At 47.7% G+C, this 60948-nt stretch overlaps 2 protein-coding genes and 1 non-coding gene across 5 annotated transcripts; 2 read left to right on the forward strand and 1 right to left on the reverse strand.

Moving 5' to 3' along the window:
* Window positions 1-12942: 12942 nt before the first annotated feature.
* Window positions 12943-13015, forward strand: TRNAC-GCA. The gene has a single exon. It is a non-coding gene; the product is annotated as a tRNA-Cys (tRNA).
* Window positions 13016-29559: 16544 nt separating this feature from the next.
* On the reverse strand, window positions 29560-41494 carry AMPD2 (adenosine monophosphate deaminase 2). 3 transcript variants are annotated; one of them, XM_043460409.1, is made up of 18 exons: window positions 41025-41494; window positions 36077-36207; window positions 35722-35852; window positions 35164-35232; window positions 34963-35074; window positions 34539-34725; window positions 34182-34323; window positions 33961-34050; window positions 33580-33709; window positions 33192-33386; window positions 32975-33106; window positions 32653-32816; window positions 32290-32416; window positions 32039-32202; window positions 31625-31745; window positions 31181-31354; window positions 30895-31005; window positions 29560-30575 (listed from the first exon to the last, which is right to left on the reverse strand). In XM_043460409.1, the coding sequence occupies exons 1-18, from the start codon at window positions 41032-41034 to the stop codon at window positions 30366-30368; spliced, it is 2400 nt and encodes a 799-aa protein (XP_043316344.1). In that variant the 5' UTR covers window positions 41035-41494; the 3' UTR covers window positions 29560-30365. The 3 variants fall into 3 exon arrangements, with proteins under 3 accessions (XP_043316344.1, XP_043316342.1, XP_043316343.1); XM_043460407.1 differs by lacking the exon at window positions 41025-41494 and adding an exon at window positions 40088-40443; XM_043460408.1 differs by lacking the exons at window positions 36077-36207; window positions 41025-41494 and adding an exon at window positions 40088-40367.
* A 7284-nt stretch (window positions 41495-48778) lies between these two features.
* On the forward strand, window positions 48779-57170 carry GNAT2 (G protein subunit alpha transducin 2). Its single transcript, XM_043460411.1, has 8 exons — window positions 48779-48896; window positions 50337-50379; window positions 50673-50814; window positions 51754-51911; window positions 53896-54024; window positions 54267-54396; window positions 56203-56356; window positions 56894-57170. Exons 1-8 carry the CDS (start codon window positions 48779-48781, stop codon window positions 57082-57084), a joined length of 1065 nt encoding a protein of 354 aa, XP_043316346.1. The 3' UTR covers window positions 57085-57170.
* The last annotated feature ends 3778 nt before the right edge of the window (window positions 57171-60948 follow it).

Here is a 60948-nt window from a genome sequence, read left to right on the forward strand (position 1 = left end):
TATAGCAATTACTGGTGAGGATATAGAGAAAAGGGAACCTTCATATATTGTTGGTGGGAATGTAAATTGGCATGGCTGCTATGGAAAACAATATGATGGCTCTTCAACAAGTTAAAAATAGAACTAGCATATGATTCAGCAATCCCACTTCTGGGTATTTATCCGAAGGAAAGGAGATCACTATTTCAAAGAGATACCGGTGCACCCATGTTGATTGCAGCATTACTTACAGTAACCAAGACAGACAAATACTGTATGATCTCACTGTTATGTGCAATCTCAAAATGCCAGGTTTATAGAAAGAGAACAGATTGGTGGTTGCCAGGAGCCAGGAGGTCGAGGAGGTGAGGAGTTGTTGCTTGAAGGGTACAAATTTACAGCTGTTAGAGGAACAAGTTCTGGGGACCCAACACACAGCACCATGGCCGCAGTAAACAATACTGCATTGTACACTCGAAAGTCGCTAACAGAGTCAATCTCAGATGTTCTCAACACACACTGCATGAAAGCAGTAACTATGTGAGGTGATGGATGTGTTAACTAACCTTGTTGTGGTAATCATTTCACAATATATACATATATCAATTCATCACACTGTCTGACCTATGCAATGGTTTATGTCAGTTTAGTTTAGTCACTCAGTCATGTCCAACTCTTTGTGACCCCATGGACTGCAGCACGCCAGGCTTCCCTGTCCATCACCAACTCCTAGAGCTTGCTCAAACTCAAGTCCATCGAGTTGGTGATGCCATCCAATCATCTCATCCTCTGTCATCCCCTTCTCCTCCGGCCTTCAATCTTTCCAGCATCAGGGTCTTTTCAAATGAGTCAGTTCTTCCCATCAGGTGGCCAAAGTATTGGAGCTTCAGCTTCACCATCAGTTCTTCCAATGAATATTCAGGACTGATTTCCTTTAGGATGGACTGGTTGGATCTCCTTGCAGCCCAAGGGACTCTCAAGAGCTTCTACACCACAGTTCAAAAGCATCAATTTTTCGGCACTCAGCTTTATTTATAGTCCAAGTCTCACATCCATACATGACTACTGGAAAAACCATAGCTTTGACTAGACAGAACTTTGTTGGCAAAGTAATATCTCTGCTTTTTAATATGCTGTCTAAGTTGGTCATAGCTTTTCTTCCAAGGAGCAAGTGTCTTTTAATTTCATGGCTGCAGTCACCATCTGCAGTGATTTCGGAGCCCAAAGAAATAAAGTCTGACACTGTTTCCACTGTTTCCCCATCTATTTACCATGAAGTGATGGGACCAGATGCCATGATCTTTGTTTTCTGAATGTTGAGCTTTAAGCCAACTTTTTCACTCTCCTCTTTCACTTTCATCAAGAGGCTCTTCAGTTCTTCTTTGCTTTCTGCCATCAGGGTGGTGTCATCTGCATATCTGAGGATATTGATATTTCTCCCAGCAATCTTAATTCCAGCTTGTGCTTCATCCAGCCCAGCATTTTACATGATGTACTCTGCATTGAGTTAAATGAAGAGGGTGACAACATACAGCCTCGACGTACTCCTTTTCAGATTTGGAACCAGTCTGTTGTTACATGTCCAGCTCTGTTGTTTCTTGACTTGCATACAGATTTCTCAGGAGGCAAGTAAGGTGATTTATGTCAGTTACATCTATTTTAATAAAGTTGGGGGGATATTCCAAGTAGATCTGAGCACAATAGTTCTTTTCACAGAAACAGCACAGTAACTCAAATATATCCTTTCATTTCTTTTTCATATCACCCCAAGTTGAGGAAACCTGGCAACATCAAAGGGCAATGTGTCACTCAAAGCCCGATGAGAATCATCGGTGGGCAGAGTCTGTGAATACAGACCCCTCCCCGCTCCACCTGCTGCTGCTGCTGCTGCTGCTAAATCGTTTCAGTCGTGTCTGGCTCTGTGCGACCCCGTAGACGGCAGCGCACCAGGCCCTGGGATTCTCCAGACAAGAACACTGGAGTAGGTTGCCATTTCCTTCTCCAATCACCCTCCACCAGACGTGTTGAATTCGAGTCTGGGGAGGGTGGTGGTACAGGGCACTTGCATGTGTTTATTCCAGACCCAGAAGTGCTGCTGATGGGCAGCAAGGATTGAGAGCCCCAGACCAGAGAGGACATCCTCAGGCTGGGCAGGACAAGGCCTGAAGCCCTCCAGCTTCAGAACCAGAGTAAGAGCAGTTCAGGAGCTGAGGCAGGAGGGGAAATGGTGAGAAGAGGATGGAAGGGTGGGAAAGGCAAGGAGAAGAAGAGCTGCTGAACTGAGGCTGAGACCCAGACACCTCGAAGATGGCTGCTTTCTTTCCAGCTTGTTCTTGATTTCTTTCCAGGCTGGCCTGGAAGAAGGGCAGGTTCAGACACCATCACTCCCATTTCTCACATCTTCACTGAATGTGCAGAACACGCCTGGACAGTCCAGAAGGCTTTCTGATTTGGTGCAAATCACCAGCCTTCAACCCTGGAGATCTAATTCTCTGAACACCTTCATCATCAGGAAAAACTAGAGTTTGCAAACATGTAAACCAGACTCTTTTACTGAAGTGTAAGGGACATATGCTGTGAAAATGGGAAATCAAGTGTGGGTGAAAATAAGTGCCCCAAAGGTAATTTGTCTGAATTTACAAACATCTACAGACAGGCAAGGTAGGAAAAGATCCAGGTAAGCAGATCACAGGAAAGAAAAGAAGATGGTCAGGCCCTCTATGAAAACAGGCAGAGGGGAGACTGGGGATCCGGAGGCTTGCAGGCAGCTTCTCCCTGTGGCCTGGGTTCCAGTCCCGAGTTGGCCCTTTACCAGCTGGGGAATCTTGGACAAGTTACTTCATCTCCCTTCATACTCGAACTTCCTCCTGATTCCAGCGCTGCTGACAAACCTCACAGGGTTTGTTCCTTCACCAAATGTGCATCAGGTATCTACTGTGTGGCAGGAACTCTTGAGAAATTCCACAGCGAACAAAATAGACATCGCAACACGCATTCATTGGGGGTGGTTTGGGGCATCGAATCTGCTCACATGTGAATAGCACCTTGAACAGCGTTCTGCACGTGGCACCAGTTCCATGAGTGTGTGTGTGTGTGTGTGTGTGTGTGTGTGTGTCATCGTCAGGCCAGGCCTGGCTCACTGCCTGTGGAGCCTCAACCGCCCTGCTAAGGCTGGGGCCTGAGTTCTCACCCGAGGCTCCTGCAAGCTCTGCTGTTCCCTGAGACTGGATCCCACCTTCGGCTTCAGTCCTTTTACATAATTCCCCAGAACAACCTGCCTCTGCCTCACCTGGCCCAGGTGGAGGGCTCAGCTCCTCAAACTGCAGAAGCTGGAAATGGCCCTTCTCCAGCTTTTTGTCTGAGGCTACAGATTCCTAGCACCAAGGGGCAGCCCCTCTCCCCTGCTCCCTGAAATAACCCTTTCCCCGGCCTCTGCTCCTGGATGTCTGGGGAAACAACAACTTCTTGGCAAACTGTTTAGTAAAGAGCTATGTTCCTTTTTAAAGGAGGAGCCTATAATCCTGGAACTAATTACTAATTGACTAGTAACCCTAACCAATATTTTTCTGAGTGCCAATCACATCTACTACATATACTTTCTCACTGAATTCTCAAAACATTTCTTTGAAAAAAAAGTTTTTTAATTTTGTATTGGGGTATCGCCAATTGAGTATAACCAATTGGATCATAGGAAAAGCAGTTCAGTTCAGTTCAGGCGCTCAGTCATGTCCAACTCTTTGTGACCCCGTGGACTGCAGCATTCCGGGCTTTCTTATCCATCACCAACTCCCAGAGCTTGCTCAAACTCATGTGCACTGAGTCAGTGATGCCACCCAACCATCTCATCCTCTGTCAACCCCTTCTCCTCCTGCCTTCAATCTTTTCCAGCATCAGGGTCTTTTCCAATGACTCAGTTCTTTGCATCAGGTGGCCAATGTATTGGAGTTTCAGCTTCAGCATCAGTCCTTCCAATGAACACCCAGGGCTGATCTCCTTTAGGATGGACTGGTTGGATCTCCTTGCAGTCCAAGGGACTCTCGAGTCTTCTCCTGCACCACAGTTCAAAAGCATCAATTCTTTGGTGCTCAGCTTTCTTTATAGTCCAACTCTCACACCCATACATGACCACTGGAAAAACCATAGCTTTGACTAGATGGACCTTTGTTGGTAAAGTAACATCTCTGCTTTTTAGTATGCTCTCTAGGTTGGTCATAGCTTTTCTTTCAAGGAGCAAGAGTCTTTTAATTTCATGGCTGCAGTCACCATCTGCAGTGATTTTGGAGCCCAAAAAGATAAAGTCTGTGGCTGTTTCCACTGTTTCTCCATCTACTTGCCATAATGTGATAGCACCGGATGCCATGATCTCAGTTTTCTGAATGTTGAGCTTTAAGCCAACTTTTTCACTCTCTTTCACTTTCATCAAGAGGCTCTTCAGTTCTTCTTTGCTTTCTGCCATGAGGGTGGTGTCATCTGCATATCTGAGGTTATTGATATTTCTCCCAGCAATCTTGATTCCAGCTTGTGCTTCATCCAGCCTGGCATTTTGCATGATGTACTCTGCATGTAAGTTAAATAAGCAGAATGACAATATACAACCTTGATGCACTCCTTTCCTGATTTGGATCCAGTCTGTTGTTCCATGTCCAGTTCTAACTGTAGCTTCTTGACTTTCATACAGATTGCTCAGGAAGCAGGTAAGATGGTCTGGTATTCCCATCTCTTGAAGAATTTTTCACACTTTGTTGTGATCCACACAGTCAAAGGCTTTGGTGTAGTCAATAAAGCAGAAGTAGATGTTTTTCTGGAACTCTCTTGCTTTTTCAATGATCCAGCGGATATTAGAAATTTGATCTCTCATTCCTCTGCCTTTTCTAAACCCAGCTTGAACATCTGGAAGTTCACAGTTCATGTACTGTTGAAGCTTGGCTTAGAGAATTTTGAGCATTACTTTGCTAGTGTGTAAGATGAGTGCCACTGTGTGGTAGTTTGAACCTTCTTTGGCATTGCCTTTTTTTTTAAGGGAATTAAAAAAAAATCTACTTCTGCTTCATTGGGACTATGCTAAAGCCTTTGACTGTGTGGACCACAACAAACTGTGGAAAATTCTCAAAGAGATGGGAATATCAGACCACCTTACCTGTCTCCTGAGAAGCCTATATGCAAGATAAGAAGTAACAGTTAAAACTGGACATGGAACAATGGACTGGTTCAAAACTGGAAAAGGAGTACGTCAAGGCTGTATATTGTCACCCTGCTTATTTAAATTATATGTAGAGTACATCATGCAAAATGCTGGGCTGGATGACTCACAAGCTGGAATAAAGACTTTGGGGAAGAATATCAACAACCTCAGATATGCAGATGATATCACTCTAATGGCAGAAAGTGAAGCAGAAATAAAGAGTTTCTTGCTGAGGGTGAAAGAGAAGAGTTAAAAAGCTGGCTTAAAACTCATCGTTCAAAAAACTAAGATCGTGGCATCCAGTCTCATCACTTTATGGCAAATAAATGGGGAAAAAGTGAAAATAGTGACAGAGTTTATTTTCTTGGGATCCAAAATAACTGCAGACTGTGACTGCAGCCACAAAATTAAAAGACACATTCTCCCTGGAAGAAAAGCTATGACAAACCTAGACAGTGTGTTAAAAAGCAGCGACATCACTTTGCTGACAAGGGTGCATATAGTCAAACCTATGGTTTTGCTAGTAGTCATGCATGGTTGTGAGAGATGGACCATAAGAAAGGCTGAGCACTGAAGAATTGATGCTTTCGAATTGTGGGGCTGGAGAAGACTCTTAAGAGTCCCTTGGAAAGCAAGATCAAACCAGTCAATCTTAAGGGAGATCAATCCTGAGTATTCATTGGAAGGACTAATGCTGAAGTTGAAACTCCAATACTTTCACCACCTGATGCAAAGAGCCAATTCATTGGAAAAGGCGTGCTGGGAAAGACTGAGGGCAGGAGGAGAAGGGGGTGACAGTGCATGAGATGGTTGGATGGCATCACTGACCCAATGGACATGAGTTTGAGCAAACTTCAGGAGATAGTGAAGGACAGGGGAGCCTAGCATGATGCAGTTCATGGGGTTGCCACAAGTCGGACACAACTTAGTGACTGAACAGCAATAATAGCTGATTACCAATGCTGTGTAGTTTCACATGAACAGGAAAGGGACTCAACCATACATGGACAGGTATCCATTCTCCCCCAAACTCACCTCCCATCCAGGCTCCCACATAGCATTGAGCAGAGCTTCCTGTGCTATATAGAGGTCCTGTGCTATCCATTTTAAAGAAGTTTGGAATAAACATGTACACACTGCTATATTTAAAATGGATAACCATCAAACATCTCTTTAAATTACATATTTCTTCTCCCATTCTATGGATGAGGAAACTAAGTGTCAGAGAAATTAAATAACTTACCCGAGGACACATAGCTAGTAAGTCACTGAAGTATATTTGGCTGTCTCCACCCCACGGAGAAGGCAATGGCACCCCACTCCAGTACCCTTGCCTGGAAAATCCCATGGACAGGGGAGCCTGGTCGGCTGCAGTCCATGGGGTTCCTAAGAGTCGGACACGCCTGAGCGACTTCACTTTCACTTTTCACTTTCACGCGTTGGAGAAGGAAATGGCAACCCACTCCAGTGTTCTTGCCTGGAGAATCCCAGGGACGGCGGAGCCTGGTGGGCTGTCGTCTATGGGGTCGCACAGAGTCGGACATGACTGAAGCAGCTTAGCAGTAGCAGCAGCAGCAGCAAACCACCCCAAGGCCAACTTCTACCCAAGACACCACCCTGCCCACAAAGGCTGTAAACTGAAACCACAGGACCAGAAGATCCAACAACAACTCAAGAGTGTTTCCAAACACCGTGGGAGCTGATACTAGACAAACTTGGCAGGAAGCAAAGGGCCCTTACACATCAAACATCGTGGGTGTTTCTTAGAATGCTTTATGTCCTTTGTATTCCTTATCGGCAAGAAATACAACTTCACAAGGCCAGAATATGTGAAAGTTAGTAGATCTTAAAAACATTTGGAGTGGTGTGAACAAGGTAACTGATACACCCAAGGGAGGCCATAATAAACCAGAAAGAATGTGCTAGAAAGATTCAAAACAGTGAACCAGGGCACAAAAACCTCATTGGTCTGCAGAAGACTCATTGTATCTAACCTTTGGGCTTTTGCACACAATGATAAGATTAGTGAACCTATAAAAACAAAGAAGGGACTTCCATGGTGGTCCAGTGGCTCAGACTCCATGCCCCCAATGCAGAGGTGCCTGGGTTCAATCCCTGCTCAGGGAAGCAGATCCCACATGCCACAACTAAGAGTTCTCATACCACGACTAAATATCACTTACATGTGCCCGCAAGGATTGAAGATTCTGCATACCACAACTAATACTCAGCACAGCCAAACAAATAAATAAATATTAAAAATAAATAAATAAATACAAAGAAAATGTCAGAGAAAGGGTGTGACTGGGTGAGGTGAAAACAAAGAACAGATAGCGTTGCTCATCACCCAGTTCTGCAAGGATTAACCCACTGCAGTTGCTGACTGATAGCACTCAGCGCTCCAGACAGAAGAAATGACTATGATAACAGGATGCCCCGTGTGTCGGACAAGCAGGCCTCTTAGATGTATTAATATTAATTTATTCATTAATTAATCTCAGGAAGAATTTTAATGACCCCAGATTCATTTACTTTCCCATACATAGAAAAGCACTTAAATCAGTAACTTGAGGTATCTATTTTTTGTGACTAGCAGTAATGTTTTGCCAAGATGCATGTCTGACTGCCCATCAGTCAGTTCACTTCAGTCACTCAGTCAAGTCCGACTCTTTGCGACCCCGTGGACTGCAGAACACCAGGCCTCCCTGTCCATCACCAACTCCTGGAGTTTACTCAAACTCATGTCCAATGAGTCAGTGATGCTATCCAGTCATCTCGTCCTCTGTCATGCCCTTCTCCTCCCGCCTTCAATCTTTCCCAGCATCAGGGTCTTTTCCAATGAGTCAGCTCTTCCCATCAGGTGACCAAAGTATTGGAGTTTCAGCTTCAATATCAGTCCCTCCAATGAATATTCAGGAATGATTTCCTTTAGGATGAACTGGTTGGATCTCCTTGCAGTCCAAGGGACTCTCAAGAGTCTTCTCAAACACCACAGTTCAAAAGCATCAATTTTTCAGTGCTCAGATTTCTTTACAGTCCAAGTCTCACATCCATACATGACCACTGGAAAAACCATAGCTTTGACTAGTTGGACTTTTGTTGGTAAAGTAACATCTCTGCTTTTTAATATGCTGTCTAGTTTGGTCATAACTTTTCTCCCAAGGAGCAAGCATCTTTTCATTTCATGGCTGCACTCACCATCTGCAGTGATTTTGGAGCCCAAAAAAATAAAGTCTGACACTGTTTCCACTGTTTCTCCATCTACTTGCCATGAAGTGATGGGACCAGATGCCATGATCTCAGTTTTCTGAATGTTGAGCTTTAAGCCAACTTTTTCACTCTCCTCTTTCACTTTCATCAAGAGGCTCTTCAGTTCTTCTTTGCTTTCTGCCATAAGGGTGGTGTTGTCTGCATATCTGAGATTATTGGTATTTCTCCCGGAAATCTTGACTCCAGCTTGTGCTTCATCCAGCCCAGTGTTTCTCATGCTGTACTCTGCATGTAAGTTAAATAAGCAGGGTGACAATATACAGCCTTGACATACTCCTTTTCCGATTTGGAACCAATCTGTTGTTCCATGTCCAGTTCTAACTGTTGCTTCCTGACCTGCACACAGGTTTCTCAAGAGGCAGGTCAAGTGGTCTGGGATTCCCATCTCTTTCAGAATTTTCTACAGTTTATTGTGATCCACACAGTCAAAGGCTTTGGCGTAGTCAATAAAGCAGAAATAGATGCTTTTCTGGAACTCTCTTGCTTTTTCAATAATCCAGCCAATGTTGGCAATTTGATCACTGATTCCTCTGCTTTTTCTAAAACCAGCTTGAACATCTGGAAGTTCACAGCTCACGTATTGTTGAAGCCTGGCTTGGAGAATTTTGAGCATTTCTCTGCTAGCGTGTGAGATGAGTGCAATCGTGTGACAGTTTGAGCATTCTTTGGCACTGCCTTTCTTAGGGATTGGAATGAAAACTGACCTTTTCCAGTCCTGTGACCACTGCTGAGTTTTCCAAATTTGCTGGCATATTGAGTGCAGCACTTTCACAGCATCATCTTTTAGGGTTTGAAATAGCTCAACTGGAATTCCATCACCTCCAGTAGCTTTGTTCATAGTGATGCTTCCTAAGGCCCACTTGACTTCACATTCCAGGATGTCTGGCTCTAGGTGAGTGTGAGTGATCACACCATTGTGATTATCTGGGTCGTGAAGATCTTTTTTGTACAGTTCTTCTCTGTATTCTTGCCACCTCTTTTTAATATATTCTGCTTTTGTTAGGTCCATACCATTTCCATCCTTTATTGAACCCATTTTTGCATGAAACAGGAGATGGCAAGAGTGAACATTGACATTTTAGGAATCAGTTAAATAATATGGACTGAAATGGGCGAATTTAACTCAGATCACCATTATATCTACTACTGTGGGCAAGAATCCCCTAGAAGAAATGGAGTAGCCATCATAGTAAACAAGAGTCCGAAATACAGTACTTGGATGCAATCTCCAAAACGACAGAATGATCTCTGTTCGTTTCAAAGGCAAACCATTCAGTATCACGGTAATCCAAGTCTATGCCCTGACCAGTAATGCTGAAGAAGCTGAAGTTGAATGGTTCTATGAAGACTTACAAAACCTTCCAGAACTAACACCCAAAAAAGATGTCCTTTTCATTATAGGGGACTGGAATACAAAAGTAGGAAGTCAAGAAACACCTGGAGTAACAGGCAAATTTGGCCTTGGAGTACAGAATGAAGCAGGAGCAAATCTAATAGAGTTTTACCAAGAGAACACACTGGTCATAGCAAACACCCTCTTCCAACAACACAAGGGAAGACTCTACACATGGACATCACCAGATGGTCAACACTGAAATCAGATTGATTATATTCTTTGCAGCCAAAGATGGAGAAGCTCTATACAGTCAGCAAAAACAAGACCAGGAGCTGACTGTGGCTCAGATCATGAACTCCTTATTGCCAAATTCAGACTTAAATTGAAGAAACTAGAGGAAACCACTAGACCATTCAGGTATGACCTAAATCAAATCCCTAACAGTGGAAGTGAGAAATAGATTTAAGGGACTAGATCTGATAGACAGAGTGCCTGATGAACTATGGATGGAGGTTTGTGACATTGTACAGGAGACAGGGATCAAGACCATCCCCAAGAAAAAGAAATACAAAAAAGCAAAATGCCTGTCTGAGAAGGCCTTACAAATAGCTGTGAAAAGAAGAGAAGCAAAAAGCAAAGGAAAAAGGGAAAGATATTCCCATTTGAATGCAGAGTTCCAAAGAATAGCCAGGAGAGCTAAGAAAGCCTTCCTCAGTGATTGACTGCACATAGCCTCTAGCTAAAAATTACACAGAAACTGGCTTCTCTGTGTACCTCTTTGGATTCATTTACTCTGAGCTACTGAATGACTATCTGCTGGACTGTGGGCCTCAGTAAGATACTGAATAAAACATAAACTCAGAGCTCTTACATTAGGGGTCTTTCTCATGGTTAACAGTTTTAGTGACCACAAAGGGACCCAGAGCAAATTTCTCTTCTTTACCTGAATCTACAAGGATCCAGAGCGTTGGTACTAGTAAAGTCTCCTTGTGCCCTTCACCTCCTCAGCAAGTCCCAATAACTGTATGTCTCTCCTGGCCTCAGATCTCACATCTTGGCTGATGATCCTGAGTTTTATTCCATGATTGGTAAACTCCTCACTATGAGGAGAAAGTCTCTCTGAATTTAAATCAGTTCAGAAAGAGGTACCTGGACTTTCAGTTGAACGACACTGGGAAGGAAGGTCACTCATTGGAAAGACACTGAGAAGGTTTTTAGGCAGGGGGCTGACCTGGATAAAAATGACCTCGTGTTCTTTGTTAATTAGCTAATTTAACAGAATTTGTTTGAATTAAAGTGAAGATATCATATGAGAGCTTTCAGCTTCGAAAATAAGGGACAGAGTTCCTCCTGGCCAGGTACAGATTTTTCAGGCAACTGAGCAATTTACAGAAGTGGTGGAGGTGAGTCTATACCTGTGCAGTGGTCCCTCGGGGAAAACCACTCACTAGTTTAAAAACTGCTTGTCTGAGGGACACACACATTAAGATTGGCCATGTGAGAACCCATGTTGAGATGGCTCTGAGAGCCCATGCTGGTTTTAGACTGCTGGAGGAAGAAGAAATGACTCTTGAGTGACACCTAGAGGAGTTCAGCTCAAAACAGCACACCAGCCCCGCACAGTTTTCTATAGTAATTCTGTCCTGACAAACCACCTTGAAATGGGAGGCAAAGGCTTCAGATTGAACAAAAAAGGGGTGACAGGTAGATGGTCAAACCCTGACCACCCTAGCCGGGTTTATGTATGTACAGAGAATAAACTTAGAAGCACTTAGTTAAATGGGAACTAAAGACGATCTGGGCTTGAAATGGTCAAGATGAGGCTCCAAATGGGTTTTTTGTGTACACAACTAGAAAAAGCCAGCTTGAGAAAACATTTTTTCCAAGTTCTGACCCTAGGGGAGCAAAAGTCCTTCTGGGAGGAAATTACATTTATCTTCCTGTGCCTGTGAGATGTGGATGTTTCTCCAAGTCTTCTCAGGATGCTCTTATCTAGACCATCTCCAATTCCTGAGACTGAGAGGGAAAACAGCCTTTTTAAACTCAGGCGAGAGACTTAATTTGTTCCAGCTGTTCTTTATAAACTAACAGGAAGGGGGCTTCCCTGGTGGCTCAGTGGTAAAGGATCGACCTTCCAATGCAGGAGACACAAGTTCGATTCCTGGTCCAGGAAGATCCCACGTGCCTCAAAGCAACTCAGCCTGTGCCCCACAGCTACTGAGGCCGTGCTCTAGAGCCCGGGAGCCGCGACTACTAAGCCCAAGCACTGCAACTACTGAAACATGCGGACCCAAGAACCGGTGCCCTGCAGCAAGAGAAGTCACTGCAGTAAAAAGCCTGTGCACTGCAACTACAGTGGCCCTGTTCTCCGAAATTAGAGAAAAGCCCACAGAGCAACAAAGACCCAGCACAGCTATAAATCAAAAGTTATTTATAAACTAGTGAGTTTTGTTTATACCTGATTCATAACTAAAGCCTTACAATGAAAGCTATGTGATCTCTGGTTGTGTCTATCTATTATGTCTTATATATTTTATAGATAAGTTATGTTTCTAACTCCTGACAGTATTGCCGATCTTAATTTGTAAAGCAGCTCTCTTTAATTGGCTTAAAAGTAAATGCTTATGAATTAACTATTTCTAAATGTAATAGAAACCAACACATTATTGTTAAGATTATGTGATCTAGGACTGGGGCTTCCCAGGTGGCCCTAGTGGTAAAACACCCACCTGCCAATGCAGGAGACATGGAAGATGCAGTTTTTAATCCCTGGGTCGGGAAGACCCCCTGGAAGAAGGAATGGCAACCCCACTCCAGTATTCTTACCTGGAGAATCATGGACAGAGAAGCCTGGTGGGCTACAGTCCACGAGGTCACAAAAGAGTCAGACACGACTGAAGCGACTGAGCCAGCCCGCACGCGCGATCTAAGATTAATACTTAGTAAATAAAAACAAGTTTGTTGCTTGGCTTAATTCACATAGGCCTATCTTGTCTACAGAGTTATCAGTATTAAAACCTTTATTCTACCTAGGTTTACCAAACGTGAAATAAGTTCATGTTCTGTCTAACAAAATTTGTCAGCAAGAAAAATAACTTGGTATGATGGTATTTTCATAAGTAAATTAAATGTAAGTGAGATAAGAGTTTGATGTAAACTTTTGAGAATAATAACTTCCCTGGTGGCTCAGATGGTAAAGCATCTGCCTGCAGTGCAGGAGACCCAGGTTCAATCCCTGGGTCAGGAAGATTCCCTGGAGAAGGAAATGGAAGCCCACTCCAGTATTCTTGCCTGGAAAATCCCATGGACAGAGGAGCCTGGTAAGCTAAAGTCCATGGGGTTGCAAAGAGTTGGATACGACTGAGCAATTCCACTTTCTTTCACTTTTGAGAATAACTATGTCTCATGGTACATCTACTTAAAAATAGTTTCTCCAGGGAATTCCCTGGTCGATGTTTTCACTGCCACAGGCTCAGTTTCAATCCCTGGTCAGGGAACTAAAATCCTGAGAGCCATGCAGAATGGCCAAAAAAAAAAAGGAAAGAAAGATCTTGAATTTAAAAAAAAGTTTCTCCAAATCTTCATGGTAACTTGAAACTTTGGAGTTTTGCTACATTAAATTAAATTATGGGAATTCGTTGAATGTCTAGATTATTTCCAAAATAAGACAAAATACTTAGGCATTAATTGCTAAACAAGTCTAAGTTTACCTATTTTTATCTTCTTAGTACAGAAAAAAAAAAAGAAAGATGTTTTGGTTTATCAGACACACATCTCATACCACAATGAGGAAATAAATTATGCTGGGAGGACATGTGTGTTTCTAGAGGCTGTGGAATGTGTTTACAAGCTTGCAAATCTCACACTGCTAATGTGAAAGTGAGTAAGAGCTTCCCTAGTGGCTCAGAGGTAAAGAATCTGCCTGCCAATGTAGGAGATGCAAAACACAGGGCTTAGATCCCTGGGTTGAGAAGATCCCCTGGAGAAAGAAATGGCAACCCACTCCAGTATTCTTCTCTGGGAAATCCCATGGACAGAGAAGCCTGACAGGCTAGTCTATGGAGTTGCAAAGGAGTCAAGACACAACTTCAGCACTAACAACAAATGTGAAAGTAAATTTACAATTGCTTACTTCTTAGTTTTCACTAGAAATTAAGATTTTTAAAGGTTAAGAATTCTAGTCAATATGTGTGATTAAAACTAGTAAGGAAAAACATCTTGGTAAGCAAGGAATGAAAATGTGTTTGTTAAGGGAAAAAAAGTAATTTTATCCTAAAGAAAGGTTAATAAGAGTAAGAGAGAGAAAAGGAAAACATAGGACAAAATCTGAAGGTAAAAAAGTTGTAAAAAGTTCTCAGTAAAGTTCTTTTCCTGAGAAAAGAGTTTGGTGCATGGTCAGGAATGGCTAAGGTGAGAATAAATTTAACTGAATGAATGACTTTTTTGCATTAAAAGTAAGATAGTGCAAAACTAGAAACTGGCTTTCTCTCTGTTAGGAGGACAAAGGTTTCTTGGAATATCAATCTGCTTTTGATAACAGATTGTACAGTTTCTTCATCTTTTAAGTAACCTGTTGCAACTTTCTGTATTTGCCTTTGAAATCTTTACTGTCACTTTGGTTAAGTGAATAAGCATTGTTTCACAGTAAGCCATGATCCTATTTGGCCAAGTGTTTTAAAATCTTTTGATATCTTTGACAAACTTTCCCAAATCAAATTCTAAATGAAGCCCTTTCGATCTCTAACTAACTTTGAAACATTTTAGCAGGACTCTGAAACATCTCAAAGAAAGGTATTAAACAAGGTTTATTTGATATATTAAATTACATGGGAAGCACTGTCAAATGAGTGATAATAAACCTTAATTTATATTTTATGGATAAATGTTATTAATATAAATTCTCTAGGAATTACATGAAATTTGCATATGCTCTGGCATAATGTTATCAATCACAGTTTTAGTTATTATCTTAAAATGTCGCATGTCATAGAAATAACCAAATTTCTTTGTCAATCACATTGTAATCCAATCTTTAACCATGCCATTTTGTTTTGACATTTATAAATAGTTACTGTTTTACTTTGATGCTCTTACAAAATGCTTTGTCTTCAAGACAATTCATAGAAAGAACTTCTTGACAAGTAGAGGTTTCTGATAACTTTTAGATCAAACACTGAACGGGGTTGGAAATTACTGAACTCCAGTGGAGAACCTGATGGTTTCCTAAAACTGTTAACAGAAGGCTAATATCAACAAGAATTAGTTACATAGGGCTGAAGGTTTCCTTAAATCATGCTAAGTTTAATACATACATCAGCTTAATAATAGTAGGAAATTGACTGGGCACCTTATGAACAATGTGCTTAGTCACTCAGTCATGTCCAACTCTTTGTGACCCCATGGAGGAGGCTCCCGCCAGGTTCCTGGGTCCTGGGTCCTGCCAGGCTCCTCTGTCCATGGGGATTCTCCAAGGAGGAAGTCTAGAGTGAGTTGCCATGCCCTTCTCTAGGGGATCTTCCCAACCCAGGGATTGAACTCAGGTCTCCAGCATTGCAGGCAGATTCCTTTCTGTCTGAGCCACCAGGGAAACCCAAGAATACTGGAGTGGGTAGCCTATCCCTTCTCCAGGGATGGGAACTTCCCAACCCAGGAATTGAACCGGGGTCTCCTGCATTGCAGGCTGATTCTTTCCCCGGTGAGCTACCTTGGAAGCCCCACCTTATGAACCATATCAATATATAATTAGCCTTAAAGATAGTAGTTGGTATAGAACAGACTAGGTCAGGTAACCATGGATATACTAGATTGCACCTAATGGAGGTTCTTGACTTAAATTTTCACTTATGACCTTATTAATGTTATAAGACTTGTATTCTATTTTACAAGATGTTGTTTCTTTTTTTTTTAAGATTTATTTATTTATGGCTGTGATGGGTCTTCACTGCTGTGCAGGCTACTGTCTAGCTATGGTGTGCAGGCTAGGCTTCTCATTGCAGTGGTTTCTCTTGTTGTGGAGCACAGGCCCCAGGGCATGCAGGCTTCAGTAGTTGCAGCTCACAGGCTCTAGAGCACTGGCTCAGTAGCTGGGGTACACAGGTTTAGTTGTCCCACAGCATGTGGGATCTTCCCAGCCCAGGAATTGAACCCATGCCCCCTGCACTGGCAGATGGATTCTTTATCACTGAGCCACAGGAAAACCCAAGATTATAGTTTCTTGTATTTCCCAATATGTAAGTGAGCCTCTGACAAAAACAATGATTACTAAGCTACTTGAAATCATCAATCAAATATATAGTTCTAGACAAGATTAAAATTATTGTAGTACTGTAACTCTTGGTATGGGAAGAAGCAGCAAGGCAGAATCATGTCCTAGATCATAACAGTGAGACAAATGGCCCAAAGACTTTTATGGGTACCATTAGAAGGGCCCAGTCCAACCATAACACATCAAGTGGCCTGCCAACAAAATCCTCATTTGACCTAGGAATGAGCCTTTCTAGCACCATGGGACAAATTGGTCAGTAAATGTCTCTCAAACCTTGGTAGAATTTATGACCAAAAGGGGAAAAACTATAAGTAAACAGAGAGCATTGCTCATCACCCATCTCTACAAGAATTAACCCACTGCGCTGACCAACACGGCACTTTGTGCTTCAGACAGAGGAAACAAAGACAATAACAGGATGTTCCGCTCTGTGGACAAGCAGGCCCCTAGTTAGGTGCACATCTCAGAAGAATTCTAGTGACTCCAGATTCTTGTACCCTTTCATGCATAGGAAAACACTACAATCCTTAACTTGAAATATGTGTCCTTTGTGACTAGCGTTAATCTTTCACCCAGATGTACACCTGACTGCACATAGTCTCTAGCTAAAAATCACAAAAAAACTGGCAGTTTACTCAGAGCTGAGTACTCATTTACTGAGCAAAGGTCTCCTGAGCCATAGTCCTCAGTCAGATGCTAAGTAAAACGTACATTCACAACTCTAGCCTTATGCATTTTTCTTTCAGTCAGTGGTGGCAACGAGTTGGTCTGGCAGGAGCACAAACCAGGCTGTAGGCTTGGCTCCAGCAGACTGGAACTGGGCCTTGTGTGCATTCAGAAGCCCTGAGCTGACATGGGAGAAGCAGGAATCTCGAGTGATGATGTGATAGTGGTGGTGGTCTTGCTCGGGGAGTTCTGCCCTTGGAAGAGCATGAGGAGTTGGGGATAGCCCCAGAGGAGAGGCGGTGAGAACTGTGGTCTCAGTGGGCAATCTGGGACAGGTCAGCTCCAGCCTGGCTGAGAACTAACCAATTAAACATGAACCAGAGGTGACGCAGACTCTCGCAGAAGTGGCTGGGAGAGAAGGAAAAGCTGTGGCTTCAGGACACAGAGGGGTCAGACATCCCTCGCATCCCCAGATCCCTGAACCAACTCCAGCACACCACTTCCTGGTTCTGAGCCTTCCCACACTGGTCCTGCCTCAGCACTGGCCAGGCCCTGGAGTCAGGGGCAAGGCCAGAAGTGCAGTAGCTGGATGGGGCGGATGGAGGGTTGGGCCTGGGCAGGGCCTGACCTCCACTCCAAGCCCACCTCCCTCCCTGCCAAACAGACAGCAACCCCTATTCTATTCAGGGTGTATGCAAGAGGGGGAGAGGAGAGGAGCCTAGAGGGATTGCCTGACCATGGGGGAGGAGGGTTTTCCCCTCTTTCCCCTCTCAGTTCTTCCTGCAGGCATAAGGCAGATCAACAGGAGAAAATCAAGTTTATTATGTGCACACAGGCAATCCACATAAGTATGAAGAATTTCAAAGACAGCAAGGCAAGATTAGGTATATGGACATGAGAGTGCTCAGTCACTACAGTCTTGTCTGACTTTTTTTGCGACCCTATGGACTGTAGCCCACCAGGATCCTCTGTCCATGGGGATTCTCCAGGCAAGAACACTGGAGTGGGTTGTCGTGCCCTCCTCCAAGGGAACTTCCTGACCCAGGGATCGAAACCACATCTCCTGAATTGCACGTGGATTCTTGTACCACTGAGCCACCAGGGAAGCCCAGGTATATGGATATATACATTGATATTTGGTCCATCTCCTGGTGGTCAGATTTGCAGGTCCCGGGCAGGGGAAAAGCCATGCCTTACTTCTTGCCCTGGGAATGCCCAGCTTCAGCCCCTCCAGACCTCCCACAGATCACTGGCTTGTTTCCCAGTGGCTCCACTACTCTTGCAAGGGGCATATCTTCATCCACATGAGAACAATAGCCCATTAGGCGCCATCTCACCGCCAGAGCGCTTCGGGGCCACAGCTCCCAGGGGCCAGCAGGGAGACTGGGACATCCCTGATGCAACCTTAGGAAGTGGCATTCAGAGAACAACAGGTACCTTTTATTGAAGAGTTGAACAGGAGCCTCTTTGTACGCACTGCTTTATTCCTTACCACCTCCCATGAAGTAAGTAGTATTTTAGCCTCTTTTAGCCAGTAAGAAAACTGCGGCTGGTTATTTCTTCTCACATTTGTTTTGTATTGAGGTGAAATTCACCTAACATAAAATGTAACGTTTTAAGGTGAGCAACTCAATGGCAATTAGTACATTTAAAATATTGTGAAACTGCCACCTCTATCTAGTTCCAAGGTTTTTATCACCCCAAAAGCAAGCCCCTTACCTCTTATGCAGCTGCTCCCATTGTCCCTCTTCCTCAGCCCCAAGCAACCACCAGTATGCTTTCTGTCTCTATGGATTCACCTGTTCTGGCTATTTCATATAAATGGAGTCATGCAGTATGTGACCTATTGTATTTCTCTTCTCTCACTTAGCGCAGTGTTTTCAAGGGTCATCCATGTTGTCACATGGTTCAATACTCCATTTCTTTTTTAAATGTATTTATTTATTTTATTTTGGAGGATGGGTACTTATTTTTATGGCTGGATAATATTCCATTGCATGGATATACCACTGTTGTTTATCCCTTCTTCTGTTGATGGACCGTTGGGCTATTTTTACTTTTAGGTTATCATGACCAGTGCTACTATGAACATAAATGTTCATGTGTTTATTTAAATACCACTTTTCAATTCTTTCAAATATATATGTAGGACTGCAATTGCTGGGTCTGATGGTAATCCTATGACTCACTTTTTGGGAAAACACCAAATTGTTTTCCACATTGGCTGCACCATTTTATACTCCCACCAGCAATGTATGAGGGTTTCAACCTCTCCACTTGTTTTCTATTTCTTCCTTCTAATTACAGCTATCCTTCTGGTTGTGAAGTTACTGCTGAGACTCATTTTTTTAATTATTATTATTTTTTTTTATTTTCATCAAATACAATGTTAACTTCTTCCCTCCTGCATAGCATGTGGGATCCCCAAGCGGGGATCAAAGCTGTGCCCCTGCATGGGAAGCACAGACTCTTAACCACTGGAATGCTAGTGAAGTTCTGAGATCGTTTTTTGTTTTTTTACATGAATTAATTTTAAATCAATTTTAAGAAGAGAATAGCTTGGCTGTTTGTGGACAGGGTAGGTAAGGCTGGCAAACACAAAGCCTGCAGCCTGGAGGCAGGAAAACAGATTTTTAGCCGGTTTGTCACTCCACTGGCTCACACTGCCTCCCCTGTAGCACCCCCAATGCCAAACCCAACCCTGACTCTGCAAGAAGCCTCCGAATCTCCTCTGTCCCTTGCATCGAGGTGAACCCCAGGTTGAGGTAAATCTCCTCTGGGTAGAAAGGCCATCACTGTGTCTCCCACCTTAATACCAGGGACCTGACCACAGAGACCAAGTCTTCTTTGCAGGCTCTACCTGGTCCTGTGCATGAGGACGCCCTGACTCGGATCACAGGGCTTCCCAGGGCAAGTCTGTGGGTTAGTCCCACCCTTCCCCATGATTTTTCCTATATGTATTAAATATGTATAGGAAAAGTACACAAGTTACAAGTATACAATTCGATGTATTTTCACAAAATCCGGACTCTGGATAACAGCATCGAGAAAAAAATAGGACATCATTTACACCCCCAAACAGCCCTAAAAGTCTGTACTACCTGTATGCAGGTCAGGAAGCAACAGTTAGAACTGGACATGGAACAATAGACTGGTTCCAAATAGGAAAAGGAGTACGTAAAGGTTTGTATATCGTCACCCTGCTTATTTAACTTATATGCAGAGTACATCACGAGAAACACTGGGCTGGATGAAGCACAAGCTGGAATCAAGATTGCCAGGAGAAATATCAATAACCTCAGATATGCAGATGACACCACCCTTAAGGCAGAAAGGGAAGAAGAACTAAAGAGCCTCTTGATGAAAGTGAAAGAGGAGAGTGGGAAAAGTTGGCTTAAAGCTCAACATTCAGAAAACTAAGATCATGGCATCTGGTCCCATCACTTCATGGCAAATAGATGGGGAAACAGTGGAAGCAGTGGCAGACTTTATTTTGCGGGGCTCCAAAATCACTGCAGATGGTGATGGCAGCCATGAAATTAACAGAAGCTTACTCCTTGGAAGGAAAGTTATGACCAACCTAGAAAGCATATTTAAAAGCAGAGACATTACTTTGCCAACAAAGGTCCGTCTGGTTAAGGCTATGGTTTTTCCAGTGGTCATGTATGGATGTGAGAGTTGGACTGTGAAGAAAGCTGAGTGCCGAAAAATTGATGCTTTTGAACTGTGGTGTTGGAGAAGACTCTTGAAGAGTCCCTTGGACTGCAAGGAGATCCAACCAGTCCATCCTAAAGGAGATCAGTCCTGGGTATTCATTGGAAGGACTGATGCTGAAGCTGAAACTCCAATACTTTGGCCACCTCATGCGAAGAGTTGACTCATTGGAAAAGACCCTGATGCTGGGAGGGATTGGGGGCAGAAGGAGAAGGGGATGACAGAGGATGAGATGGCTGGATGGCATCATCAACTCAATGGGCATGGGTTTGAGTAAACTCCGGGAGTTGGTGATGGACAGGGAGGCCTGGCGTGCTGGGATTCATGGGGTCGCAAAGAGTCGGACACGACTGAGCGACTAAACTGACTGACTGACCCCTGCAAGGGTTACCACTAGCCTGATCTTTAATACCATGGAGTGGTCTGGCCCGGTTTGAGGTTTTCGTAAATGGGGTCACTTAGCATACGTGTCTGGTTTCTTCAGCAGCACTGCCTGCGTGGTGTTCCTCTGTGTTTGTGTGTGACTGCGGTTCGCTCGTTTCCCTCACTGTCTGGCATCCCTTTGTGTGGCTCAGCCACATCCATTTCTTTCTTCTGCAGTTGACCCGCACTGAGCGGACTCCTTGCTGAGCTCCACGGATGGTGCTGCTGTGACAGTCTACCAAGGGGTGGGGTTCCTGGTCACAGGGCGTGCCTGTCCTGCTTTGCCAGATACCGCCAAACAGCTTTCTGTATCCACACCCACTGACTCTCCCCCCAATAACACAGGACAGTTCCAACGGCTCCACACCGTCATCGACACTTGGCGCGCCACCAGGCTTTTTCCTTTGGGGCCAACTTGGAAGGTGTCCAATAGTAGCAATCTGAGGTCTTAGTTTAGATTTCCCTGATGGCAAATGAAGATGAACACCTCATGTGTTTATTGGTCATTTAGATGTTCTCTTCTGTGAAATGCCTGACTAAGACCTCTGTTTATTTTCTATTGTTACCTTTTTATTATTGCTTTTTAGGAGTTCTTTTTTCTAGACACAAGCCCTTTATTTCCTGTTCTCATCCTGTGGCTTTTGATAAATAGAATTTCTTAATATAAATTTCATTTATCATTTTTTCCTTCATGATTAGTGCTTTTAGTCTCCTGTTTAAGACATCTTTGCACTCCGGAGTCATCAAGATGTTCCTCTATATTTTCGTATAAAAGCAGATCTTCAAGACATGTAGAATTGACTTCTGTACATAGCGTGAGGGTGGAGTTGGCCTTGTTTCTTTATGCACATCCAGTTATTGAAAAAGCCATCCTTTCCTGACCCCCAGTTTTCAAGTAAGTAATAACAGTGGTTTCTCTTTGACTCACAGGAGCAAATGGAAGGCATTTGTTTTCTCCAGGTTTTGGATAAGGGTTGCACTTAGGACTGTATCTGTCATAGCCATACAAATGGTAAGTAGTCCCTAGGAGAAAAAAAATTCTCCCCAGGAGCCAGGAGGCAGTAAGGAAATCAAAGACCCTAGGGACCAGAAGAAGTACATAGGTGGGACATTCACAGGGAGTCCAGGGGATGGAGCTTTGGCTTGGTAGGCATTGACAGAAAATGGGGACAAACAGTTGACTCTAACTTTGGGTTACAGAGACAGGGCAACCCCAAATTGCCATCCCAGAGGGCAGAGGTTTTTGCTCAGGTCCAGGGCTGCAAGCACATCCTGTATTGAAAATTCATTCTGGGGGCCTGTCATGGCCACCCTCCTCTTACAGTCTAAGGGACCTGCCCCCACCTTAGCCATAATGGGCTCCTTGGCCACCTCATCCACAGAAACCAAAGGAAGAAGGTAGTGGACACAACAGATAGAGCCAGATATCCTGGGTTGGCATCCTGGGCCCACCACTTCCTAGCTGTATGACCTTGGGAAAGTTACTTAACTACTCTGTGCTTTTTCCCTCTGTAAATGGCAATAATAATAATGCCTACTTCACAGGGCCAGTTTGAAGATAAATGAAATCATGCATGTAAAATTCCTAAAACAGTGACATATGGAAAGTGTTCAGTAAATGTTAGCCATTGTTATCATTATCCTGGACAACTGAATTCAGGCCCCCAAACTCCCTGCCAGAGCTATATGCTGAGCACCCATGGGAAGCACCCATTGAGAACAAGCACCCATTGATAATGCCTCCCATTCCAGCTGACTCAGCCCCTGTCTCCAAGAGCCAAGGAGACCCCTCCAGGCCCCACCCCAGGGAGGCACTGCCGTGTGGCCTTCAGGACACTGACCCCACACCAGAGGATGAAGGGGAGATGCTCCCCAGCCAGCCCCAGGATGCCTTCCTCCCTCCCCCTCCTCCATACAGGTTTTCCCCATCCTTACAAAGCCCAGTCAAAGCCCACCTCCTCCTTGGAGCCCAGAGCTTCCTCCTTGCTGACCACCACAGCCCACACCCGCCTCTGCCAGCACTCTTAGCAAGAGCTTTGTCTCTTTGACTAGGAACGTGTCAGGGACATAGGCCTTCCTCAAGCTCTGAAGATGACAGGAAAATCCACTCAGAGGAGATGAAACGAAATGAACTCCTGCAGTGCTCAGTGATCAGTCTGCCTCTTTGTGAGCCAGCCAGGCTCCTCTGTCCCGCCAGGCTCCTCTGTCCCGAGGATTTCTCAGGCAAGAATACTGGAGTGGGCAGCCATTTCCTCCTTTAGGGGATCTTTCTGACCCAGGAATCAAACCCACATTTCCTACGTCTCCTGCATTGCAGGTGAGCCACTGGGGAAGCCTGAACCCCTGTAGAAATCATCTTAAAACTAAGAGGTGTTCCAGATGAGGAGCCTGGGCAGCCGGGAAAGCCAGTCAGGATCTGCTGAATGTAACAGGACAGGGGGCCTGACTGCATGTGGCCCCTAGACCTGAAAGAAGAATGTAGTGACGAGGGAAGAGGGGTGGAACGGGGTCTGGAGCAGAAGAGCAAAAGGATTCAAATCCTCGTACGGGAGACAGCGTCCACACCAGCTCACCCCAGGCAACTTTCCTCCTGGGGGAGTCCTGGCTTAGCCTAAGCCACATCTCAATGGGAGGATTCATATGTGAGCCAGCCTGCCCACGGGGCTAGTGGGATGGGGCCCCATAGGTGCCAGCTGCATCAGACAGTGATATGGGTGCCTGGAGAGGGTGGCCCAGCCCAGCCTCAGAGCCAGGAGCTGAAGCCCTTGCACGTCTCACAAGGATCTCACTACCGCCACTGTGTGGATCTGTTTGAAACTGCATAGGGCTACCAGATAGTGGGGCAAGTGGAAGCTGAAATTCAGTCTACACTCTGCTCACCAAGGAACGTGCCCTGGTATGGCTGCCTGGGCCGGCGAGGGGGCTGAGGGGAGGCGGGAGTGGGGCAAAAACTCTTCTCTAGCCCACAACGCTATCAGGACGACACTTGCCCAAAGGGCCCATGTTTTCCTATCTCCCACAAAGGTGACACGTGGGTGAACATCAGCCCTGGGTTTGGACGTGACCCAGTGTTCAAGCAGCCCAGCAAGGCCTCTGGCCACACAGCGACAGCATGTGGCAGAGGGGCAGGAAGAGAGCCACCCGATTCTTCACAGCAGGGGCTCCAGCACCCAAGGCAGCCTGCCCTAGGGGCACCGTGACATGAGTCTCTGTACCCCCACAGCCGCACCGAGGCACCCAAGCGGTGCTGTGGGCACTGAGATCTGTTCAGCTGCAAGACAGGGATGGATCAGAGGTGACTGCAGCTTCATCTGACTTATAAGCTCAAGTAGGATGCTGCCAGGAGCTCCCAGATCCGGCTGGGTGACATCTTCCAAGGGCAGATGCAAGAGCCAGCGGCATCAGTGACAATGTGGCTGCACACACACCCTCAGGTTGCAGATGCCCAGGGGCCAGCGTCAGTCTACCCCCTCCATCCAACGGGGTATCCACTGACAAGAGTTCCTGGGTAATCAGGGACCAAAAGCCAGCCTACTGTCTGCTCACCAAGCTGTGCTCCCCAGCATGAGGCCTGTCTCGTCAAAGAAGGAGCATCTTTTTCTAATTACACAAAGGCACTCCATGAGTTAGCACGGCTCTGCCCGGGGGCACATGGCTGCAGAGGAGAAGGGGGTCCAGGGCCAACGGAGGCTGTTCAAAATCCTGGTTCCACCTCACTACTCACCAAGCCATTGCAGGTGGACTTTTGAGAAAACCCTCTGCTGGTGTTTTGATTCCTGTGATAAGTTGGTGAGCAGTTTGCCTGGTTTGCTGCAGGCCTCCCGTGAGCTGGGTCGGGGGGAGTCGGTTTCTGTGCTGCAGTCATCTCCAGACATCGTGACAGGTCGACGAGCTGGCCTGCAGGGCCACCTCCTCCAGCAGCCTTTTGACTACCACACTACCGTCTCCATCTTGACCCCTGCCAAGATGTTCACCCGCCGAGGCCCTCAGCAAGCACTCCCTCCCTCTTGCTCCCTTCCCCGCCACCTCTGCCCCAGTACATGCCTCTCGCCCAGCAAATGTCTTTGCTGACTCTGGGATGTGAGCAAAAAGCATCAGCAGGAATCGGACTCTACAGTCTGCTGGGGAGAAGGACGGGTGGGTAGAGAGATAGAGACAGGAAGCATTAAGGTTTCATAAATTTCACACGAACACTCTGGCTTTTGTGTGCGCTGATCACCCAGCTGAGAGTTTTATTTAATGTCCAGGGTAACCAGTGCAGGAGACCTTGGTATCTCCATCTTACAGGGAAGAGAACTGAAGCTCAGAGTTCATACAATTTGCCTAAGATCTCAGCAATAAAGTGAAAGGGCTGTATACCACGAAACAGCAAATTTAACCAGGGGTCACAAAGTTAACTACCTCCCTGACGGTATATAGATTGAACCAGGTGAAACACTCAGGGAGGGGCAGGCGCTTTCAGTCCCTTCCAGATGCTGCATCTGATTCTTGGAGGCCCCGCCCTCATTGAAACAAACATTAAAATTGCACGCACATCCGTCATTAAATAGAACCCTCTTTGCTTGAAATGTGAAAGGATTTTCATGGATTTCCTTTTGAAATGACTTGCCTCCGAGTAACCCAATCAATTTACTATTGGCTATGATTTCTCTTCAATCATCCTGCAGAGTCTGGGACTGTTGCCAAAAATCCAACTTACAAATTGTTTTCAAACATAATGACATGTGTATGGATACCAAACTTAAATATTAAAGTTGATGTTACTTTCTCAAGGCACGTTGCTAAACATTCAGCAATTTTGATATTGTCTTTTTCATAGTTTGCAGCCCCCAAAGATTTTCTTTCAAATCTCCAACATTCCTGGGCCTTTAGAAGTCCACCCTGGCCCCTAAAGAGGAAGGTGCATGCTAAGTCACTTCAGTCATGTCTGACTCTTTGTGACCCTATGGACTGTAACCTGCCAGGCTCTTCTGTCCACAGGATTCTCCAGGCAAGAATATTGGAGTGGGTTGCCGTGCCCCTCCTCCAGGGGATCTTCCCGACCAAGGGGTGAAACCCATGTTTCGTCTCCTGCATTGGCAGGCAGGTTCTTTACCACTAGCACCACCTGGGAAGCCCTAGGGTTGCTCATAAAGCCAGGACACTTGGCTCCTCCCCATCTCCAGACACGCAGGCTGCCCCAGCAGGTCCAGCTGCAAGACCACCCACCCAAGATGGTCCAGGGAATCCTAATTTGGGCAACTTGGGCTTCCCTGGTGGCTCAGATGGTAAAGAATTTGCCTGCAATGCAGGAGACCTGGGTTCGATCCCTGGGTTGGGAAGATCTTCTGGAGAAGGGAATGGCTACTCACTCCAGTATTCTTGCCTGGAGAATTCCATGGACAGAGGAGCCTGGCGGGCTACAGTCCACAGGGTCTCAAAGAGTCAGACACAACTGAGTAACTAACACTTTCTTCATAGATTATTCTCATTTTGAAAGCAGAATGATTTGCCAAATGTTGGGTTAAATGTGATTTAATGCTTAAATCCTTATTGGAATTCCATATAAATACATTTACGAATGAGCCAATGCTTTGATGGAGTGAACATTCTTATAAAAGGTTTGGAAATTAGGATCACTGTCATCCTAACCAAGCCTTACCAGCCCCTTCCATCTAGGGGCGCAGCCAGTGGCCCCCCTGGTCCCCTCAAGTCCCACAGGATAGGGCACGGGAAGGTAAAGCAGGGCAGGCCAGGGTGTGATGTGTCCTGGCACGATCCACCCAACCACAGTGTTTTGTGACTGACAAGGGACAGTCCCCTGGCGCAGACTTTATTCAGGGCTGGCCCCATTCAAGGCAGACTGGCCAAGGCAAGCTGACTTGCCTATTTTATTGTGTCTGGGGCCTTTCAGAGCAGAGTAGTTTTTTTAATTCCCTCTGCCATCCACCATCACTCCACTCCCTTCTCCATGCAAGAGGCAGAAGCCCTAAGGAGGGAAGATGCAGCCTCTTCACAAAGCCTTCCATGCATGCCTCCCCAGCAGGTCATGGGGAGGGGCTCAACATGATCCCAAGAAAGGGAAGGAGGCAGGATGCACAGGAGGCGTGGGCGAGGTAGAGGGCGGGGAAGAATTTTAACTGCGGTTTACACGCTTTGATTCATTCTATCAAGAAGCAGTAAGACAGGCAGACGATAGATACCTTGGACCTGGTCATTTTACTCATGGGCATCAAGATTCGGAATATTCTGTAAAGCCTTATTTGCATGCTAAGTCACTTCAGTCGTGGCCAACTCTTTCCCACCTATGGGCTGTAGCCCACCAGGCTCCTCTGTCCATAGGACTTTTCAGGCAAGGATACTGGAGTGGGTTGCCACGTCCTTCTTCAGGGGATCTTCTCGACCCAGGGATCGAACCTGGGTCTCCTGCATCTCTGGGATTGGCAGGCGGGTTTTTTACCACAAAAGCCACCTGGGAAGCCCAAAGCCTCATATGCAGAGATAATAATATCTAACACGTACTGAGCACTTAGTGCTTTATATCCAGGGACTCAATGAATCCAGAGTCAACCTGTGAGGATTATTATTGATTGCTATTATTATTGCTGTTATTATTCCTATGAAATCAGTGAAGACATGGAGGCACAGAGAGAAGTAACTTGTCCAAGGTCACATAGCCAGTAAGCAGTGGAGCCAGAGTTCAAACCCCTGTGGTCTGGCACATGGCAGACAGTGGCAGCCATGACATTAGGCCACAGTGATTCCTAACAAAGAGCCCTGACGGTCAGTTATGTTGAGGCTCACCATGGGACAGTGTACAGTAATTAAAATTTATAAAGAATATGAAAATATTAATGAAATGTGGAAAGACATTTAAAATATTTTTAAAATACAAAATAATACATGTATGATCTCACGTTGATGTAGGGCAGAATCCAACACAGTATTGTAAAGCAATTATCCTCCAATTAAAAAAAAATAAACAATTTTAAATGTCTTTTTAAAAAGAGCTAAAAAGTATGTAATATAAAATATATTTTAAACATATAAATGTATCTCAATAGTTGACCAAATATCTGTTGAAACTGGAGGATTGTGAGTGGACTTTTTTCTTCTTCTTACTTTTCTATATTTTCCAAATTTCTTTCATGAAAATTATTGTTTTCAGTTAGGAAAAAGTATTAAGGGCTGGTTTAAAATTATTTGCTCTCAGTAAGTGTTAAAGAGAGAAATTTCTGAGAAACAAAAACTCCACAAGTAAGCTGTTTTTAAAAAAAATAGTGGTGGGGGGAGTTGTTAAGAAACTTTTTAAACTGGTAATATGCTTACAGCAAGGCCTCAGAACACTGAGAAAAGTGTACAAGAGACGAAAAAACAATGAAGGATTCTATGACAAGACAAGTTCATTTACTCATTACTCATTACAATGAGTAAATAAGGAGTCTTGCTGTCCTAAGGCAGCTCTTGCCTTTAAGGAAGGCTTCTAGAAATCCTTTATCTTACAAATGAAGACACAGCATGTTGTTATTAAATACAGTCACTTCCTTGAAAAGTAAGTTCCCATCAGCCTGTTGAAGATCTTCCTGTGGGCAGATTCAGGCCCAGCGTGGCCCACGAGCTCCCCTGGCTCCAGCCCAGACTCAGCCACTGGCCCATTCCATCTCCTGAGCCCACTCCATCCCCAACAGAAATCAGCCAGACTTTTACAATCTCTTGCTTATCATCCAGCTCTAACACACTGCTCTCCACTGTATAAATGGCTAGAATGAATTGGCTAGAGATGCCTTCTGAAGACAGAACCCTGGGTCTTGGCCAGAAGTGAGCCCGTAGCCCTCAGGAGGCAGCAGCATCAAGGAGCCTCTGCCCAGAGGTGCAGACGCAGGAAGAGAGCTGGGGCTGGAGAAGGGCAGGCTGATGGAGAGGAAGCCAGCCTCCTGCTCCCTCACCAGGCCCCCAGTCACACAGGCTCATGCTGTTCCAAGGCTAATTGAGTCAGAACAGAATGAACAGCGTGTCTTTCTCCCCACTCAGCAGCAGCAGCAGGAAAACAGCTTCTCTATGACCAACCCAAGACCTGCACAGCACAGGGCACATTCCACTCTCCTTACATGAGCAACAGACTCCAAGAACCTCTGTGCCCAAGGAGGTGTTCCCAAAAACCATGCATTAACCATGGGACTGAAGCCAAGTGGCTTAAGTCTGCATTCAAAAAGCATAGGCTTGCTCCAACCCTTTGCAAGAGAATCTGCGGGGAACATGCAGATTTCTGCACTATGCCTCCCACCTACTGACTCAGAGTCTCTGAGGGCAGGACCTGGAAATGGCATTTTAAACAAGCTCCCCAGAAGAGCCTGATGCTCCTGGAGTTGCAGAACCACTGGCCTCAGGGTTGCATGCAAGCGCATATTCCCACATCTACTGGAGGCTGGGAGGGAGGACAATGGAGAAAGTGGAAAGGGGATGCTACTCCCCAAAATGATGTGATATGGATGTGCCCCAGACCTGGAGCCAAGTGTCCACTTCAGAGGGGGTGGGCCGGGCTGGATGAGGGCCTAGGGGCAGCAGTCGCGTCCCTGGCGGGCCTCTCCTCCCACCCCGCTTCCTCTGTCAGTTTCCACATGCATAAACAGTCAAGTGCATTCGTTCCCCTCAGAACTTGCTGTCCCTCCGTCCACAATGCTCCTGGATCCGACCTCAGCCACTGTCCACCACAGCTCTCCCTCTCCCAACAGAGACTCCACCTGCCTCATTACTTAAATAATCTTTATTTCTCATGCACTAGGAAAGATGGGATTGTATGAAACACTGCATTTCACAGCAAAGGCCTTAGTCCAGATCACAACACAGGGGACCAGGGGGGATCCAGGTGTGGTCAAAACTCTGGGGACCACAGTGGGGTTACTACCCTCAGGGCTGGTGGCAGATCCGGGACCCTCCCGCTACAAGGGCCCCGGACACGGCACAGGGCGGCTGCCCCCTCCCACAGAGGCACAGGAAGCTGACACCAGAGAAGCACACGGACCAGAGAAAGGACGGAGGAAACTGCTGGGCAGTGACTTGGCAGAGGCGGTGGTCCAGCACCTCCAGGGCCCGAGTCCAGGCTGGGACTCAGCCGACCCTACCTGCCGTAGAGCCGCTGGAGCTCACAGATCCCAGGCAGCCCATGCCCACAACAACATACGTGTACAGGCCACACCTGACTGCCTCCCCGGCCACTAAATTCAAGCCCCAGTCAAAGCTTGAATTTACCCAAGCAGGACCCCAAGGGCTAGAGGGGCCAGCCCCCCACAACCATCCCGAGCTCTCAGATGCCCGAGGACCAGTCAGGATTCAGAGGATCTTGGGACAGGGCTTCCGGTGGGGCAGACCTCGAGCCTGGGCCCTCAGATGCCACGTGAGCCAAGACGAGGGCAAACCGGCCCCACTCGCCCCGGGGCGGCGCACGGACAGACACAGGTAGAAACATGCAGGACAGAACAAGGAACGACACATGCAGAGACCGTAACAGGCCGGGAGGGGTGTGCAGACAGGACGCGGGCAAGGTGCCGGGCTCACTGAGGCCCGGGGCTCATGGTGATGCCCGCCTCCTCCGGGATGGTCTCCAGCGTCTCGCTCTGCACGGCCTGCGTGATGAGCGCCAGCTCCTGGCACAGGGTCTCGTGGCGGTAGCCCACGCGGATGTCCGGCACGTTGGTGCGGCGGATGTCATTGCCCTCGGGGCCCTCCTTGGTATAGTTGGGTCCCAGCCAGTGGCTCTTCACCTGGAGGGGCAGGGTAAGGTGCAGGGCTGCCGCCCGCTCTCAGGGGCCAGCCGCCCTGTGTGTCTGTGTGTGTTAGTCACTTGGTCATGTCCGACTTTGTGACCCCATGGACTGGAGCCCACCAGGCTCCTCTGTCCATGGGATTTCCCAAGCAAGAATACTGGAGTGGGTTGCCATTTGCTCCTCCAGGTAATCTTCCCAACCCAGGGACTGAACCCGAGTCTCCTACATTGCAGGCAGATTCTTCACCTCTGAGCCACTGGGGACCTTCCCAAATGCAGAGCAGGGGAGGAGAGGGAATGGGGAGGGGGTGCAGTACCTTGTGGGAGAAGCCACTCATGAGCACGCTGTTGCGTGCCAGCTCGCACATGTCACAGGAGCTGAGCTTCCACACCTGGGTGGCGATGCTATACTCCTCCATCAGCGGCTCCTGCGGGGCCAGGTTCCCTCAGGCAGGTGCACGGGGGCCTGCTGCCCACCCCCTCCCGGGGGCTGACCACTAGGCACGCTGCGCTCCACCAGCAGAGGCCAGCACCAGCAGTGAGGCCCCGGAGCCCAGGGGGCCTTTGTGCCCCAGGACACCCGCCTGCCTGCCGGACACTGACCTTGGTGAAATGGAACTGCAGGGGATCGTCCGTGGACAGCGAGACCATGAGGCCACGGGACAAGTACTCGGGCAGTGGGTTCCGGTGGTAGCTGAGGAAGAGGCTGTTGTTGCTGAGTGGGGACATGGCGATGCCAACCTGGGCCAGGTAATACAGGTACTGCAGGACCGGGGCCTGGGTGGGCGACAGGGAGGGTGGGCCTGTCAGGTTGGGGAGGACACCTGGTTCTGGGGGGTACAGGCCACAGTGCAGCTTGGGGGGCAGTCCAGGCTGGGCAGGAGTTGCGGAGGGTTGGTTACAGCCAGGTTCTGAACTGGGGCCTCGATGTGGAGGCTGGGGCCCCAGCTGGGGTGCGTGAGGAGGAGGAGCAGCTGCTGAAGAGGCCTGATGGGCAGGGAGCAAGGGAGCCTCTGGGATGGGGGAGGCAGGAGAGCAGAGCCTGACCTTGCGCAGAAGCAGCCCGTGCGAGATGTTCTCAGCCAGCATGAAGGCCGACACCAGGTGGTGGATGGGCCCCGCCTCCCCGCAGTGTGGCCTCAGCACGAACGTATGGAAGCCCCTCTGTCTGGGGGGCCAGAAGACAGCGTTGGGTCCCAAGCCTGGTGCGCCCAGGCTCCTGAGCCCCCACCCAGTGACTCTGTGGGCTGAGGACCAGGGGTCAGGGGTAGGTTTTTGGCTGCGAGGGTTGAACTACAGAGCCCGGGGGGCAGAGAAACAACCCGTCAGATCCAAGACTGGGGATAAGAGGTGGGTCAGGTGGCCCCAGCAGGCCCCAGGGCAGGCCCGGAGCAAGGCCTGCTGACTGAGAGCCAGCCAGGCGGGTAGAGGCGCGGCACCTGCGGAGCCCAGGGCAGGCACCTGCGGAGGTGGTTCAGCATGGCCATGTTGGCGAAGGTGTAGTACAGGTAGTAGGCGTAGGGCGGGTTGTCCTCCTCCACCCAAGCCTCAGGGAGCGGGCTCTCCAGGTTGAAGACGTGGTTCTCGGGCTTGGACTCATCATCCACACTGTCAAAGCCGTCCACCTGGCCCAGGACGCTGGGTCAGGCCCAGGGCTACAGCTGGGCCTGAGGCAGTGCCCTCCCCACACCCAGACCCGGGCCACCTCTCACATGCTCCAGGAAGAGATGCAGCTCCGGGTGGCTGGCAGGGTGGATGGTGGCCTCGAACAAGGGCAGGAAAATGTTCTCCAGCATCTCCTGGAAGTTGGCCAGCTGGCCCTTGGTACGGTACACATCGCTGCGGGCGAGATGTAGGTACACGGGCGCGCGCGGGTCAGGGCAGAACCACAGAAGCACTTCTGAGCCATACTGAGTGAGAGGGGCTGGAGAGACCGTGAGTGGAGCCAGGGCTCCCTCCTGTTCCGAGGGCCCGGCTGGGATGGGGGAGGGTCAGCCATCCCAAAGGGCAGGAGGCCAGCCCCGGCCCCATGACCTCTGCCCCCCACGTTCCCTCCCACGCCCAGGGACACTCACAAGAGGCGGGGCACCTGCACGAGCCAGCGCACGTTGGGGGAGTGTACACGGTGCATGACGGCCCAGCGCGCTAGCTTGTCCCACTCATCCCTTGAGCGCCCGTAGATGGAGAGCCGCAGCTCCGCGTTCTGGTATTTGCTCTCCTCCAGGTCGGACATCACCTCCTGAGCGGCATGCGTGGGCAACTGTCACCCTCAGGCTTCGTCCCCATCCCTGTCCCCGTGCCCACGAGGCACGCTCCATCAGACCTCTTCATGCCTCTCACCCGCCCCGCAAGCCCCCAGCCACCCAGGCTCTCAGGGAGGGCTGCCCTCCTCCTCACCTTGATGATGTGAGCAAAGTACTTCCCAGAAACCCTGTTGTCCGTCTTGATGAAGATCTCTCGAAGGACAGACTCCCCAATGGGGTTGTATTTGGCATTGAACTTGTCAAAGCGATGGAAGGTGTTTCTGTCCTGGGAGAGAAAAGCCAGCCCAGGTCACCCCTGAACCCCAGCCCGCACACCAGCCCAGCCCCTCAGCCCCCACGCCGTGACTGACTGCGTGCACGTCGAGCGTGTCCACACTCAGGTCATAGGCCGTGAGGTTCATGCTCTCGAAGACCTCCCGTAGCGTCTGCTCACGACCCTGCTCCACGTGCACGATCTCCTCCAGGTGCCGCTTCATCGCCCGTTTGATGAAGCGCAGCAGATGCTTCTGGTTCATGCAGGATGAGGCATGGATGTGCGTGTCCACCTGTGGTGGAATGGGCACTGCTGGGGCCTGGGCAGTGGGATGGGAGAGGACTCTCCAAACTGGATGCTGGGGAGGCGGGCAGGCCGTGGATGGGGAGGCTGGGCAGGGGTGCTGGGTCAGCTGTGTGGGGGCCCAGGCCCCAGAGGGGGAGGCTGGGCAGGGGTGCTGGGTCAGTTGCACGGGGAAGGCCCACCTTGCGGATGTTGTAGAAATCTCGGTGTGGCACCTTCTTCTGCGCGGCCAGCTCCTTCATTTCGTTAAGCAGCACGTGCATCTGGAACTTGGAGCTCAGGTACTGGAGCCGGCGGTAACAGAATGACTTTCTGGGCAGGAGGAGAACCAGGCAGGGGCTCAGGCATGCGGGGAGGCATCCGGGAGGGCCTAGGTGGCAGAGCCAAGGGAGGGAGCCGGAGGTGCGGGAATGGGGCTGCCAAGGGGACAGCAGCCGAAGACAGGGGAAGTCCAGGACTCAGGGACTATGAAAGGGTAAGACTGGGTGACAGGTGTCTGGGGCCAGACTGGAAAAATCCGAGCTGGGAGAGGAGCTGAGTGTCTGGGTCAGGCGCGGACTCACATGGGGCCATTGATGATCAGAGCCATCAGCACATTGACGTCTGCCACAAATTCCTGCAGGTCGGGATATGGCAGCTCCACCTCTGAGCAGCTGGTGTGTGAGGGGAGCTTGAGTGAGGAGAGCAAGCCAGGAGGCCCTGCGAGCCCTCCTGAGCCAGTGCCAGCCAGCCCCCTTAGTTTCCACCCCTCCACGGCCCCCAGCACACCGTACACCCCTCTTACTGCTCATCAGGTTCCCTGCGGGTGTACACGTGAACCACGCCCCGCACCATGCGCAGACCCAAGCCCAGGTCCCCTGGCATGGTGCTCGGCTCACAGTGCTCATAGGGGTGCTGCTCCAGCACTGGTGGGTGCACCGGGGCATCTGCAGGGGTGAGGAGGATGGAGTCAGGGCCAGGGCTCTTCCAGGCCACCTGCTGCCCAGCCCAGAGGCCCCAGCAGGACAGCTCCTGCCCCTGCCTCCCCGCCCTGCATGCCAAGAGGCTGGGAAGAAGGAGGCAGGCTGAGGTTCCTGGGCACCCAGCTCAGGGCGGCGGGATGCCAGGGTACACGGAGTAGGACAGGGATGGGGGGTCCCACCAGCGGACACGGGGGTGTCGGGGCCCTGCTCGTAGGTGCGTGTCTCCAGGGGCTTCTCGGCCAGCTGCTGCAGGTACCGGCGGGTGGTGGGGCAGAAGCTCTGCAGCGACAGGGCCATGTACTTCTCCCGGATGAACAGCGCCCGCACCACGCTCTTGGCCGCATCCAGCAGGTCTGTGAAGGGCACCTAGAGACAGAGGTGTGGACTCGCTCTCCTGGGTCCCAAACCCAGCCCGCTCTCAGCTCCTTCCTGAGGCCTGCACCCCAGAAACACTCAGACCACTCTATGCTCAACAAGATGGCAAGCTCCCAACCAGAGCCTCTGCCTCTCCAGCTATCAGAAAGAGAAACAGTCCCTCTAGCCTCTATCCCCATAGCCCCAGACTGGGGGAGCCCAGCAGGTTGCAAGGACAGGGACACTCACCCCACACTTCTCCTCACCGGAGATGGTCACCCGCTGAAACTCCCGCTCCAGCACCACATCGCGCTCCCACAGGCCCCGGTCACCCTGCCCCTCACCCTGCTCCTTGTAGAGCCTGCAAGTGGGGAGGACAAGGGAGGGACTGGAAGCGGCAGAGGGACAGGCCCCAGCCCCGAAGCCCCCGTGTCCCTCTGCCCTCCTCACTGGAAGTCCGAGTCACTGTCAGTCTTCAGGAAATCTTGCTTGGCCCGAAGCAGGATGTCCGGCTCCAGCCTGGAGGCGAGAGGAGAGGGCAGGCACACGATGAGGCCCGTGCTCCTAGCCGGGCCCCTGCACTGTCCGAGGTGCCGTGCGTGTGTTGTCACGTGTGGCCCTCACAGGGATGAGGAACCCTGGGCCACGCGGGCTGCTCTCGCCCCACGTCAGAGATGAGAAAACACACCCAGAAGTTAAGCCACATGTTCCAGGACACGCTGGCGGGCAGAAGGCTGAACCAGACAGAGCCCAGCAGCCTGACGCCAAAGCCTATGCTTCTGTACACCACTACTCTGCGCCACCTCTCGGGGGTGGCCCAGAGGGAGGACTGGTTGGAAGAGAATAATGATGGGGCTCTGAAAGCGTCCGGATGGAAACAGAGGGATGCTGGACAGACTACTACTCCCCACTACCCTATAGCTGCCGCCTGGCTGTGCCCCCGCACTCTGCAGCGGCCTGGCCGAGCCCCCACCCCGTGGCCGCCTGGCTCTGCAGCTGGGGGCTTACTTGACATCCTGGCTGATCTGCCGCTCCAGGCGCTGCCTCCGCTCCTCCAGCTGCTCGATGGGGCTCTCCTCGGGGAACTCGTAAGGGGCGCTGCGGAGCTCACTCTCAGCCAGGGAGCGGCTGAACAGCTCCTGGTGGGAGGGAAGGAGGGGTCAGCGTGGCCGAGCCATCAGGGTCCAGGGATGCAGGGAGGGCACAGGGGCTGGGGGTACCTGGGATCACCTAGGGATCAGGGCACAGCCAAATATAAAGTTAGGGGACAGCTGAGGTGGAGGGGTGCAGGGAGTGGGGACCAGGCGTGGAGGCAGCGACGGGGGTGGGTGGGGGAAACGCAGGGGGTGGTGCCAAGCGATACCTCGGCGATCTCCTTGCATTTGCCATCCATGGACGTGCGCAGGTCGAGCGGGAAGTGCTTGAGGCAGGGGGCAGGGCCTGGCAGGGATCGGGCAGACTGTAGCGGAGGGGCCCCCAGCCCACCCCGAGCCTCTGTGGAGACAGTGATGCGGGGTCAAAGAGTGGAGGGCAGGGCCGAGGTACACTGGAAGCCCTGGGGCTCAGCATTACCCAAGGCCAGCCCCAGAGAGAGGCCAGCCCCGCTCAGAGGCTGCAGCGTGAGCCTACCTGTGCCCCTCACCTGCAGTCTGGGGACCCCTCAACCCATTCCAGGTTCGGGGGTGGGGCTAAGAGTCGCCCCTACAACAAACGGACTCATTCACCCCAGGAATAAAAATCTGAATCCTGGACTCAGGGCCACTCCATCAGGCCGTGAGACAACCTCCAAGTGAGTACCTGCTACAGGCAGCACCCACGTGTCCATGTACACACATGCACACTCTCACACTCTCTCTCTCTCCAGGCGCTCATCCACACCAGCGAAGCCCAGCGTACAGCTTCCACGGCAGACAGTCCAGGGTCAGACCTGCCTCTGGATGAGCAGACGGCCTCTCGAGGGCAGGCTGACCTAGACCCACAGAGCCTGGGGGAGCCACAGCTGCCACTTGGCTCTGGCCTGGGGACTGGCCCCCGAGGAAAGAGGAGGAGAGGAAGTGGGGGACCTGGTTGGGAGCAGGACCCCGACCTCCTCCCGGGAGGCCTGCCCTCTCCCCCAGGACCCCAGGGCTGCCAAGATGTGGCCTGGCCTCAGCCTGCCCCTCCCACTTCTGGCTGCCCCTCCAAAGGGAGCTGCCACAAACAGTCTGCGCCACTCAGAGGCCCCGGGATCTGGGCCGGAGGCCCTGGGGAGGGCCTGGGGAAGGGAGGATCGGCAGCCAGAGTCTCTCTCCACAGAGGGAAGGATTCCTTAGCTTCCACAGGAGGCTGGCACTAAAGACCTTGAAGCTGGAGTCTAGAGAAGCTGCCTGAGCTCCTAGCCCACCCCAAAGAACCTTTCCTGGGCTCCCCAACCCACCCTCCCCAGCAGGAAGCTCTCCAGACAGCTCTGGGGTACTCCCCTTCAGCACCCTCCTTCTCCCTCCCCACTGTGGCTCAGGGATGGACTGGAGGCCCTACCCAGGTGGCGCGCTTTGAAGTCTCCAGGCTGCTCCCCAAAAACCTGAGTCCTGTCCCACAGCTGGACAAAAAGAAGAGGGGGTATCTGTCCCAGATCTAGGATCTAGCCCGCCCCCCCCCCACACACACACACCCTGCTGCCTGCCTGGGTCCTACCTGCAGAGTCAGGCAGCGCCGGCCAGCAGCCCTGCGCCCCTTACCCGCCTGTTTGCTGAGTGGAGCTGCAGCCAGTCCCCCAGGACAGCTCAGGGGCCGGCACGGGCTGTACCAAGTGCAGCTGTGTGCAGGGGAGACCCTGGGATGCTGGCAAGCAGGGGGCTGGGGAAGCTCAGGGGAGCACAGAAATCAAGGGAAGGAGTAGCAGAGCTGGGAGATAAGAGAAACCCCCAAACTGAACAGGGCCTTAACCTCTACAGTGCCAGGGCCCAGCCCAAAGTGGGGCCCCTAAGGGAGAGAAGCAGAGCAGGCTGATATGGGCAGGGCGGCTGGCAGGGAAGGGACAAGCCCCCTTAAAATGCAGTGCCCTAGGGGACGGCATGCAGGGCCTGGCTGATCAAAGGACAGGAGGGGGCAGCAGCCCTCCTCGGCTCCACACCTCAACACCCCTAGGTCAACTCCCTCTGCCCAGTGGCCTTGTTTTGCTCACCACTGTCCTCTGGGCCCCTGACTATGGGGTCCCTTGGGAGAGATGGGGCCTCTGCAGGGGAGACATGCTGGCTGGCAGCCGGGGTAGACACTCAGTCCAGGGAGCAACCAGTTTATGGAGCTTCCCTGCTGCCCCAGAGACCAGTTCACAGCCCCCTAGAACTCCAACTCTTCTCCAAGCCTATTGTAGGGGACAAAATGCCTGGGAGGAGAGGTTCAGAGGACTAGAATTTGGAGGACTTAAGTTTGACTCTGTTCCCAATTACTGGCGAGTCTCGACCATCCTGAGGCTTCAAGTCTGCCTACAATGGGGTGATAAGGGGTCCTGCCCTGCCTAGCCACAGCTACCATAAGGCACACAGAGATACGGCTCTGCAAGCATTCTGGAAAGCCCCACTATCTGTGATTAGGAACTCCTGGGACCCTCCAAACACTTCCCACACGCAGTCCCACCCACTGGGGGTGGGTGGAGCTTCAGGTCCCAGCCCAGACCAAGGCACAGAGGACTGAGGGCGTGGAGGGAACAGAATGGGTGGGGTGGGGGCACTATCTCTGACTTGGAAGAGAGCAGAGCCGAAAAAAGAAGGCAAGATGGGCACTTAAACTCCGCCCTCAGAGTTTAAGGCACAGCCTAACGTTCTTGCATTCCGCCCAAGAACCCTGATCCTACACAATCTTCCTCTTTCCTAACCCCTCCAGAAAGGCCGGCCACAGACCCCCAGGACTGGTCTGTGTCAAGTCAGCAGAACGGACACTGAGGCCCTGATCTCAACCACCTCTCCTAGCAGGGTGACCCAGGGCCTCCTCAGAAATGCTGGGGTGGCCCAGACAGGTCCTAGCAAGAGGCACCATCCCCTCAGCCTGTTGGGCCACCACAAAGGACTGCCAGGGCTCCCTAGAGGTGACAGACAGGCAGTAACCACCACACTCCCTGCTGGTCACTTTCTCCCAGGGTCTGTGCCACAGCACCACACACAACACACACACACACGCACGCGCGGCGTGGGAGAAGTGGCCAAAAGTCAGAGGGGGCTATGCCCTAGCCATTCCCATTAACTCCAAGATTCTTGCCAACCTGTCTACTCACTTGACCAGAGACCCTCACTCACTGCCAAGGCTGCCCCGGTAGGCAGAGACTACTCAAGGCTTTGACCTACAAGTATCAGCTGCTCCCACCATGCGACCACCCGAATGTGGACAAATCTAGCCTCAGGGGACACACCCTGTGGGGGCACAGACCTGGGCACAGAGGACAGGGCCCCTCGGGCCAATACAGAACTCAGGCCAGCATCTTCAGGAGCATGAAAAAAACAGAAGGTAGGCAAAAGAAAAATCAGGCTACGAGTACAGACAGCTGCTGGGGGGACGGGGAACACTGGCTTGACCTGGTCATCAAAGTAGGGGTGGGCTTCCCTTAGCCACAGGCCTGAGACCAGCAGATAGCAGGTCGATTCCCTCAGCAAACACAGATCTGGGCAGTGGAGCCCTCAGGAAGATGGGCACAGCTGCACCATGCTGCCAGCTCCAAATGGTGCAGAGATGTCCACTGGCCTAGGAGCTGAACCAAAGGGTGCAGTAGCACACGCAGGTGGGCAGCAGCCCCAGCCTGAGCCCCAACACTGGCCCGGCCCAAGGGCACCCCACACTTCCGAGGAAGCTCACAAGACAGACCAGAAATGAACAAACTGCAAACAATAGATACAACTGAGCCCTCAGCCCCTGGATACCCACAGCAGTAAGTGTGCCCTAATGTCAGACGCCCAGTAAGAGGGTTCGAGATCTGGGATCCTGGAAAGAGAAACTAACCTCAGGAGGACAGCCCGAGTCTGCCTGGTAACCACACAGCCGCCAGCAGTGTGGCCAGTCTGCAAACCAGTCAGTCCCACACATCCCCCACTCCACACACACTCCACATGCAAACAATCTTAGCACAGCCACACACGGACACGTGTGCAAATACACTCTTGCTGCACCCACACCCACACCCACTCCTCGTTACAGAGGACCGCATCCCTGACACAGAAACCAGTCACCTGGCACCCCACCTCCGTCCCCAAACCGCCTCCCAAGCCAGCTGTCCCTGGGAAGAGGACAAGGGGCATCACTGCCGAGAAGGTATAGGAGAAGTCCCTCTCCTTAGGGGACCAGTGGCCTGGGTGAGAGGTGAGGGTGGGGAGCAGGGCCAGACTGAGGACAGGAGGCATACACTCACCTGATACTGCAAAGGAAGCCTGGAGGCTAGCCCGCTTCTTAAAGGGATATTTGGCCTTGGGATTGCCGGGGCCAGATGAAAAAGATGCCATGGCTCAGGCCGCCGCGGAGCCCGCGGGGGTAGTCTGAGCCGCACCAGCTGGGCCTGGCTCTGCCACATCCAACCCCTTCCTCCGCCCCGCCCCCAGCGGGAGTGACTGATGCAGGAAGCAGAGGCCCCGCAGGCGGAAGAGGCCCTGGCCACGATTTCTGATGTTGTCTAGGCAACCTCAGGAAGGGGGGGCCTCCATCCCTGCCCCTTATCCCTCCCATCCTCTCCTCAATCCCAGGAGTGACTCGGCTGATGGTAACTGGGCCTGAGGGGGTGGAGGTGAGGAAACAGAATGGGGATGGGCCAGCCCCAAGCACCCTACTAACCCCGCTATGAGCCGGGGCTCTGGAGCAAGATAGTCAAAGTTCAGGCTAACTGGTCCAGCCAGCCTGGGAGAAAAAAAAATAATAATAGAGGGAGGGATCCAGCTCAGGTACCCCAAGCTCAGAACACATGTCTCTCAGGGTCAACGGACTCCGTGAAAACACAGCCCCTCTGGGGCAGAATCCCCATTTTTCCTTATCTGAACCCCGGGCCCCAGGTGGCTCAGTTCTGGGAGGATGGGGTAGAATTGAGGATCCCAGTCCAGTAGGGAGGAGCCTGTCTTGGGAAAATTCCACTGTCCACAGAAGCTGCCCTCTTAGAAGACAGGGAGGCCAGGAATCAGGGGCTTTCTCTGGGGTCTGGGAAAGAGGCCCCAGTGGCTTCTGACGTTTCCTTCTGTCTTTCCACACTCAGGCTCTGCTCTGCTGGCCGCTCCCCAGGAGCCGGCCGCCTTCCCTAGGTCTGAAGGCACTGCACTTCTCTGTCCCAGAGACCCTGCCCCCCTTCACAAGCACACACTCACCTGAGGCCATGCTGCCCGAGCCCTGGGGGGAACCGGGGAGTCTGTTCGCCAGGGTCTGCACCGCCTGGAAACCCGGTCACGAGGGAGGGGAGGAGGGCTAGGGTGCAGACCCTGCCAAGTGGCTCCAAGGGCCCCGGCCCTGGCACTGAGACGGGAGAAGTAAGACAGTCTTTCAAAATTGCTGGCTGCTTGGAGGCGGGCCCCCTGCCGACCTGGGCCGCTGCACTGGCCTTGTAGACCCCGGAGCCCCGACCCCCAGCCCGGCACTCGGGAAGCGGGCAGGCCACGTGCTCCCCAGAGAGCGGGACCCGGAACTCGTCTGGACTTCTCGGCACACTTTCAGTGTATTCGGGGTCGGATTCCGGTAGCTGGAACGTGGGGGAGTCACGCAACAGGTGCGACCCCACCAAAACCTCCCCAGCGACGGCGCTCTCCTCCGCAGCCCCAGGCCCCGCCAGGTCCGTGGCCCCGCCCCTGCCCCGGCCCGCCCCCGCCGAGCGGCCCCGCCCCCGCCATTTTTCCTCTCCCGGGCGCCACGTGGGCAGCAGCCACTCAGCATCCGCCCGGCAGCGTCTTGGGCAACTTCTGTGCGTCAGCTTCCTCACCAGTAAAGTGATGGGGTAATCGCAGTACCTCCCTCACTCAAAGAGGTTACTGTGAGAATTAAACGTTAAGCACCTTTGCACGATGCTGGGCAAAAAGCCAGTGCCCAATAAAAGACAGATAGCTATTATTATAGTCCCCGGATTCTCTTTTAGCTGAAGCCCTTCCCCGCATTCTTATTCTAGGTCGTCTGTTTTCTTACTCAGGCAGGCGTAGCTGGGCAGGGTGTGCCCTGCAATTCTGGCTCCCATTCCCACATTTATTTGTGTACTTGTTGGTCAAGAGGTCAGGCTCTGTAGCCAGAATGCCTGGGTTCAATTCCAGACTCCACCTACTTCCTGACTGCCCTTGGGAATATTGTTAACTTCTCTGTGCTTCTTCTATTTCCTCTATAAAATGAGTGTGAGACCCTACTTTGTAAGTTGTTAGGACAAATGAACTAACAGAAGTGCCTGGCTTTAGTTACACTTAATGTTTCCTATTATTGCTGTGTCCTGGGCCTTGGTCCCCTTTACACTCTAAGTTGATTCAGCTTGTAGCCTATAAACAATGTATGTTGGGCTATTTTGGGGACTGCAGATACCCCACCCAACCAGCTGCCCTACTCCCAAGTGGCAGAGAATCCTACCACCAGGTTTGAAAGAAACCTGTGGGGGAAAGGACCTAATGTATTAGCAGCTCAGTCTTTTTCCTATTCTCCACCTTGTGGGAGCCCTTTGTCCCCCAAACCCAGTTGTATTAATCTGTTTGTCCAGCTCCTCCCAGTCCTCACCATCCCTGCAGCCAAATTCCTTCCCAAACTCTGCCTCCTCCTCCATCCGCCCAGGCTGGATTGTGGACCCTGAACCCGATTCTCTACCTGAATCTGGTATTGCCTCCATTGATCCCTGCCTAGTGCTCTTCACCCTGGACAACTAAAAAAAAAAAAAAAGACCTCTGTAAACAAGGGGGGAAAAGTTCACCTCACAAAGAATCAATGAAACTAAAAAGAGAACAAGGAGAAACCATGCTAACCCATCAAATTAGCAAAGATTAATGGGAAAAGAGTCCTAAAGCAGGCAAGGGTGCGGTTAGTGAGATGGGACACACACATGTCCTACTGGTGGTCTTAAATGTAGAATTTTTCTGAAAGCCATTTGGCAACCCATAATCAAGAGTCTTAAAAAGGTTCACATTATTTGACACAGTAATTCCACTTCCAGGAATTTGTTCTTTTAAAAAAAAAGTTGCAAGAAAAATATGCACAGAATTGTTCGTAACTGCAATGTTTATCACATAGAAAGGTTGGAAACTTAAAAGCCCAACAGGAAAATGTTTAAATTATGTCATATGCACACAATGAAATACAACCATTAAAAATTGTTCTGAAGAATTTCTTAGTAAGGTGAAAATGTTTACAATGTAAAATTAGGGTGGGAAAAATGGGTGCAAAAATCTGTACAATACAGTATGGTCCTAATTAAGTGACACATATGCATAGAAAATAACCACATCAAGTTTAACAAATGATTATCTGTGAGTTGTGGAATTATGAGTTATATTTATTTTCTTCTTTATGCTTACTTGCATTTTAAGAACTGTCTACAATGCATATCCATTACTCTTATAATCAAGGAAATGGAAAGCAACAGAAGTCTATGAAAATCTGTAATAGCCTCTACACCCCACCCACGTAATACTCTTCTATGTTTTAACCCCAGGCTAAATTGGTTTGGGGGCCTTTAAGAATTTTAAGGCTGCTGGGCTCTCAACAATGAATAATAAATTTTTTAAAAAATTTAAAATCAAGGACCAGGTAAACCAAGCAGAATGTCATCTATATTGTGCTTGCACTAAATCACTTCTGTTGTGTCTGACTCTTTGCGATGCCATGAACTATAGCCCGCCAGGCTCCTCTGTCCATGGAATTCTCCAGGCAAGAATACTGGAGTGGAAAAAAAACAAAAAAGAATACTGGAGTGGGTCGCCATGCCCTTCCTCAGGGGATCTTCCCAACTCAGGGATCAAACTCATGTCTCATATCTCCTGCATTGGCAGGTGGGTTCTTGACCACTAGCGCCACCTGGGAAGTCCCTAGGAAGTCATCAATATTGACACAACGCAAATTTTGACATAGCTTTATGGGGAGGTATCTTGCATTGGACCAGGTCTTTTTAGGACTCCCCCTTAATCCAGACCTACCTACCTAACCAGCCTGTAGGTGGCAAGGCAAACCAGTTTACTAGTCCCTTCCTGTCCCTCCCTAGTCCTATCTACAGCACACCCTTCACCCTGTAATCTTCCCTATTTCTAGGCCTTTTGGTATGCTGTCCCTGCTAGGAAGTCTGCACTGATTACAGTTAAGCAGCCTTCTCCCCACCTACACATTATCAGCAAGAATCTTAGTAGGATTTCACTGTCTATCTAGAACAGTTTGGGAAATGAAGGCGTGAGTCATTCTCTCCGACCTCTAGCTATTTTCATGTTGGGGACTAAATGTTGTCTTCGAGCCTCTGAGATCTTCCTTAGCTTGAAACAAGCTTCCTTACCTCCTAGCCTGTAACCATGATGGTTTCTTGAATGGCTCTCCCTGAGCCCCAGGCCTCACTGACAATGCACTCATCTCTGAAGAACTGCTTCTCTTATCTTCTTGCCTGATGCTCACTTGTGATGTCAGCCTCCTACCGAGGCCAGACCACTCTCAGCAGATGGTAGGCCTGGGAGAGAACACCGGCAGCCTCAAGAGATCATTGGCCATGACGCTTTCCCAAACCATACCTTATGCCTAGATCCTTCTAGAATCAAGCTGTTCAGCTCTTTTTCTCAGCTTCTACCAGAAGCCAACCCCCCACCCAGCTACCCAGCATTGTTTATGGCAACAGGCAGCAGTATCCAACCATATTTGTTTGTAAGTCTTCAATAAGCTTTAGCCAAACCTTTGTCATTCAAGGCCCTTCACTGGCTAACCTCACTTTTCCTTGTTTTCATCTCCCAGCCCTTCCCTCCATGCACTTTTCACTTTTACTCCAGTTCCATCACATCAAACTTGCCAGTCTTCTCCAAGCACACTTTGTACCTCATGCCTCCATGCTTTTTCTCATGCTCTTTTCTCTCCTTCAAGTGCCTATCCTCCATTTCTGTTGTTCTGCTTTTCTGTTGAAAGTCTGTTTATTTTATAATTTTTCTCCCTTCTTCTACTATAGAATTTATCCATCTGCCAGTGAGATGTGTGTATAATTGTCTTTCCTACCAGGAGTCGAGGCTAGGTTTTAAACAGCTCTGAATTCTCCAGCACTAGCTGAACCGTTCCTTTAACTATGTTGTTTCTCTGTGAATTTACACCATCTCTTCCTTTGGACTGTAAGGTCCTGAAGGAAGTTCCTCCTTCATGGCCCTGCCCCCAAACTCCAGCTGGGTGATAAGGCTTTACCCACAATCCCTACCACTGAGTATAAGACAGATTTTGAGATTTCCTCTTAACTCAGAAAGCAGGACTTAGGTGGAAAATGGTGATTTTTTTTTTCTTTCATTCAGAATAATTTGGTTATGCAAACATTCAAACAGCTAAAGAAGATAAAAATTTTGTTTCAGTTATAAGGGCTATGAACTAGGACACCTGAGCTCTGACTGATTCTAACTTGTTTATTAACATGAGGATCACCTCTCCACGCTTCAGTTCACTACCTCTAAAATGGGAATAGCACCTACATGCTTTACTGACTCCATCAGGGTACTAAACCTAAATGCAATAATAAAGGAGAACAGCCATAGGAAAGGCACAGGAGCTGAAGACAGGAGACAGGAGGCATCATGGTGGTCCATGCACAGTAGCAGGTCTACACAATTAAGAGGGCAGGCGAGGGTCAGGAGTTCCCATACTCAGGTTAGTAATGGAAACTGGGAGCCCAGCAAGCTAGGAAACAAGCAGGAGCAGCACAGAAGTTTGCAGAGGTGGTAGATGAGAAAGAAAGTGAAAGTGTTAAATCACTCAGTCATGTCTGACCCTTTGCGACCCCACAGACTGTAGTCCCCAGGCTCCTCTGTCCATGGGATTTTCCAGGCAAGAATCCTGGTGTGGGTAGCCTTTCCCTTCTCCAGGGGATTTCCCCAACCCAAGGATTGAATCCAGGTATCCTGCATTGCAGACAGATTCTTTACCATCTGAGCCACCAGGGAAATCCAGATGAAAAAGGAACAAGCACAAACATTTTCCCCACTTGTGAAACAAGTCAGTAGTTCCTTTAATACAAGTGTGGCTGTTATTGAGCTCATGCATTTGCCTGTCTTTTTTGCCCAACATTCTTTCAGTGGCTGCTTTTATGGGGCAGTGGAAAAAAGATCGATCGCCTGTTTACTAAGCTATATGACCTTGAGCAAGTTATTGATACTTAACCCTCAAGTCGCAGTTTTCTGGTCTGTAATTTGGGGACAAGAGCACTTACCTTGGAGTTAGCGTGAGTTAACTGAGATGAACCATGTAAACTGTCTAGCCCAGTTCCCAGCAGCCCAGCTCTGCCCTGGGTATACCTTGCCGATATTGTGGGTAGGTTAGGCAGGGCTGGTGAGGTATAATTACTGAAACTTTATAGCCAAGATTCCAAGCCGGTCAATTTCAAAGACTCTCCTGTTTTCCCTCAGTAAGCACTTGCCAATTTCTGATTGGGAAAAGATGATCACTGTGGAAAGCACCTTGGCGGCTGCCTTCTTCTTCATCAGCCCTGAAAGTCTGGGCCCCAGGCCCAGGGCTTCTCAGCCAGATACCCAGATATGCAGGCAAGAAGCAGTAGAAAGGAAGATGATGATTAGGGATGGCTTAGAGTACCTGGCAGGCAAGGAGACCGAGGTTCTACCTCCCACTTTCTCAGTCTACCTGGCCACTGCTTCACAATTCCACTCTAAGAGGAAAAAGCAAGTTAAATCCTTCAAGGTCAGTGGCTCTCCACATTGGCTGTACGTTAGAATCACCTGGGAAATTTTTAAACTCTTCATGCCTGGACTGCACTCTAGACTCATTAAATCAGTGTTTTTAAAAGGCTTTCTGGGTAAATTCCAATCTACACCAAAAGCTGAGACCACTGTTCTAGATCACGATTCTTCAAACTCTGTTAATTTAGAATACAGTTTCTCAGGCTCTGGGATTGGCATTACTACTGGAACACAGGGCTTCCCTGGTGGCTCAGTGGTAAAGAACCCCCTCCGCCAATGCAGGAGACGCGAGTTCAATCCCGGGATCAGGAAGATCTGCTGGAGAAGGAAATGGCAACCCACTCCAGTATTCTTGCCTGGGAATTCCAAGGAGAGAGGAGCGGGCGGGCTACAGTCCATGGGGACGCAAGAGAGTCAGACACAATTTAGCAACTAAACAATAACAACAACTGGAACTTATTGATTCAAAAACACACTCTTTTTAAAACATGTATGTATTAACATCTTGGAAATCAGAATGATCTTCCAATCAGTGCCATCTAAGACTTGATGAAATACAGAAACAAGGATCTCAGGTAATTCTTATGATTTAGTCAGTCTAAGGGGGGAAAAAACGGTTCTCTAGTACTCCCTAGGGCAGCTTTCCAATTTTTAGTATCCTTAGAGTCACCTGTGATCCTGTTAAAATTCAAGTTCTGAATCTGAAGGTCTGTGCTAAGCCCTAAGATTCTGCATTTCTAAGAAGCTCCCAGGTGATGTGTGTGGGGCCTTGCACAACACTTTGGGTAGCGATATTTTACACCATGTCCCTCTGAGGAGCTTCCACAGCAACTCATTTAAGTAAACTTAAATAACTGGCCTAGAGAAAGATGACCAATGGAGAGTCTTCAATATGTCTGTGAGGCAACTTTAGGGTGCCGCACTCTCATTTCTACCTGGGAAGGGGCAGCTGGGATGAGAGCCAGAGGAAGGGTTGCCCTGACATTTGAGGAGCCAGAGGCTAGAGCCTAGTTTCCAAAGAAGCACTTTGTTATGTGAGGCAACACAAACCCTCCACAATCAACACGAAGTTCACAGGCCAAGTGAAGACAGGCCTCAGGTAAGCTTAATGGGTAAGCAGGCCCATTCTTGGGCTTCCCTCATAGCTCAGTTGGTAAAGAATCTGCCTGCAATGCAGGAGACCCTGGTTCGATTCCTGGGTTGGGAAGATCTGCTGGAGAAGGAAATGGCAACCCACTTCAATATTCTTGCCTAGAGAATCCGGTGGACAGAGGACCCTGTCAGGCTACAGTCCATGAGGTCACAAGAGTCAGACACAACTTAGCAACTAAACCACCACCAGCCCCATTCTTTCTACCATATACTCATTTTCCTTCCTTCTTTCATCCATCAAACCTTCACGGAGGATCCACAAATAAACCACAAGATCTGAAGGATTCAAAGATGAATCAGATTTGGTACCTGACCTCCAAGGGGAGGAATTCGGTCTAGGGAAACCCATTTGTAAAACCGATAATAACAAAGTGATTAAGTGGTAATAACAGGAGGATATAAAAAGAGACGCACCAACATAAAGGAGCGCTAATAGCTTCCTAGTGCAGCAGCCACTGGAGGAACTAGAGGGAACATTTCTAATCTTTCCAAAAACGGGCAAACCCTAAACAAAGATTCCCTGCCAGGAACCAGCCTGCCATGATGGAAGCAGTGCTTTGATGCCTTGAAGCCATGAATTCTGGAGTCACAACATGGGGAGAGCTTCCTCTGCACCTCTAATCTCTAGCTGTATACAAGTGCATCTAGGAAGAGACTTTTAGATCAGCCCCTCCAAAGTATGGGGCCAACCATTATCTTACTCCAGACAGTTTCAGTATCTGCATCCTAACCTCCTGTGTCAGAATCCAGCACATCATTTCCCTAGTTCCGGAAACGCTTGAGTCTTTGCCCTTTGTCATACTGAGCTCTTAATTGGTTTAGCCCATCACACTGCTAGATATAAAGGCTACAATCCCTAGACTTAAGTAGGTCTGCAGCTGGGGCAGGGAGTCTCAGGCAAGACAGGCAGGGTGCAACAACATAGCACCTGCTCTCTCACCCAGCTCCCTACAGACTGGCTTTTTAGGAGGACTAAGAAACTGATAGACTCGATCCCAATTTATTTTTCCTTATCTTCCCATCTCTCAGATAGGAAACCCTGGAGGAGAAGCTTAAGGGCTGGAGGAGGCTGCCGAGGAGAAGACGGATGAAAGATGGGGAGTGGAGCCAGTGCTGAGGACAAAGAACTGGCCAAGAGGTCCAAAGAGCTAGAAAAGAAGCTGCAGGAGGATGCTGACAAGGAAGCCAAGACTGTCAAGCTGCTATTGCTGGGTGAGCGAGATGGGACGATGAGCCAGAGGAGAAGGTACTGCTCCTTCCCGCTTATCCTGGATGATAGGTGGGTTCTAGCCTGCCATGTGGGGAGGAGGGATGGAAGGTTATTTGTCCTTCCCCCATGCAGTCTCAGGCTAGGGGATCAGGAGCTCTAGGGCTGAGCACAGCCACCCCAAGATGTTCTACCAAAGTTACTCTGGAATCGTTTTGCTCTTCCTTGAACCAGGAACAGTGAAAGGGCCAGGGTGGACCCACGCATCTCCAAATCTACCAAACCTAACACCTAACAGCTTAGCAACTACCAGGAACTCTGGGCTCGCAGACACTTAACTAAGTCTGCAGTCAGAGAACTCTTGAGTCAATGAACTCAAGAGGATAGAGAAGTCCTACCATATAGTCAGTGTCATGTAGACTTATGAGTATGAGTTTTACTAGTTCCTTCTCCTTGCTTTCAGTAAAAAAAAAAGAAATCTTTAAAAACATTAGAAGTGGGGAGCTCTGAGTGGGAAGGAATGGAGTCTTTACAGAAGTCCTTTCCTGGCTTTCTATTCAGTGACTGCCTCTAAAGCCCCTGCCAGATGGGAGGCTCATCAGCTTGATGAGCTCCTAAGCAGATCACAGGTTTGTGCTGAAAAAAGAAAAGCACCTCAGTCAGTCAGAAACTGATCTTGGCTGTAAACAGAACTAAGACAATAGAGTTTGGGAAACCTGGCCTAGAAAAAACCCCAGTGGTAGTACAGAGGTAGGCAAGCTGGAGCAGCTAAGATCTTTATAGCAGAAGACTGGCTGGCTGGGCTGGGCGTCCAAGGCCATGAGGTGCCTGGGAACTAGAGCCCCAAGCTAAAGCACCTCCTTTTCCTCAGCTGATCTGTGGCAGAGCACACACCTCTCTAAGCAGACACCAAGGAGCCCAGGAGGCTACCAAGGGGAGAGAGACAGCAAGGCCACTGAGCGAGCTTTTAAGCCTAAGCAGCTTTCTCCTACATTCCGGATAAGCAGCTTAGAGGAACCAAGTGCAGGATAAGTGGTGGAGTGGGGATTGGGGGAGGGGGGATGGTATTAAGGCATCAAGGACAGTATAGACTAGGGGAGAGGGTTGAAGGGTATGCAGGTTTTTGATTGAGGGAGAGTGAAGTGTGAATGAGGATGTAAGAACATTTTAGTCAATAAGGGAAATAGCGGGGGCATGGGACAGACCTCCACCCAAAACTTGTCCACTCAAAATGTCAACAGTGCAGACACTAAGAAACTCCCCTCCAATTCCAGATCAAATGGCCTGAGCTCAAGGCTGGTGCAAACTGAGGTAGCCTGCATCCCTGTATGTTCTCCCCTAAAAAGTCTCCCAAGTGAGCAGTGGCTTAGACTTCTCACAGGCCATCTACTGGCGGGTTGGGGAGAACTGGTGGCAATCTGAAGCATAAGCATTTCTCCCTGCAGGTGCTGGGGAGTCAGGAAAGAGCACTATCGTCAAACAGATGAAGTGAGTAGGAACAAAGCCCCACAGGACTGAGGTAGGGTGAAGAAGTCAGTGGAGTCAGTAGAGGCCAAGGATAAAGGGTCTTTAGCCTTTAGAAACCCAGGTGTAAAGAATATAAAGGACCTTATTCCCAATGTCCTTATTCTTCATGCCCCGTGTCCCTCACTCTCCACTCTGGGACAGCAGTATGAATAGAGAGATTGGGTTCTTACAATCCTTTAGACCCTCCCCGATTCCCAATCCCTTAGGTCTGGTTACTCAGGTCCAACTAATGGCTGGGTGTCTTCTCCTTGCAGGATCATTCACCAGGATGGATATTCGCCAGAAGAATGCCTGGAGTACAAGGCCATCATCTATGGCAATGTGCTGCAATCCATCTTGGCTATCATCCGGGCCATGCCCACACTGGGCATTGACTATGCTGAAGCAAGCTGTGTGGTACGTGGTTAATGGTATATGATTAGGGGTGGAAGGAAAGGCTAATGAGAAGAAGAAACAGGCCAGTGGCCAACAAGCTATGAGGAAATATGCATCAGAAAAAAGGTTTATGTCACAAAAATCCCACTTGAAAAACGTGAAAGTGTTAGTGCCTCAGTCGTGACCAACTCTTTGCAACCCCATGGACTATAGCCCACCAGGCTTCTCTCTCCATGGGATTTTCCAGGCAAGAATACTGTAGTGGGTTGCCATTCCCTTCTCCAGATCTTCCCAACCCAGGGACTGAACCTCAGTATCCTGCACTGGCAGGCAGATACTTTACTATCTGAGCCACTAGGGAAGCTCATTTGTTGAGCTTCAAATCTTTACTTCAGTCCTAGCAAAGCATGCAGTTCTTATCTTAGTAAGTGTTCATTTAAGTATCTTCCTCTGCCTGTTTGTCTTATTTTACCATTTAAACTGCTCCCCTCAGGTTCCCTGCCTTGAGTGTGGAACTTTCGTAAGCTTAATCCCTAGTTTCAGTATTATCCTTTTCCTAGATTTGAATAATTGAAGAAACAAAGGGGTTGAGTTCCTGTCTACCATCTTGTCCACTTCATGGTCAGTCTGGCCTTTAAACAAATCTCCCTGTAGCAAAGGACCCATATTTCCTGGCAGGACCCTCACATTTGGACTAAGGATGGAAAATGAAAACACCACAGAGGAAGACCCTGGGATCTTTGCTATCCACCAGACATCCCAGGACTGGATGTACTGCCACCCTCCACATGCAGAAGCACCCTCAGAAACTAATCAGTGTGTTTACTTAGAATCTTTGTCGAACACTGCCTCCACCTGCGGCTTTGATAGAAGGCAAAATGCTTTCCTTTCAGAATACCCAAAAGCCTCCTGGAAAGTCATTACTCCCATGTAATTCTGATCCTGGTTTCTGCCTTACAGGATGATGGGCGACAGCTCAACAACCTGGCTGACTCCATTGAAGAGGGCACTATGCCTCCTGAGCTAGTGGAGGTTATCAGGAAGTTGTGGAAGGATGGTGGGGTGCAAGCCTGCTTTGACAGAGCTGCAGAGTACCAGCTCAATGACTCGGCATCTTAGTAAGACTCTGATTGGGGGCAGGGTGGGATGAGATGTCAGCAACATTCTGGGAGAAATCTCAGCCAGTTGAAATTTTCTGGCCCTGAAAAATGGAGACCCAAGGACTGAATTCAGTCTGTATACCTGTCTTGTTAGGCTTTGAACAGTGTTTTACTATGCTCTGAATTTAATGCCTTTGAGACCTCTGCCCCAGTTCCCTTCACTCTGTATTACTTAACATTGGTCCAGGGCAGCCTACAAAGCTAAGACTCAAAATCCAAAACAGAGATGCTCTGTTAACAACCCTCAGTCCCTGTCTTGAGTCAAACACAGAGCCTCTTCTTTCAGAATCATGAATACTAATACAGCCCTGCAGTTCTGCCACATACTCCTTCAGGAGGCATGATTCATGATGGCTCTTTCAGTGCAACACAGGCTCTACTTAAGTCACTAAACTCTCCTTCACCCCTACTATCTTATGTCAAGGTGCCAGGGCAAAGGACACAAACTGCCATGGCAAACCAAAGGTCAGGGGTTAGAGAGCACCAACTTTGCAAAGATGCTTTCCAAAATATAAGGTACACAGAGCATCAGTCCTACTCAGCACAGTCTCCCGGAGGGGCATAAGCTTCAGCATCAAAAAGACCCGGATTTAGCCATTGTTCTATCACCTCCTCTAATAATAAAGTTATCATTTACTGTCCCTGGAGCCCCCACTCGGGCCTAAACACTGCTCAGTGCATTAGGTACATCTCCTCATTTAATCTGCACAATATGTCTTCATGGTAGATAGTAGTTTTTATCAGTCCCATTTATAGAGGAAAAAAACTGAGGTTCAGAGAAATAAATTAACTTATCCAAAGTCACACAGATAAATGGCAGAGGCTAGGATTTAAATCTAGGTCTATCTGACCACAGAGTTGAAGGTTTTTTTATAATACACCCACAATGCCTCTTGTCCTGGACCAGTTATTTAACTTTTCTGGATCTTTCCTTTATCTGTAAAATGGGATATGAAACCTGAAGGTTTATGAGGTTAAATGAGAACTTAAATGTGAAAAGCCCTGGCATATATTTACTTTTCTTCTGTCATCTCACTTCATATCTGCCTTTTTTCTTTTTAACTTTTAATGGTAACTGTCAAACATATACAAAAGAAGAATACAATCAATCACTTGGCTTCAGCAGTCACCAACTGATGCCGACTGCTTCATTTTAAATCCATTCCCCACTGGATTATTTAGAAGTAAACTCAGATATACCATTTCATCCTAAAAATTTCATTATGTATTTCTAAAAATATATTCCTAAAAAAAGAAAATCACATCATTATCACACCTTAAGTATTTAGTAAACCCTTAATGTTATCAAATATCCAAGTCAGTGTTCATTCAACTTTCTTCAGTTATCTCAAATGTTTTCCCTTCTACTTGATATACAATGTCTATGCATTGCACTGGTTCATGTCTCATAGAAATCCCTTTTAATCTACTCCTGCTTCCTGATAGAACTTTTGACACCCATTTAAACCAGCGGTTCCCAAGGACCAGTTTCATGGAAGATAATTTTTCCATGGGCCCAGGGCACAGGGGGGAGATGGTTTCAGGATTATTCAAGTGCATTACATTTATTGTGTACTTTATTTCTATAATTATTACACCAGCTCCACCTCAGATCATCAGGCATTAGATCCCAGAGGTTGGGGACCCTTGCTTGATTTAAACCGCCAAGTCTCATTCAAGAGTCTAGAAAAAAAAAAAAGAGTCTAGAAAACTTTGTAGTCAGATGAAACATATGGAAAAGTTATCTGATGACCTAACTTCCTTTTGTAAGGATACATGAGAAGGGTTTGAAGTAAACACTCCTAGATTCAACAATACAAATTCTCATGCTGGTTCGATCACCATATTACAGTTATATGCCTTTGGGTAACACCCTTCACCCTTCTTGACTTCAGCTGTGGAAAATTTAATGTCAATTAAATTGACAATCCCTTTTCTCCAGCTACCTGAATCAATTAGACCGAATTACAGCCCCTGACTACCTCCCTAATGAGCAAGATGTGCTACGATCCAGAGTCAAAACCACAGGCATCATTGAGACTAAGTTTTCTGTCAAGGACTTAAACTTCAGGTGAGTACACTGTTCCCTCAGAACATGTCAGATACCCCAAAGGGGGGCACATGAATGCTTCCTGGCCTTCACTAAAGCCCAGTCTGAACTACTACTACTTCCCTACTTCCCCCACCTCACCTCTCCACTTCCCACCTTACTGCTAACTGGCCCCAAGATGGCCATCTCTCTGGGGTAAACACCAAGTGCATGTGGGTCATACGTTGGGTATACATTTAAAAACAGGTGTTTTTTTCTCTCAGGATGTTTGATGTGGGAGGGCAGAGATCAGAGAGAAAGAAGTGGATCCACTGCTTTGAGGGAGTCACCTGCATCATTTTCTGTGCAGCCCTCAGCGCCTATGATATGGTGCTGGTGGAAGATGACGAAGTGGTGAGTGACTTTTGCACCAAGCAAAAGATAGACAGACTGATTGACAGATAGATCCCCCATGACCCGTCCTCTAAGCTTTGTGTCACTCCAATGGCCCAACCTGGGTGATCTCTGCTAACACTAATAGTCGAGCAGTCTTCTAGCAATCAATGTCTCAGGCAAATAATTCCAGGAATACCTCTTCTTCTGCAGGTTCTAGGTTAGCACTTTAGGGCTCCAGATTTACTGAGAGCTTGGTCTCAGATGAGACATCCAAGTACTACTTGGGACATCAAAAAGTTCATCAAAGAAACTGAGTATTAAAGAGATAAGTGACCATTAACTTGGCAAAGCAAGAGTTACTTAGTACTCTCCCAGGTTGCCTATGGAAGTAAAGCAGATGAAAATGACCGAGCAGAACAATGCATGATGTGCATCTTTATGCAACCTGATAGAAGGGCTGAATTAGTAAACTCACTTGGAAGCCTAAATATATACTCAGTGTCAACAGGACTCCAGAGAGACTGGCAAACCAGGTTTCTCACATGCCACTTAAATTGGCAGCTGGAGAACTACTTCAGGGTGGTTCTCTTGAGCCTATAGAGTTTTACAAGACAGAAGCTCTGTAGGATAATGTCAGTCCATCCAGGTAGAATCCAAGTTTTAGACAGAGGATGTCAAAGGCATGGGAAACCCCAAATTCACATAAACATTTGCTCCACAAATGGATGCCCACAGTTAACTGACAGAAGGCAAAGCTTCTATCCTCTGACCCCCTTTTCTCCAGTTCTTCTGCCTTCTACTTAGTACCTCAGGTTCACATTACAGCACTCTGAATATCCTCTAGCCAAAATGTCCTAGAGAGCCATTCATTTTCCAAGAACTCTTCTGTCCTTCTTAACCTTAAAGTTTACAAGGTCTTAAAGGATTTTGTAGGAGTGTTAGCAATGAGCAAACGTTACAAATTAAATTTGTTTTATTAGGTGAAAAGATTGAGCCCAAGTCAGCTAAGAGCACATTCCAAGACCCTAAAGGCCTGCTCCCTAAAAAAAGGCTACTTTGGGGTCACTGGGTAACCTCTGGACTCCACAGAATTATAGCACTACTTCTCACTCATTCCAAGTGGCAATCAGAAAAGGAAATAAGGCAGAAGTGTTTGCGGTGTGGCACTGGAAAATTTTTTAGCCCTTGCCATTTGGCACCAGGGTCAAATAATCGCTATTATGTTCCTACCCAAACTGAGATCTAGGACTAACAACCTATCAAAATCATCCTGGAGATGGAAGTGGACACGTGTTAACTGGCACCCAGTTTCAACCCTGAATTCCTTACCTGTGCCCTGGCTGCCAAAGATTTCCAAAACATTTACTGTACACCTATATGCCAGCTACTATCATGGACACTTAGAGAAGGAAATGGCAACCCACTCCAGTATTCTTACCTGGGAAATCCCATGGACAGAGGCACCTGGAGGGCTACAGTCAGTCGGGTTGCAAAGAGTCGGACATGACTTAGTGACTAAACAACATCATCATCATGGACACAACAAACACATGATCTCATTTAACTTTCATAATAATCCTATGAAATAGGGAAACAGACTCAGAAAAGCTCAGTAATTTCCTCCAAATCATACAGCTGATATAAAGATCAGAAGGAAGTCAGATCTCTTTGGCTCTACTCTACCACACTAAACAGAGATAAGCTGTTCCCTATTTTCCCTTTTACATTTGGAATGCAGGTCTCTTCAAGGGGAGCAACAACAAGAAGCAAACAGGTATACCATAAGCCCAATCTGATATTTCTGATGGTATTTCCTCTCACTAGAATCGTATGCATGAGTCACTGCACCTGTTCAACAGCATATGTAACCACAAGTTCTTTGCGGCCACTTCCATTGTCCTCTTTCTCAACAAGAAGGATCTCTTTGAGGAAAAAATCAAGAAAGTCCATCTCAGCATTTGTTTTCCAGAGTATGATGGTAAGTTCCAAAGGCTGGAGACAATTCTTTCATAGTAATGATGGGCAATTGCCTCATTTCCTATACCAAGAAGTTCCTATACTAAGGAACTTGTCTTTAAGAAGTAGTAAATTTAACTCCTTTGCTTTGCTGAGTTGATGATTCCTTATCTCTTTAATATTGTCTTATGAGTTTTATGATGTCCAAGAGATATTTGGATGTCTAACTTGAGAAACTTGAGTATTCAGTTAAAGGTTTAAATTCAGATATCTCTGGAACAGAGCAGACATTAAATGCAGATGAGCCACTGATTATTCAAATGATACCTGCCAGAAATCAAAGGTGTCTAGGGAGACAGAGACACCTCTCTCCTCAATTCCTCTGCTCAAGTGTGAAACACTGGAGTGCAACAGAGGAGAGGACCCAACCTCCAAAACTAAACCCCCAACCACAGCTGTCTAACACATTTTGAGGATCATATCAGTCACTTAAAAAGTGAGTGAGCAACTAAGAAGGCCTAATTTATCCCACTTCTTCACTATTTTTCTGGAAAACCAGGGAACAACTCTTATGAGGATGCAGGGAATTATATCAAGAGTCAGTTCCTTGACCTCAACATGAGAAAAGATGTCAAAGAAATCTACAGTCACATGACCTGTGCTACAGATACACAGAATGTCAAATTTGTATTTGATGCAGTTACAGATATCATCATCAAAGAAAACCTCAAGGACTGCGGACTCTTCTAGTTCTCACCATTCCTCAAGTATGTTCTGTAAGCAGGCTCCGAATCTCAGTAATTTTAAGCAGAAAATTTTAGGTCAATATATTATGACAAGAAGAATGAATCCATTCTCCCTTGGAGATGGAGTATGTATGATTGCAACTGTGTCTCATTTGTTCTTTTAAAATCGGGATAGCTAGCGCAGTTTAGAGAATGCAAGACCAGGATCAGAAGACCCAGGATCCATTACTGGCTCTGCAACTTTCTATTGATGCAAAAATGTAAATATTTCATTTCTCTGAGCCTTGAGTCCCTCATCTATAAAATGAAGGTAACTTCTCTACTACTTCACAAGGTTATTCTAATGATCACAAACATAACTGAAGGAAGGCATATAAAAGCTGTGTGGTGACACAAAGAAATTCTACATAAAAGCTCCCACTAATGAAATTCAACACCAAGGTTTAGAGAATTATCCCAAACAAAAAAGCAAACCTTCCCTGCAATCTGCAAAAAAACCTAAATTAGTTAAAAACAGAATTTCAATAAACCTACCACCCTTTTTTACTATAAGACCTTTATGTGCCTTAGCTAAGAGATCTGAATCATCAGATAGATGTGAGTTTGTGAGCTCTAAGGCACACATCCAGTTTTTTGGTGTTTTGTTTTGTTTTTTTTTTTGGCCACATGGCTTGCCTTGCAGGATCTTAGTTCCACAAACAGGGATTGAACCCAGGCCCTGGTCAGAGTCCTAACCACTGGACTGCCAGGGAGTTCCCCAAAATGATTTTCGTTAAATCATATTATCCCTCTGCTCCCAAACTGCCAGACTGTGTTCCCTATATCTCTGTAAGTATAGGGATACTTATCCCTCTAAGTAACTCTGTCAGCTATATAAGACACTTTCTGAATGAACCTGGAGGACAGAACACACTCCCACTTGGAGTATTAATGATTATATTGCTGCTACTTCTTGGTCACAGAATTTAGAACAAGTGAGCAATCCTAAAATCCTCATTTCAACTGCTACATGTTTCAGAACAAAAAAGGCAGCTATTTTGCTTTAGGCACTGAAAATCTTTGCAGTTGGATCCATGTGATGCCTGGCTGAAAACAACATCTCCCCAAACAGGCCAACAATTAAATTATCCCTTGAGCTCCTTTGAGGGGAAACAAAGCTTGTATTTATCTTGACAGGAGGTGGTGAAGTTGAGTATAGATTTAGCATTTACAACTACTAGTGAGGAAAGCTCTTGGCATCCAAGATTTAGTATATAAAAGAAAGTGTCAATTAAAATGAAAATCTGCTCCTTGCCAGAAAAACACATTCACACTTAGGCTACTACTAGCAATATTGATACCAGAGAGCCATATGAGCTTGAAATACACTGAAGAATAAATTTGCAGGTGTTAAAATTGGATTCATTTAATAGTCTGATTCTTTGAAAAGAAACCAACTTGGGAAAATTACCAGGGAAATAAGGAAAACTACTGTCTACTGCCGATTAAAAAACTTAAACCGAAGAAAAAAAATCTGGGCAAGATCTCTTGTATCCAAGACTGTTCAGGGACTATTCCAAAGGGCACGCTCTAATGCTCACTAACCTCTTTGCTTTAATTCAACTTATAGGGGTTCTGAGATTTTTTTTTTTTTTCTTTTGGTATCATAAAACCCTCTAGCAGTCTGATGAAGCCTATGGATCTCTTTCTCAGGATACTTTAAAATGCATAAAACAAAATTCAGAGAACTACAAAGGAAACCAACATACTGAACCAACAACAGTTGTATTTTTGGAGTTCTGAAGCCCCAGGTTAAGAATTTTGCTACAGCTATGACCTTACCTATTCAAGGCCCAAATGTAGTTTTTCCCATTTATTCTACCTTTAAGAAGGGTAACCCCACCTACCCGCAAATCACACCAAATTGTCTGCTTTCCTAAATTATCTTTTCCTCGATCTTTGACTCTAGGCAGGATTGGTTATAAGCCAAACTATAGAAGCCCAACACAGACTCCTTGGTTATTAATGTTCATATAGAACTTGCCCTACAGTACTAGCATGAAAACAGAGTCAGTGGGACAGGTCTTATGGTAGAACAATCTCTAGGAGAATAAAACACAGTTATATTTTTGTTTTCTTTTGCTCTGGTAGACATCTCAACTTTTAACTGGTTTATAAACAAACTTCCACAAGCCAAAAGATGCCCTATATTCACTTTGCCGAAAGGTTATCTTGGAGGCTGGATAGGGAAGTAGCAGTACTTAAAAGCAACACTTCTACAGCCGCTTTACTCAGGTTAGCTATCTGGTTATTCATCTTATAATGCTTTCAAGCTAAACTCTTCTAGAGAGTCTACACAGAATAAAAGTTGGGGGCCTTGGTCATCCACTCACCTGTTCCTTAGAACAAAGTCAAAATAATTTCCTAAAACTCTTAGCAAACACCAGGCTCTTCTCTGAGTAAAGGTAAGAGGATTTGACTTCAAATGTTCTGCGTAGGCTTCCAAAAAACGTATTAATCCTTACCACAGCTAATTGTTTGTCAGACCCAGAGATGATTCCTAAACCTTACACTATTAGAAACAACTACATTGGTATTTCTGCTATCCTACTGGCTTATTTTTATCTCATGGACATTTTGATTGTGTCCATGAAAAGTTCTCTTTGCATAAAACAGCTGCTAGAAAGTTTAAAACCAAAATTATGCCATATACTCACTCTGCTGTCTATATGTCTTCTTTTGCTGCATTTTAAATTTATATTATACTGTTGAATTTTATGTCATCACAAATTCTTTTCTGTAACAAGATAGGTTAGAAACTAATACTCGACCCTGTTTTCATATACTGCAACCTTAATGCTTAGGATGATAAAGCTAGAAGAAACTCAAAATATTTCATGTCCATCACTAGCAATTTATAGATAAGCAACTGAGGCCAAGGGAGGTGGAGTGTGTTCATCAAGATCACACCGCTGGGAAGTAACAGAACTTAAACTCCAAAATAGGTCTTCTGAATCCAAAGCCAGTGGTTTTTCTATCTGCACAATACCAACAGTCCACCAATCACCGTAACGTCAAAGTCAATTTTCTCATTCGCCTAAGCTCCTTCTAGTCCCAAACAAGTCCTTGGTTATTTTTAAATTATGCCAACTCTAAATCATAGCTATTTAACAAAACCATCTCCAAACTAGATACAAACTGGCCTCAAAATGGATGTGATATTAGCATAGAATAATAAAAATATAAATAGCTTTGTTTGCTGAAGGTATAATTTCCTGTTCTTATCTCAGAGGGCAGAGACCATGTTTTCCTTGAATTGTGTGATTAGACACTGATCAAAGTAAGCCAAATGTAAATTAAGTTCCATTTCATATCTGATGACAGTTGCTTTTTTTCTTACAAAAATATGACACATAAGGACAAACAGTATGATTTCACTTATATCAAGAATCTAAAGTAGTGAAATTTATAAAGACAGAAAGTAGAATGGAAGTAAGGAGTTATTATTTAATGGGTACAGTTTCAGCAGTTTCAGTTTGGGAAGATGAAAAAAGTTCTGGAGATGGACGGTGGTGATATTGCATAAAAACATGAATGCACCTAATACTACTGAACTACATACTTAAATATGTTAAAATGGCAAATTTTATGTTATGTACATTTTACTACAATAAAAAATAACAGAAAAAATATAACTGGAAATGTGCTTTTATGTTTCTGTCCATTAAAAGATGGATAAAATGAGCACAAAAATTCAGTATAAGAACCATATAAAAGACACATTTACTCAAAATAGTTCCTACTCTGATAAAAAAAAAAAAAATTCACGTACATGTACCCCAAATAATCAAAATCTGGGTGGCCCCATCCCCAAGGTGAAAAATAAGAA

Source organism: Cervus canadensis, chromosome 2 (genome assembly GCF_019320065.1).
Source record: "Cervus canadensis isolate Bull #8, Minnesota chromosome 2, ASM1932006v1, whole genome shotgun sequence".
In the NCBI taxonomy this organism is placed as follows: domain Eukaryota; kingdom Metazoa; phylum Chordata; class Mammalia; order Artiodactyla; family Cervidae; genus Cervus; species Cervus canadensis.

Excerpts from the sequence above, each read along its gene's own strand:
- AMPD2 (XM_043460407.1), bottom strand. The coding sequence starts at position 40,178 with ATGGCATCTTTTTCATCTGGCCCCGGCAATCCCAAGGCCAAATATCCC. Across the intron at positions 36,208-40,087 it reads GGCTTCCTTTGCAGTATCAG|AGGCTCGGGGTGGGCTGGGG; the intron begins GTGAGTGTATGC and ends CTGTCTCCACAG. Across the intron at positions 33,107-33,191 it reads ACACGCTCGACGTGCACGCA|GACAGAAACACCTTCCATCG; the intron begins GTCAGTCACGGC and ends TTTCTCTCCCAG.
- GNAT2 (XM_043460411.1), top strand. The coding sequence starts at position 48,779 with ATGGGGAGTGGAGCCAGTGCTGAGGACAAAGAACTGGCCAAGAGGTCC. Across the intron at positions 48,897-50,336 it reads TGTCAAGCTGCTATTGCTGG|GTGCTGGGGAGTCAGGAAAG; the intron begins GTGAGCGAGATG and ends TTCTCCCTGCAG. Across the intron at positions 56,357-56,893 it reads TTGTTTTCCAGAGTATGATG|GGAACAACTCTTATGAGGAT; the intron begins GTAAGTTCCAAA and ends CTGGAAAACCAG.